General features: G+C 43.1%; 3 long non-coding RNA genes across 3 annotated transcripts; all 3 read right to left on the bottom strand.

Moving 5' to 3' along the window:
• Nucleotides 1-11737: 11737 nt before the first annotated feature.
• On the bottom strand, nucleotides 11738-29329 carry LOC139829411 (uncharacterized). The gene is made up of 5 exons (XR_011741896.1): nucleotides 28781-29329; nucleotides 26339-26459; nucleotides 16553-16670; nucleotides 15580-15678; nucleotides 11738-14737 (listed from the first exon to the last, which is right to left on the bottom strand). It is a non-coding gene; the product is annotated as an uncharacterized lncRNA (long non-coding RNA).
• Nucleotides 29330-42106: 12777 nt separating this feature from the next.
• Nucleotides 42107-48304, bottom strand: LOC139829464 (uncharacterized). Its single transcript, XR_011741935.1, has 3 exons — nucleotides 48236-48304; nucleotides 45799-46615; nucleotides 42107-43964 (listed from the first exon to the last, which is right to left on the bottom strand). It is a non-coding gene; the product is annotated as an uncharacterized lncRNA (long non-coding RNA).
• Nucleotides 48305-49518: 1214 nt separating this feature from the next.
• On the bottom strand, nucleotides 49519-68561 carry LOC139829479 (uncharacterized). The gene is made up of 3 exons (XR_011741955.1): nucleotides 68392-68561; nucleotides 64793-64892; nucleotides 49519-49627 (listed from the first exon to the last, which is right to left on the bottom strand). It is a non-coding gene; the product is annotated as an uncharacterized lncRNA (long non-coding RNA).
• Nucleotides 68562-72089: the final 3528 nt, after the last annotated feature.

Here is a 72089-nt window from a genome sequence, read left to right as displayed (position 1 = left end):
GCATTAGCATCGATACCCATGCTTTAATAGATACATGAGAAATAACTCCCTCTGCAGTGCTTAGGAGAAACTAATTCCATTTAGGACTACATAAATTTTCAGTTTGTTAATTAGGTTAAGAGAGGAAAAATAACATTAGGAACTTCCACTGGAGTTGTATTAGCTTCCACATTGCAAAGAAATTGAAAGAGAATTTATGTTACCCAGTAATTTTGGCAATCAGCTGTACTTCCAAACCAAAGCCCCAAAACACTAAAATCTTCACTTAGACCTGTTCCCATTTCACTCCAGCACCATTAACCTTGCTTTTTTCTCATTTTTTTTAATAATTTGCTTTTCATTATCATTTCTCAAAGACAAACAGCTTGTTAAGTAGTTATCCAAATGTATAACACAGAATTATTCTGAAATCTGTCATTTTAGGAAGCATTAGCAAGAGCAGAAGTACTCAGCCTCAGTATGCCAGATCGTATATAGGAATTATCCCAGAGAAATGGCAAGTAGCTAAAGCCTCTTTTGAAAATGTCAGGTCCCCTTCAGAACTGCTTCTGTGTGCTGAGATCATGACCCGTCAGCACATCAGCTTTGGTTGGGACCCCAGGAACTGCTGTTAACAGGATCAACAATTGCCCATAACTGATGGGATTCACTGAGAGACTTAAAGAGCACTGACAAGTGCTCAGAAGTATTTTTCAGTAATATGGGCAGAAGTTGAGTCTAAACCAGAAATCAGGCTTCTATCAGAAAAGTTTCATCAGGTTCAATAGAGGGAGCTTAATCCACTTCAAAAACTCACAAACACGGGCAGGTGTCAGAGCTTTTGAAGCCTTGTATAACACAGGCAATCTCAAACCAGAGCAGGTCGGATTTATTTGGGGGCAGACAGGAATAGCAGCCCCTTTCAGAAGGCTCTTTGTGGCCAAGGGTCTTCATGGGCTGGGCTTGATAACCCATAGGGACCATCATAGGGAATGTGGTCCTGGTGCAATTGCACTTGCCATGTTTCTTAGGAGGGCAGGACAGGGGGAAATTTGTGGTGTGGATATGAGAAGTTTGAGGACTGCTCTGATTGTCTGAGACAACTCCCTTTCTTGTACCTTGTCAGAGCAGGTGCTGAGCCACAGAACAGGGGGTCACTGGCACAAAGAGTATCCTGGCATGAATAAACAGCCTCACTTATACGCACGGCAGTGACAATTAGAGATGTGCAACACAGGTACATGGTATATACCTCAATATACCTCAGGGGCTATGGTGGGCACAATAACCTCCAGCTATACTTACCGTTTCTTTTTGGTTTTTGGTTCCTGCTTGTCATCTGCAGCACATACTGAAGGGAACAGCGGGCACCTCATTATTTAGATTTACCGTTCTATTTGTAGCACTTCAGAGGAAAGCAGAAGGGTTTAATAATTCTCCTCCCACCAGCTCAGGGCTGGGGAAATCGCTGGGAAACCACAGCCCCAGCGTTCGCTTCCCCTGGGGTGGGAGCTTGTTGGAGCTGCTGCCTCCCTGACACTGCTCCGTGTTCTGAGAGGCGTTCGCCGCGCTCACTTGATGAGTTTGCATGTAGAGCAAGCACCTGATCAGACTTTTAACCTGGGGGAGGGAAGCAAAGCAACACTCTGGTGAGTTAAATTACCTTCTGCTGCATACAATCATCCAGCATAACGCAGCTCGGCAATAACATTCATGTTGCCGTTAATAGAAAACACTCCACATTGCACTCCAGAGATTTATTTTTCTTTTTCTTTTGGTATGGTAGCGATCCATTCAGATCAGAGCTGCCTGAACAAAGCCTAAGGGCTCAGACACCACCAGCAGCATCTCTCTAGATATCTCTGTCTTATTGTGTAAGCTTGACATTCACTTGAAGGAAATCTGCCAATTGCTGCAGCTATAGGGCTCTGTGTATATAAAATGCACGCTTAGCTGAGTGGCCCTATGGGGCAACATGAGATATTTGCTGATTTACCTCAAGTAAATCATGATAATACTTCAACAGAATTGTCTTGGCTTCAACAAAATGTGTCAAAGCGCTTTTAAATAGAACACTTAATCCGTACATCACTCCTTCATGTTGTGAAGTAAAGAAAAAACATGACTATGCACTATGCTGGTATAAGCCTGAAAATTCTGATGAAACACTTGGTGGGGGGGAAGTGGGGCATTTTCTAGCCTGCTCAAAGGTATCTTTTAGTTTTCTAAATAGAGAAATGAAAGCTTGTCTTGGAAAGTTTTGGTCATCCTGAAAAAGAAACTGACTTACAAATAATAAGAATCATAATAATGATGTCAGAAGACCAGAATCAGCATTTCCTCCTATCTCTGGACCTGGCCGAGCAGAGCTGGCAGAGCCTGCACACTGCTGGGTGTGCAATTACGTTACCCAAGATTTTACACTGGTTTACATCCTTGCTCCCAAAAATGTTCAAGGGGACATACCCCTGGCTAAAGGACACAGCCCATCACATCATTTTCTTAATGTTTCTTTATTGTTTACTAATGGTTTGCACAGTTTAAGGCTGTCTACTCTGTTAAAATTAGCAACCCACCTTTGTGATGGAAAACGTCATCCTGGTTTCCCAACAGCGGTAATCATTCTCAACCCAAGAAGAGATGCTGCAGCCAGCCCTTAATTGAATTTTGTGGCATTCTGAATGATAATGCATGAGCCTCCTCTCCAAATCAGGAGTGAGGAATTATTACGCAGAGGGATAAACAGCATAAAAATGAAAATTAATGCTCCTGGAAAACAAATACAATATTTCTGCAAATCCGTTTACTGGCATTTCTGCTCATAGACTTGTATGTTAAGTCTCCGTTACTGAACCACAGACCTATTAAAGATGATCATTCTCTAATTCTATTCTTTTTTACTCCTAGTAAAAGACCACGATGTTGCACAGAGCATTAGAAACATTACTTTAAGTAGTATGGTAAATAGACTGAGCTTATTAACCTTTGTATAAATAAGTAAGGAAGGAGTTGGATTATGGAGGGTAAGGCTCATGTTTACACACATTTGTCTAATGTAATTAAACATCCAGGATGGGGGTGCAGTGTAAACCACAAATACAGGAGAAGAGAACTGATTTATTCTCTGAATTGTCTGCCTTTTATAGTGAGATCTAAAGGTAGATCCTCTCAAGTAATAATTTGCTGTGTCATTACCAGCCCTCTTTGGATGTCGAAGGTTGTTAGATAAGGTTGGCTCAGCATTTTCAAGCCAAAGAGCATTTGGGCCTTTCAAATTTAGATCTGTGTCTTAACGGGACATCAGAGGAGTCTAGTATAAAATAAGTAGAAACAACACAGGCAATCTAGTCTATGGTCAGCTCTTCAAAGGTGGGAGACTCGCTTATTTCTCAATGCGGAAATCCCTCCTGAGCTTGTTACAATTTGGAAAACTTGTTCTTTTTGTTCATTTGTTTTAGTAGGAAGAAAAATAAATAAAGAACTGAAAAGCAGGATTTTTCTGATGTAGATCTACTCCAGTATGTACTGAAAAGTTACGAAGAGTTACTATTAGCTCACTAGCACTACAGATGAGATTGCATGAGATATCACAAGCTGTTCAGGATTTAACTTACTGTGTTTTCAGACTGTCTTGTTCATAAAAATTGATTTTTTTTGTTGAGTAGTTGTCTTCTCTATTAAGGAGATATATCTTTAAAAAGATATATAATTCATAGAGTTTGTGCTATGAAAGGAGTAGAGCAAGGGAGTTCTGGGTGACCTGAGGAAGTGTTTTCTCTTTACTTGGTCTCCCTGTCTCTTGCACATGAGCTGTCCTCTCTGAACCTGAACTAACAAGTCAATACACTGAAAACTGAAGCTTGTAGTCCCTTTTAATAGTAAATTTTACCTGGGTTTAGCAGACTTCCCAAGTGCTTCTTTTCCCAGCCAAAAGCACAAAACATCAGAAAACAAAACTACAATTAACACCAAAAGATCTAAAAGTAGCAATTTAATGTCTGTAAATTTAAAAAAGTTTACCTCAATAAAATACATTATAAAATAACTGATAAGTTTTTTCCTCTCTCTCTGTTGGAAGCTTATTCTTAGGCATGATAAAATGAGAATAGTCATATCATTCATTTCATTATAAAGTAATTTGAGAGTTCACTAGAGAGTTTACCTATTTTTCCCTCCCTTAAAAAAATCGCTACCAGAAGCTCACTCCATGTAAACACGTTTGACTCTCTTCATGTCAACAAGGAAAATCAGCTTTGCCAATCAGTAAAGTACCAGCTTTGGATTAACAAGTTGGCTTGAGCAAAAAATGACCTTTTTACATTCATATCTATCCATCTCTCTAGAATTAATCATCCATTCAGCTGGTAGTTTATTTAAACATAAACACACAAAAAAGGTGCAGTAAGTGTGTTTTCATAACCCAAATATTTGCTTTGTACTTCTTTAACCACCTACCCACCACAAGGGCGAAAGCTGCCAAGTGGCAGCTGAAAGCAACATTTTGTCTTCGATTAGTCATATTTGATTTGATTTTTTTTTTCCCTGTGAAATAGTGCCACGGGGACAAACGTATAACAACAGAGGGCAAACTGGGTCACTGGAAAACCAGCTCCTGGGGCATGTCTGGATTGTGAATGAGTTCACGACTTGTGCACAGAGCTCCCGTTCTCCCAGCGAGATTGTATTTCCTGCCTCAGACAGATCCCGTTCAGCGAGCCAACAACTGCCTCTAGGCAACCAGGATCTAACGCCGTGCCCTGAGCAGCACAACACTTAACCTTGTGGGATATTGTACACAGGGCTTGTGCGTGTGTGCGGGGAGGAGGGGGAGTCCTCTCAATATGACTTACTAACACTGACACCACCGAGTGCTTTTGCAGTGTGTGCTCTGCATTGTCTGCTCCAAGGGAAAGGATTGTGTGGGATTTCACATCCCTCATGGCATGAGAAATTTATTTTACAGCTTTTAAGGTTCATCACTTGCGTTGGGGCTGGGGCAAGGATGCCCAGTGATAGACCAGGATCACGGTAGGTAGTTTACGGACACCAAAGGAAAAGATTGAGATAGAGGCTGATTTATTAGCTAAGTATTTATGCTACAGATCTCCGGGAGCCCCACAAGGAGTGGAGAACTGTCTCCCGTGAGAACTGATACAAGAATTACACAAACACGTGCTAATCCTGTTTTGGGAGTTGGGGGCTGGTGGGTTTGCCTGTGCTTGAGCATGAGGGTCATTCCCAACTGGGTGTGCTGAGCCTTGATCTCACATTTGTCTTTATAAAATCTGGAAAGCTCACCTGGAAAGATTCTCAGTGAAAGGAGCTGGAGGTGACTGAGTTCCCCAGGTACCTAACTCTCATTTCTCCTCACTTCTGTGTTTGGATAGTTCTTGTAAAGCCAAGGAAAGGTAGAGGAAAAAAGTAGAATTTAACAGTGCTGTGCTGATTTGAGACTAGAAAGTGGAAGGAGGAAATACTAAAGTTACCTTTTCCTTTTGTCACTCGGCAGATTCACAGAGCCGACCTGGAGAGCACAGCGTGCACACAGGCACTGGGTATCACAGCACGTCATTCCACCGCCTCAGCCACAAACTAATTAAAACGCTCCTGGTTCTCCCAAACCCCTAACTCTCTATTTTCATTTCCTCTGCAAGCAGGACTTCAGTTTAAATTTGACACACTCTGGGGACTCTGCAATGAGTAAGACTATTTGAGTTCTTCTAGAGCTTTCTCAAGATTTCCTCTGAGAAACTGCTCAAGTATTTAGCAACGTGCATGAACTGAGAACTAAACACTGGACGTACCTGTTGTAGTTCTCAAAACTGAGGGTGGAGAGGAGGCCTGGAGAGAGGAATTACAAGTTATTCCATCTCTCATGCAGAAGCTGCTGTAGCTCCAGTGACACTATGGGGATGAGCCAGCTGTGAGGAGCTGAGGTGCCTCAAGACGTCACCCATGCGGCCCTTTGGAAACGTAGTGGGAGCTCTCGGGTGTGCAGGCGATGCAAGGAAAAAAGGTTTGTTTTCTTTATGCTTCAACTTTCCATCAGCCCTGAAGTGATCAGGCATTTGGACGAGAGGATCATTGTAGGTCACTGCCAACTAGAACTATTCTATTATTTCTTTTTGTACAGTAGTGATGCTTTAGGAGTTTAGAATATTTTCTAGAATTGTCAGTTACGCATACATCGATCTAACACAAGCTTATATGAGGACTTGAAGAACAGAAAATTTGGCTTTGAGTGGACTTAGATTTGGCAAGTTTGGGCCTAAAGAGAAATGTGTATTTCTATGATAACCCTTTCTTACTGTGTTGCGTTAATTAGGGTGGTAATTAGGCTGTGGTGTCTAACCTACAGCTCTTGTGTGTCCGCAGCTTATCTGCCTGTGGCCACTTGTGTCTGCACCAATCTCCTGGCTGTCGTGGCCTGTGACCACAAACAGGAAGCTCTTGTACTCAGTAGAACACCTTCCATTTTAGCACAACAATCTTTTATCGTTTGCCAGGGAATATGAATAGCATTGCAGGCTTTCAAGATAGCCCTGAAAGCAACCCCAGCAGAAATACCTGTGGATTTTGTGCTGATGCACTTATTTTCAGTCTGAGGTCATAAACAAGGTTGGGTTTGTGACCACCTTTATGTCCTGTGTTGTCAGATGAAATGACGATATATGGTTCACAAATATTTTTGTATTATGCCCCTGACTGGCAGCTGAACGTTCCTCATGCAGCACTGGCTGCCTGGATGAACAAAGCAGCTGCTGATGCTCTGATTTTCCCCAAATGAAACACAGCATAAATAGTGCTCACCACTTGCTCTCCAGACACTGCTCTTTCATAGAGAATGGCCTAAAGAAACACATAGTAATGGTAAACTTTCCATCAGCGTAATACCAGGCATTTAGAAAACGGACTTGACCTGGTTTTTGATTTGTAGAGCCAAGTGACATGCAGTTTATTATGTGAAAAAAAAAAAAAAACTTAATAAAAAAATTATGTAGTGCACATAGTCCTTCCTTACAACCTAATATTTCTATAATGCTCTGCATGCTGCTAATTCAAAAGGCTGATGTGGTCACAGACAGCCCAGCTTCTAGGATTTACCATTCAAACATACTTGAACTGGCATGAAAAATGCAATAAAATAATTCTTTCAGACAAGTTTAGAGAGAGGTATTCCCAAAAGACAGAATTCTGGCTTCCAGTCACATAAAGCTTACACTTTGTCAATAACACAGTGAAGGAAGGCATGAATGAATTTTATTTCATTGGACAAGTGACTTGGAATACAGATAAGGCAGGGTGAGCATATAAACCTTTAAATAAATGTTTTAGCACTATCTGGAAGGGAGGAATGCAATTGATTCCAATCTTTTCTGACAGAAAATCAGTTCCTCTAAAGCTCTTGGGGCAACAAACACTGACGAAAAGCGTCTGTTACTAATCTTTAAGTGCAACAAAACAAAATGTTGTCATTTGCAACTAATAGGCTACAATTAATGCAAATTATTACTCTGTAGTTTAATTGAAATATTAAACTGTGATAGGAAGTCTTTGTTTTACTATGACTTTAAGAATCATGTAACTTTGAAGAGGGATCTTTGAAGAACTCAAGAACAACCCAGCAGAGACGTGGCTGACAAGGCCCCAGACAAAACCGAGTGTAAGCAGCAGCATTAGGAATACAAAATACTGTCCCTCAAAGGCTGTAGCGTCTCTCTAATGAGCAAACTCTATTGCCTTGTGTCACGGAGGCACCCCGAAGTTAATTTAGATGGACAACAGTGTCCAAAACAAACTTTTATTTGGTAAAAAAAAAGTACAGCAGATTGACTGGGGGAAGATGGGGTAAAACCAAAGTGACTTGAATACAGGTTCAAATATCAGCTGAGGTAATTATTAAAGGCGCAGCAACTAATACCACTAGAGATCCATGGTGTGCACACACGTGGCTTCACCAAAAACAATGCCAGAGCCGTCCCTGAGTCCGGGAAATGTATACACTTGCCTGAATCTGGCAAGGAATTATTAAAGAAAATACATGTGTTTATATTGAAGCACGGAGTAAATACACGTGCTTATATTGAAGCACAGAGTAAGCACTCACCTACACGTGGAGATGAGGCAAATGGCGCCCCTGTCCCGGGAGGGCTCTCGGCCGCAGCATCTGGCTCATGCTCCAAGAGGTCCACACAAAAGGGCCAGAGCCTCGATGAGAATCCCATTTTTATAGCCTGATCAGATCTGACTGTGGGCATTCCAGAAGCTTCTCTGCACCCCCACACTGGCTGTGGGTGTCCCTGAAGCTTCCAAGAATCCACCATGCTTGCCATGGGTGCCCAGCAGCTCCCTGGCACCTCTGTGCTTCCTTCTCCTCTCTCTTAACGACCCTGGCCAGGGGCTCTGTGGCCAAACAGAAGAAGCTGTCAGCCTCAAGCAGCGAAGAGAGAGGGAGATGTGTCTACTCCTTCCATATCAAAAGAGGGAGGGGGAGAGAGTGGGGTTTGCATTCTGCCACACCTTGAACGGCTACAAACAGGTAACAGGAAACACTGATCTGTGATTACATCCAACAACGTTCTTTGTTCTGTTTTGTCAGTGTTACTTTAGATAAAGTTGTCTGGTGGAAAATCTTGACCTTTTCTTCCCTCTCTGCCTGTTTAACATGAAACTCTTGTTACTCTCTGCAGTGGCACTACAAGCTGGAGCAGTAAAAACTGCTGTTGTTATTCTGGTTTTGCTTTGCAAATGCACGTCATGCTTCAGAACGAAGGGCTGCATTTAGTGTTTTAGGAGACCCGTGTTTGGAACTTCTACAAGAGAAATCCACTGAAATTGGCTATTTCTTTTACATTATAAATCTAACTCAAACCAGTGTACTACCTTGCAGTTTTATTTGCAAAACCACAAGTTCTTAACAAATCAAACTCAATATTATTATCTTGGGGGCACGAGGATGAATGGTATTGCTAGAAGAAAAGGGATTGTACTCAATCACAACCTGAAATTTCAAATAAAATGGTACTTTATTCACACTGCCAGCCTCTTACCAGTTCAAAGCAGCCACTATATTTTTAGTATTAAATATTCTTTTCCAAATGCCTTCCACAATGGAAGGGGGAATTGGGAACAAGGAAAAAGAAAAGTTGGTGTTTGCACAAAGTACAGTCAGTGGCTGCATTAATGCTTTTAGCCTAAAATACGCAGCAGTAGTATTGCTACTGCAGTTGTAATCTGTTTATTAGTTGGTAGAAAACACTTGAGATTGGATTTCTGGTTACTACTTACTGAAATAGACACTTTCAGATTAAGTTAGTTATTATAGCTAATACATTTTAAAAAGAAACTTCAGCTACATGTGCTTGCCATTGTTATTATCTAATAAAGAGGACTTATGGTCTGTTTCCAAGCCTGCCCAGCCCATAAATCACAGAATTTCAGGATCCTGACTTCTCACCTTAATTGTTCTCTTTATTATTTATGGATAACTATTCAACCTTTAGACTTCAGTGTGAACAGGCTTTGGCACCATATAAATGAAAAATAAAAGTGGTAAACTCACTATTTGGAAACAGAAAATCGTATTTCTATCTTCATATTGTTATGGTGAGAGAGGCAGTATCTTGTTACAAAACCAAACTTCCAGCACACAGGGCAGCTATTTCTTAAGGGCTGGTTTTCAGTTTCGCCAAAAAAAGCATTTGGCAACTGCATAGAAAAATTAAAACCCCAATTATTAAACTGTGGCAGAATGCAAACCCCTCGCTCTCCCCCTCCCTCCTTCGATATGGAAGGAGTAACACATCTCCCTCTCTGCTGCTTGAGGCTGACAGCTTCTTTTGTTTGGCTCCAGAGCCCCTGGCCAGGGCTGTTAAGAAGGGAGCGCCGAGGCGCCAGGGAGCCACTGGGCACCCACGGCCAGTGTGGGGGATGTTTGAAAGCTTCAGAGACACCCACAGCCGGTGTGGGGGTGCAGAGAAGCTTCTGGAATACCCACAGTCAGATCTGACCAGGCTATAAAAACGGGATTCTCATCGAGGCTCCACCCCTTGCACGCGACCTCTTGGAGTTACAAGCTGAGCTGCTGCCGCCAGGAGCCACTGTCGCCCTTCTGAGAAGAAGTTTCTTCTCAAATTTAAGTGGAACCTCCTGTGTTCCAGTTTGAACCCACTACCCCTTGTCCTATCATTGGCTGTCACTGAGAAGAGCCTGGCCCCATCCTCCTGACACTCACCCTTTAGATATCTGTAAACATTAACTGAGGTCACCCATCAGTCTCCTCTTCTCCAGCTCCAGAGCCCCAGCTCCCTCAGCCTTTCCTCACACAGTATCACAGTATCACAGTATGTTTGGGATTGGAAGGGACCTCAAAAGATCATCTAGTCCAATCCCCCTGCTGGAGCAGGAACGCCTAGGTGAGGTCGCACAGGAATGTGTCCAGGCGGGCTTTGAATGTCTCCAGGGAAGGAGACTCCACAACCTCCCTGGGTAGCCTGTTCCAGTGCTCTGTTACCCTCACTGAGAAGAAGTTCTTTCTCAAATTTAAGTGGAACCTCTTGTGTTCCAGCTTGATCCCATTGCCCCTTGTCCTATCATTGTTTGCCACTGAGAAGAGCCTGACTCCATCCTCATGGCACTCACCCTTTATATATTTATAAACATTAATAAGGTCACCCCTCAGTCTCCTCTTCTCCAAACTAAAGAGCCCCAGCTCCCTCAGCCTTTCTTCATAAGGGAGATGCTCCACTCCCTTAATCATCTTTGTTGCCCTACGCTGGACCCTCTCCAGCAGTTCCCTGTCCTTCTTGAACTGAGGGGCCCAGAACTGAACACAATATTCCAGATGGGGTCTCACCAGGGCGGAGTAGAGGGGAAGGAGGACCTCTCTCGATCTACTGACCACCCCCCTTGTAATACACCCAAGGATGCCATTAGCCTTCCTGGCCACAAGGGCACAGTGCTGGCTCATGGTCATCCTGTTGTCCACCAGGACCCCCAGGTCCCTTTCCCCTATACTGCTCTCTAATAGGTCATGCCCCAACCTATACTGGAACTTGGGATTGTTCCTGCCCAGATGCAGGACTCTACACTTTCCCTTGTTAAATTCCATCAGATTATCCCCCGCCCAACTCTCCAGCCTGTCTAGGTCCCGCTGGATGGCGGCACAGCCTTCTGGCGTGTCAGCCACTCCTCCCATCTTAGTGTCATCAGCAAACTTGCTGATAGTACACTCAATTCCCTCGTCTAAATCATTAATGAATATATTGAATAATATTGGCCCCAGTACTGACCCCTGAGGCACTCCACTAGATACTGGCCTCCAACTGGACTTCGCACCATTGACCACCACTCTCTGGCTTCTCTCTTTAAGCCAGTTTGCAACCCACCTCACTACTCTATTGTCGAGACCACACCTCCTCAATTTAGCTGTGAGGATGCTGTGAGGGACTGTGTCAAAGGCTTTACTGAAGTCAAGGTAGACCACATCCACCGCTCTGCCATCATCCATCCACCTTGTTACATTCTCATAAAAGGCTATGAGGTTGGTCAAGCATGACTTACCCTTGGTAAAGCCATGCTGACTGCCCCTAATGACCCTCTTATCCCTGATGTGCCTTGAGATGGCACCAAGGATAAGCTGTTCCATTACTTTCCCAGGGACAGAGGTGAGGCTGACCGGTCTATAATTACCCGGGTCCTCCTTCTTGCCCTTTTTAAAGACTGGAGTGACATTTGCTTTCCTCCAATCCTCGGGCACCTCTCCCGTTTCCCAAGACTTGGCAAAAATGATGGATAGCGGTCTAGCAATGACTTCAGCCAGCTCCCTCAGCACCCGCGGATGCATCCCATCTGGACCCATGGATTTATGGACGTCCAGACTACTTAATTGTTCCCTAACCCAGTCCTCATTGACTAAAGCAAACTCCTCTATTAACCTGGCTTCATCCGGGGTCTCAGGGGTACAGGGTTCCCCAGGACATCCTCCAGTGGAGTAGACAGAGACAAAGAAGGCATTCAGCAATTCTGCCTTCTCTGTGTCTTCTGCCACCAGGGCACCCACCTCATTCATCAGTGGGCCTACATTGCCTCTGGTATTAGTTTTATCTGCTATGTATTTGAAAAAGTTCTTCTTGCTGTCCTTGACCCCTCTCGCCAGCTGTAATTCTAAGGAGGCCTTGGCTACCCTAGCTGCCTTCCTGCATCCTCTAACAGCAGCCTTATATTCCTCCCAAGTGGCCAGTCCCTCCTTCCATGACCTGTAAACTCGCCTCTTCTGCTTGAGCATACCCAACAGATCCCTATTCAACCACGCAGGCCTTCTGGCTCCCTTCCTCGACTTCCTACGTGTGGGGATGCTCTGATCCTGAGCATGGAAGAAGCAATCTCTGAATGCAATCCAGCTCTCTTGGGCCCCTTTTCCTTCAAGCAGTCTTGCCCATGGGGTTTCCCTCAGCAGTTGCTTGAAAAGGCCGAAATTAGCCCTGCCAAAGTCCAGGGTTGCAATTCTACTTGCTATTCTGTTCCTGCCACACGAGATGCTGAACTCCACCATCTCGTGGTCACTGCAACACGGGAGATGCTCCACTCCATTCAGCATTTTTGTTGCCCTGCGCTGGACTCTCTGCAGCAGTTCCCTGTCCTTCTGGAACTGAGGGGCCACAACTGGACACAATATTCCAGATGTGGTCTCCCCGGGGCAGAGTAGAGGGGCAGGAGAACCTCTCTGACCTACTGACCACCCCCTTCTAACCCACCCCAGGTATCATTGGCCTTCCTGGCCACAAGGGCCCAGTGCTGGCTCATGGTCACCCTGCTGTCCCCAGGACCCCCAGGTCCCTTTCCCCTGTGCTGCTCTCTAATAGGTCATTCCCCAACTTATACTGGAACCTGGGGTTGTTCCTGCCCAGATTCAAGACTCTACACTTGCCCTTGTTCTATTTCATTAAATTTTTCCCTGCCCAACTCTCCAGCCTGTCCAGGTCTCTGATGGCAGCACAGCTTCCAGTGTCAGCCACTCCTCCCAGCTTGGTGTCATCAGCAAACTTGCTGACAGTCACTCTATTCCCTTGTCCAAATCATTGATGAATATATTGAATAATACCGGCCCCAGCACTGACCCCTGAGGCACTGCACTAGATCCAGGCCTCAACTGGACTCTGCCCCATTGACCACGACTCTCTGGCTTCTTCCCTTCAGCCAGTTCCCAGTCCACCTCACTACCCGCTCATCCAGACGGCACTCCCTCAGTTCAGCTGTGAGGATGCTGTGGGAGACTGTCTCAAATGCCTTACTCAAGTCAAGGTAGAGCACGTCCACCGCTCTGCCATCATCCATCCATCTTGTTATGTCCTCATAAAAGTCAATGAGGTTGGTCAAGCACGACTTCCCCGTGGTGAAGCCATGTTGACTGCCCCTAATGATCCTCTTATCCCTGATATGCCTTGAGATGGCACCAAGTAGAAGTCGTTCCACCAGTTTCCCAGGGATGGAGGTGAGGCTGACCGGTCTATAACTACCCGAGTCCTCCTTCTTGCCCTTTTTGAAGACTGGAGGTTTCATTAAATATAGTTCTTAAATGAAGTTTTCCTTGATGCTGAAGAGAGCTGGTTGTGCTGCTTTACAGAGCTGGCTGTGACAAATGACAGGACGAAGCAGTAATCTAAAAAGATGACTTGGATAAACAAATTTTTAAAAAATCACATACTGAAAACCGGTCTGACTTTCTTCATATTTCAGACCATATAACTGTTTTCAAAATGTTAAGCCTTGAGACATTGCCGCTGACTTCATGAAATAATTAAATCTTGTGTTGAGGGATTTTTATTGTTTGGGTTTTTTTTACTGCTGTATCAAATAGTACGGAGAAGCGCCATTAAGATTTCAACATATCCAATTGTGCGTACTCTCCTAGCAACTAACCCAAACTCTTAAATTCCTTGTCAACAGCAGGCAATGATTTACGTGGATGACCCCAACTTGCTGCACCTGTAAGTCTTTAAACAGCTCCACTTCCAGCTGCAACAGCTTCCAGAAGCAAGTAATCAATCTTGAACATGTTGTTTCACAAAAATAACTAGGTGATTTTAAAGCTGTGTTTTCCCCATAGTGAAAATACCAGGCTACTGCCAAATCAAGCTAGCTGTCATTCCCTCCTGCCCTCATGAAGCCAGCGGGACGCACAACTGAAGTCTGCAAGGAAATCCCTTTGTGTCCCTGTAAGTGCAGAACTGCACTAAATCAAAAGGCCCCATGGCACTAGAAGAAAGGATTCCCAGAACATAAGCCTGAAAATATGCTGTTACCGGGTGATCAGCAGTGATGTTTTTGCTGTGTAATGTGCACTGACATCTCTCTGTTGTGTACCATCCCAGGCCAGTCCCCGTGTCACACAGAGCACTAACACACCCTTTGCTCCTGCTGCTCTCGCTCCCTGCTGAGCAGACAAGGCTCAGGCTGAACTGCCCCCTCCTCAGGAGGGCACTGCCACTCCCAATTCATTCTTCTTCAGTTTACTCCAACACAGAGAGTGAAAAAAGGCACGTGTGGTTTCACCAAGTGTAGAACTACACTACGTGTCTCTCTACCTCGGCCTTAGGCAGACAAACAGTGTTATACAAACTGTACGGTTCTCAGGACAGTGTACATCAGTTGTGCCTTGAGGCTCAGTTCTTATCTTCCTGCTGGGTCCACAGAGACACCATACCCAGTCTGACTGTGCTGCCTCTCACCAGAGGACAAGGCCAAGGCTCTTCTCTTCCTGTATAACAGTAACAGTTTTACAGTAAAGATGAGGATACTACCATCCAGCTACTTTAATTTACAGAAAAAACAACTTGAAAGGATGCTAGCACAGTATTTGACAGGGATTTTGGGACATTTCTCCACATCTGCAACACTGCTCTGACCAAAGACAGGGTTCTGTGCGATTAGAATTAAAGCCTCAAAACACAGAACCCGTATCTGTTACCACAGGAACAAAATGCTAGCGAGTTGAGAGTGTTTTGTAAGAAGGCATAAATTTTGTTTACTGTAACTCTTAAATTATTTAGGAAACTTCTGCATAATTTATTTCTTTCAACAAGATACTTCCATGCCTTGATGTTACTATTTTTTTGCAAAACAACCTGTATTCAAAGCTAAAATTTAAGCATGTGTAGCTTTAAATATGAGTGTGTGGATTTGGGGATTTTGTTTGTTTTTTCTTTAAGAAAAACTTTCATTATTTTTGAATAGGTAATTTTGTAGAAACAAATACTAAGCAGTAGCAATACTTGGAGTAGAGAGTGTTGCTTGTTTTTCAAAAGGGCTTTTTCATAACTTGAATATTAATTTCTTAGCTTTTAAAATCAGATCTGGCAGCTCCCAAGGCTCAGATAGACAGCAGAGAATGCAGAAAATTTCCCTACACCGGTTTCTGTGTTTTCTACAGGCAGCATTCATGTTCAGGTGATTATTACGCACAGGTATCAGTCCCAGAATCAAACTGCTTACCCAGTCCTGCCCTGGTCCTGAACTCAGGTAAATACGGTTTTCCTCCTTCCCCAATTACATCACAAAAACCCACACAATTAGTTTAAAATAGAACATATTATTTGTTACCTCCAGTTGAAGATGGTCGTGATATGTTCTTCATCACAAATCAAGTGCTCTACCACAAAGCCAACAATTAGAGCTGGTTATAATTCACCATGGGTTTACCTAGAGCGAAATGAAATTCTCATTAAACTGCATGATGAAGGCAACTAGCAAACTTCTGAGTGGTTCTGGTTTGGTTTTGATTTTTAACTGAGCAGATGTAATTTCAGATTTCTTCGGAGCTCAATCCTTAATGTTTTTTACACACGAGAAAACTGTCATTCCCATAAAGATGCTGTTCTCCTTCATAACTTCTGTATTAAGCGACCCCTCTGTCCCAATTACTTTCTCCAGTGATCTGAGTTTAAAACTGAACTGTACTTTTTGGAGTAAAGTGCAGCCCTTTTCCTGGTTCCCTTTTGTGCACCACTATCACATACACAAATACTCCCTGAGCCAGTTCTGACAGCTAATTCAGCTGAAACTGAATACAGCACAAACTGCTTCAACTTCTGCCACGCCGAGTAGCACCAAAGCACACAGGAGCAGGCTGGATAAACCTGTCACAGGATTATGTCCCAGAGTCACAAGACACAAACTGGTAGGACACTGTGTGCAATTCTGGGAATGACTTACCATGCCCCCTTCTATTTTCTACCTGAAGGGGCCTCTCATATCTCTGTCACTTCTTTCGCCAGGGCTTGGGAATTAGTGCCTTTTTGAGATTGAGTTAGCACCAAGCAGCTAAATCAGCCAGCCCTACCTGATCCAGGTGCAGGGCTTCACTCCTCTGTCTTACTGTTAATGGACAGACAAGCAAAACTCTGGGATTTCAGGGCTAGAGCCTGACCCTCCTTTCTCCATCTTCTAGCCAATATAGTGCCATGCTTCAACCAAACAGCCAAGGCTCTCCATCCCCTCCAGCTCTGTCTCGATAACTTACTGACCAATGTGCTCAGGAAACACTTCCCCAGGTCCAGTTACTTTGAAGTAGTACCTGAGTGACAAGAGATCCTGCCTGTTCGGATCAGTCAAGACAGGAAATATTTCTGGTTGGACTGGAGACTTTCTAGAGAACTTCGTCCAGGGAAGTCATGTGAAGAATCGTAGCTGATCTGTAAGAACACTCAGTTAGGTAGCAGCTGCGAGAGGCTGAAGATCACAGTTGTGAACAAGCTATATGCATAGGTCCCAATTTAAACTCAGTTCTGATTTAGATCTGGTCTGAGCACTTTCTCTCATAAGCACTTTATCTCTGAGCCAGCGTATATCCGAAGACATGGGATACAACACAAGTTCACATAATTTCAGCTCTGACTTCTGTCATTCTGACACATCAGCAACTGCACCCACCACGAAATCAGACCCGCATAGTATGGTAGATGTAATGAGAATTATGGGTGGGCAGCTATAACCAAGGATCAATGAAGCTCCAAACACTGACCACAGCCCTTCAAGAGACAATACTTAAACCAGGTACCAATTTGCAGTTAAATGCATGCACTTTAAAAGCTATACTTCCATTGTCAAACTACTGCAGATATCCCATTTTCATTAGTTACTTATCTCCCCTGTATAAAACTTGGACAAATGATCATGGAATCACAGAATAGTTTGGGTTGGAAGGGACCTTCAAAGGTTATCTAGTTCAACCCACTGCAATGAGCAGCAGAATAAAATGGGTTCTCTTTAAAAAAGACCAATTTTGAGCACTGAATTTACAATTGCCTTTTCTCAGGTTGCCACCAAAACTGTTTTATTCTCCTAAACACTACCTTCTCTGTTGAGTGCGCAGAGCTAACGGAAGGGAAGCCAACATCCCTCCTCTGGTGACCCGTCGCTCCAGTCAGCTACTGAAAATTCATTAATGTGCAGGTTACACAACGTCCCTCTCCCACTCACAGGTACACGCAGCCCTCTCATTTGTGAAGTTAATTTAGTGAGGTTAAATGATACAGTATATTTGACTGTGTTTTCTCACCTCCAGCTCAAGCCCTGTCAGGCTTCCTAGGCAAGAAGAACACGCTCCCTGCCTTGTTTTCACACACGCTACAAAAGGGATTGCATTACCCTCCCCCCAATCCCAATTACCAGGCTGTGGAAAGAACTCCAATTAAGTGGTTAGCCATAATAGCATGGCAGCCCTTTAGGAAACTGCTTATCTAAATAGAGACGTACAGAAGGCAGTTTTCTCTCTAATAGTGATGCATTTTCAATTTATGCAATACAAAGTGCATTGGTCTGCAGTGTCCCTGGCTACTGATGATTAATAGCCCATACACTGCAAGGGTCTACAAAGAAAAGTGCCAAGGGAAGCAGATGCAGCAGGTTTTATATTATCATGACTGCAACAAACTCATTCAGTGGTGTCAGCTCTGACTGCAGGATTCTGATTATGAAATATGATGCGTGTTGAATTTAATGGCTTTCTCTGCCCTTCTGGTGAGTTCACTGCTTGCCAATGTCATTTTGTGTTCTCATCTGAGTGGTAATAAAAGGAATATCATTGACTGTGCTAGCTCTGTAACCACTGTGTGTTTTAGAATAAATTGTGTTTCAGGACCTTTCTACCCAGGAGAGTGTGCAGGGCCAGAAAGTAATATTCCCCAGTTTTCCAATATGAAGGTTTTCTGTGAGAGGACAGGAGATTATGCAGGACTGCCCTTCTCTTGAGGCATTCCTGATGTGAGCAGCACATCTCTTTTTCAAGTGGTTATGTAGTAAAGAAGTCAGTTTGGATTGCAAATAATAAAAAATTAAAAAAAAAAAATAAACAGCTACTGCTACAGAGCAGAAATGATGATACCTCGCTGACCATAACATAAAAGTTGTTCGAGATAGAATTGAAGTAAGGAACCTGGGCATATATGGTGTTACCCATGTAGGAACATAAAATCAGGGGAGACTTCTATAAAGAGGGGTGTTTTATCCAGCAGATTGTTATCTCATCCAACCTGTCAGTGACCTCTGGCCTGCACTACTGAGCTAAGATCTCGACTTTGGAAAGCTGGTTTGCTGGATAGCTACAGGTATTCTAGCAAATCCTTCTAATGCCTGCAAGCCATCGTATCAGTTTGTCAAACAAAAACAAACCTCACTGCAAATGCACTGTGCCAATACCAGTGCTGAAGAGTGCGCACAACAGGCATCGTCACACTGCTCACCAACACTGCCCCAAGCTGGGGGATCTGTACAGAGACTCGGAGCCAAGATATTTTGCATTGCCTGAAAGGATTCCAGTATTTTCACCCTCTTTGCTCACACGCATCTCCTGCCTGCAAAGCATCTTCAGGGGCTCAGCCGCCCACACAGCTGGATGGACCAGGGGGAAGCAACATAAGCGATAAATAGAAGGAAACATTTCTTGAGATTCTCCAATAAATCAACCTGTCTAAACTTGCCCTTGGCTTCTGCTGCAGGCTACAGCCATTCTGAAACACTGCAGCCAGAGCTAGGTTGGAGACTGCGGGAGCCCCTTCATGCGGATTGTTCTTCTTCCACCCAGGAAAAGGCACAAATCGAAGTATTATTCACTTCTGGAGAGCGGCAATGGAACAGCAAGAGGTGCTGCTCACACAGAGCAAAACGGGATCCGCAGAGGCAGGAAGCAACTGAAGCACAAATGCTATTTTTCCTCTTTGTAAATGTATATTCCAAAGTTTGCCTGTGCTGTTTTCTTAACTACGGCCCCTCTGATGGAGTGTTGCTGCTACTAGAAATGAAGGAAACATTTTTTCCAAGCAGGAGGACAGAAAGTCATACATTTCCATTTCAATTCACTACAGTGTGAAGCCAGGGCTGGTGCTTTATGTTTTATGTGATGAAACCAAACTGCAAAGGTTGTTCCTAAGAATTTACAGTTAAGGTGGAAGTTCATCTGATTGGTAAATCTGTACATTCCTCTGTTTTTCAGAATACAAAGACCACCAACAAGCCAGGACATGGTCCCATCACCACCTCCGAGGGATGCAGGTTTCATAGCCAGCGCTGCCCTAACTGAATTCCCTCTTCAACCGAGTAAGTTTGCATTCAGCTGCTCAACCGCATCCTGCACGATTTTATTTATAAGGTTTTCACGAAGAAGCTAGGAATGAACTTCCACTTTTAGGATAATCCAGAACATTTTTAACCTTGTTTTCCTTTGTCTCTAGTTGAAATGCCATGGGTATTCTCAATCATATTTTATGTATGAACACTTTAAAAGTTTTGCCTAAAGGACAAATGAGAATTTTCTTTGGTCCCTTCAGACCATACTTCATATATTTTCACACGAAAATGTATTGAAACAAGATTTAGAACTGTTATACATTTTATTGAGATCTACCTCCAGAGGGAAAAGAAAAGCACATTAACATTTAACATGGTGGCTTTATATTTTTCCCTTTCCTTCACTGTTTGCTGAAAAACTTGCAAGAGTTGAAAGGTAGAAATGTCAGACAGAAATCTGTGATCTGCCTCAAAATTAAGTTATGTATTGCCATAATGAAACAGAGCGTTCGTCCTCTCTGGGATTCTCAGACTCAGTAAAATTCATCAAAGGGGCTATGAATACTCCCAGAAGAAGAGATCACAGAGAACGAGGGCACTAAGAGTGCTGTGATTAGCTTGACAATCCAATGGCAGCGGTTCCTTCTACACCACATGCCCTTGCTTTTTGATTTATTCTGGTATGGGGGTGCAAGAAGGCGCACAACTCTGTGCACGTCTGTGTGTACAACACAGCGCAGCAACGCAAGAACCAGCCACCGCGACCTTGCTCTGGGGCTGCAAGCAACAGGAAGGCATCGGGTTCTGAATCCTGCCTGCCATTCACTGAGAAACAACAGCAAAATCTCACATGACGTACAGGCCATCTCACCTCCTGGTGCTTGCAGGGAGCTGGTGTCTGCTGTGTGCAAGCACAAAAAGGCTGCAGTTTGCACACAGAAACTGTAGGCTCCTTCGAACTGATACGGAAATAGTTGGCACTGAAACATCAGCCCTGCAGGAAACTGCATCTTGAGTCTCCTCTGCGCAGCAGCTCATGAAGCGTTGTTCTTAAATTTAGATGTCTTCACAAACAGCTACACTGATCCAGCACTGAGAGGGCCAGAGTATGCCAAATGTGTCCACAACGTTCTTTCCAGGCCAGCTGAGACTTCTCACAGTGAAAAGGAACTCAGAAGGTCAAGGCATGAGAGGTTCGAGCAGGTAAAGAAAGATTTACTGTGACCAAGAGAAAAGTTTCTTTAGCAGCTGGATAATGCTGAATAGATGGGGTGGAGGAAAAGAAGACAATGTCCAGTATCAGCCACATTTCTTATTCTGAATGTATTTATGATGCCTGAAGTTGCAAAGCTGGTCTTCAAGTCCCACAAAGCCTCCAAGCACCCGTCTTTGCTGTACGGACTTCAGCGGGTCTCAGAGCAGCACATCTGCCTTGAACGGAGGAACCCAATGTCTTCAAAGCCAACTTTCTGACTGTGCCTCCCAACGTAACCACAAGGCATGTTCCTCATTCACACCAATCCCTGAAACTCTCTGTGGAAGCCCTAGTGTTCCTGCATAGTACGTTCCTCAATTTGTTTGGCTTCAGTACTATTAGTCAGGTTTCTTAACAAGCTCTGCATTTTGGGAACTCCTGTACTTTCCCATTAGAAGCACGAAACAAGGCTTGATCTCACACACAACAGATTGTCAACAGGTGCTCATTAGTCAGATCCAAAGCTTCCACAGTCCTGCTGTTTAATTTATGAGAGCCTTGTGATTATGATAAACATGAGATGCTAGATCACTAGGGATGGTTCTGTTGGTTTGGGCTGGGCAGAATTTTGTACCGATTATGCCTATACAAGGGCATATGCCAAGAATTGTTATTGTTTTCCTCAAACGCTATACCTGAAGTGCCCTGATAGAGAAATAGGGAAACCTGTCAACTTGCCTGCAATTGTTCACAGTAAATGAACAACAAAACTGAAAACATATCTTCCCCTTTCTTCTAAAATTTTATTATAATATTGTTTTGCTAAAAGCAGCTATGAAACCTGGCACGCTCCAAGAGCAGTTGTATCATTTGCCCTCTCCTTACAGCATTCTGACGTATTTAAAATCTACCTGTAGACTCTTTATAGAGAACACAGCGTCAATTTAACGGTGGGGGAAAGGAGCCCCATAGTCAAGGAAGCCCCCAGGATCTTTTACCATGTCCCTGGGAGTGCTGGGAACAGAGAACGCATTTCTTATTTCACCTCCACCTTATCGTAGCTAATTTAAAGCAGTCAGGCACCTCCGTGCTTCTGAAATCAAGGCCTGGTCAGCCATGAGAGAACAGATGTACAGGACAGGGAGGATTAATATTCTTAGAGGTTTTCCTCAGTGCGCAGGAAGGCAGCACAAAGCACTAATAACCTCTTCAAGCAGAGTACATTTTCTCATGGGGATAATAGCTCAAGGATAGGAAAAGAGAGCTCTTATACTCTAAAGGAACATTATCCGTCTTGTATGAAAACTAACCACTCTGGCTCTTCAGTGCAGAACTAAGCTACCGTCATTTTACCTGGGCATTCACACCTGTGTAAGGACAACTTCTCCTTCCTGTTCACAATTTGTTTCATCACATAGGGATAGGAATTAAAGGCCTTCACTGCAGTTCAGGCAGCTTGCCAATACCTATTTTATAGCAATAAAATATGTACAAATTAAGGAATCTCATGTGGAAAATTCATTCAACAGCCTCAAAAGCCAAATGAATGGTAATTACTTCAAACACAATGTGGTGGCAATCAGGCAAGATTGGATCATGCTTTTGAATGTATGTCTACATTTTTAAGAACCAAGATAATTATGAATTATGAAAATAACTCAGACAATGCCACAGCAAAGAGAGTGTTTGCAGAATAAGGAAGATCTTTAAGGAACAGAGAAGACTTAATTCCAGCACCTGCATGGGAATAATCAGAGAGCAAATGTGGGCCTCATATTTTATTTCCTTACTTCTAGCCATCGTTTTATACTTTAGGATGGTTCATGGATGCCTTGAGGTATGGAGCAAGTGGAAACATATAAAACAAAATACAAGTAAAAGGATTTATCCTGCTTACTAAAAGCATGGAAATTATTTCTAGTTCATATTCACATATATTGCAGTGTAAAAGTAAATTTGCCATCTTAGTTCTCTGTGTAAGTTTCCTTCAATCTGGAAAACCAGCTTAACGGTCATTCACTTATGGAATACACTATGTAGGGAGAGACCCTTATGGTACAGTGTGCTCTAATTCGAGAGGCAAAAAGTTTAATACGAGCCAATGCCTGGGAGCTGAAACTAGGCACACTTGAATGGAAAATAAAGCAAACAGTTTGGGGATAATTAATCACCAGAACAGCATACCTAAGGGTATGGTTAGAATTCCATCTGTGAAATCTTTAGGACTATATTTTTTCCTAACAATATGCCAAACCACAGCCAGCTCTGAGGGATTAGAAAACCTCTTGGACAATGCAGAGTATAGACTGGTTGGCAACAATCATCTGTATGTGAGCATCAACTCAAACACTGGAATATTGGGGAAAAAGGGGCGGAAGAGGGAAGTTTTCAAAGGACAGCTGGACATCTGTGTCCCTTGGAAGACAAATTAGGGCCAAGACATTGAAAATCTCTCCATAAGCACTCAGCACACTGGACCCAACTGTGTATTCATAACATGCTGAAGGATTTGAGCTGTATTTTGTTGCAGATTATATAGGAACATTTACAGGTTTGCCCTACTTAGGTTTACTTTGCCTAAAGATGTGCTCAAGGACTGAAGAGAGAATCTGCTACGCTAGAAGCCTATGAAATTACAAATGGCACACAGAAGTGAATAAGGCAGAAAAAGGTCTATTTCATACTACAAGAGCTCTGGGACACCAGTGACATTTTCTGCCAGAACAAGTCAAATTTTGGAACTCATTGTCACAAGATGCCACGGGTGCGAAGAAAACAGACTCAAAGAGGGATTGGACACACATCACGGAGAATAAATCGCTATAAAACATAACAGAGCAGATGTAGCTTCTGGCTCAGGAGAGCTGTTCTCTCGCTCAGCCCCGGCTCACAGACAGTGCTCACACACACATCTTCTGCAACGTCAGTGCTGCAGGTCAAATCATTTCTAAGGAAACTCAAATCAAGTCAGTTCACTCCAGGGAGGAATCTGTCCCATGAAATCTCCTCCATCTGCAAGAACTCTATGCCAGTTCTCGATTAATTTATCTCCCTGTCGTGCACTGTGACTCAGTTCTAGTGGATGTAACCCAGCGTGCACAAGGTTGCAAATACAACTTGGGAGAGCAGGGCAACAAAGATGCTGAAGGGAGTGGAGCATCTCCTGTGTGAGGAAAGGCTGAGGGAGCTGGGGCTCTGGAGCTGGAGAAGAGGAAACTGAGGGGTGACCTCATTCATGTTTACAGATATCTAAAGGCTGAGTGTCAGGAGGATGGAGCCAGGCTCTTCTCGGTGACAACTAATGGTAGGACAAGGGGTAATGGGTTCAAACTGGAACACAGGAGGTTCCACTTAAAGATGAAAAGAAACTTGTTCCTGGTGAGGGTGGCAGAGCCTGGCCCAGGCTGCCCAGGGAGGTTGTGGAGTCTCCTTCTCTGCAGACATTCAAACCCGCCTGGACACCTTCCTGTGGAACCTCAGCTGGGTGTTCCTGCTCCATGGGGGGATTGCACTGGATGAGCTTTCCAGGTCCCTTCCAATCCCTGACATTCTGGGATTCTGTGAGTGTCTTGAGAAACTACTTGTTAAGGGAAAAAATCACTACCTCTTTAAAGAAGTTTGGGGTTTTTTCAAAGCTGAATATCAAGAGAGATCTATTCCCCCTCAAAGTTACATGAGGCAGGAAAAGGTCTTTAACCTTAACCACTAGAGTGGGAATTCTGTACCTTCTGTTTATTCGTATTCTCACCAGAAACTGAAATGGACTCCGTAAAAAGGTCAGTTAAAATGTGAACACTGTGTTCTCCTGAAGCACACCAAAAATCAGTGGGGGAAAAATAAAGAATTTTGGAATACTCAAAGTTAGTGAATGCTTTCTTAAAAATTTACAAATAAAAATAATTAATTACTTGCTAGCTCAGCTGTCAGAATTACAGTTCTGGACTGCATCGCATCTTCATGTGGTCCCAGCACATAGCCATAGATTCAGCTATGGGTAAAAGGCTGGTGAGTTAAGGTTAGGAACTGCCTAACTAGCCAGAGATTATTTGGTCTGTGACAAAGCCCACCTGCTGCACAGGCAGCACCACAGGTTGGTTTGTGGTGCTGCAAGTGAAACAGGGTAACACAACCACTCAGGGAAACTCGTGAGTCAGTCGTTTTCTGGGGAGTTACAAGTATTTCCCAGGGAACCTTTGTTAAAATCAGAACTGCATGGCAAGGTCTGACATCAATTAGAAAATCGTAACACTTTGAGATGTCATTGATCCCCACACCTCTCTGTCTCCCGTTGCTGGGAAACAGCCGTCACTGTCTTGGCTTGCGGTGTCACAGACACGGTGTCGGGGACGGACACGGCCCTCGGCTGTCCCAGAGGGAGCTGGCAGGGGTGAGACAGGTCACCAGGCAGCAGAGGGGGAAGAAAAACCCTCTGCCGCCTCCTTTCCACCCATTCACCAACTCCCAAGGAAGCTGTACACCTGCTACTGCTTCATACGCATATGTATGTGCTGGTCTTTAATTAAAGCTTGCTCAATTGGCCACATCTGAAAAGCCACTCCCCATGGGAAGGTCTAGTGCGACTGTCACATTCACAGTCGACTGACTGTGAGGGAGGGAACAACCGTATCTGGCTGACAAGTGCAGATGGACTGACAGTGACTGACATCGTCACCATCTCCCAGTGACAAACCTGGCCCACTTAGTCACCCTGGCTTCTCTGAATTCGATCCCACAGGCCATTCAGCAGGTGTAGTATTTAAGTGCCCAACTTGGGGGATTTTTTATTTTAGTTTTTTAAGCTCACTGAAGTTTTTAATCTGGAATCTATTTCAAATTATCTTCCTCCTCTCAAGGTTATACCATGCAATGATCACACCCTTTCTCTTTTTTAAGTTATAATTTTTAAAATGCTTATTTTTGACTACCTGAATGCTTGGGGGAGGAAATTCTTGTTGATATTTTGAAATTAAAATTCCCTCCCTTTAAATTTGTTAATAGAAGATCAATTAAGGCCAGGTGTGAGCACTAAGACTCCCCCCCATTCCTGCCTTTACTCTCTGCTGCCTTTTCAGCCTCTAGCAAAGACACCTATTGTGAAACAGGAAAGAAATTACAGCTCTGGCAGTTCATAAACTTCAAAACTTGGAAAAAAAAGCAAGCACAGTTGTAAAAGAAGAAATATGACAGAAGGCAGCAGTGAGGAAACAACTGATACAGTGAATGGATTCCTTCTTCATTTTAGGTTAAAGTAAAAAAGAAATCCAAGAATATTTCACTGAGTACTTGGAGAGTGGAAAATTATGCTGTCTCAACAAAGAAAATGTGAGAATATGATTATGTGATGTTTTGCTGCTTCAAACTTGCAATATAAGTTGTTTGTTTCTCATCTACCACCTTTGATCTGGATCTTCATAGCTGGGCTATACGCAGCTCCTGCCTGCATTCTGTTTCTCCTGTTGAAAAATGAAAATAATACTGTTCCATCCTTGACATCCTAATAACTTAAAACAAGAAACTTAAACCAACCTTTTCTTAGAAGAAGTTCTAAGCCTATCATAAGAGGCATCATTAAATTCACTTCTCTCCAATACTCAATCGCACCTTGATTTCTTCTGCAGAACTGGCAACAGCGATTTCCACGTGATGTCTCCATGTCTAAGGATTTCCAGTACACGCACAGTTATTGCTGAACCTCAGTTTCTGAAGCTGCCAGATAAGTGTTCTGTGAAATAATGAAAAGACAAACATAACACTGAAGACATTACCTGAAAATGACCATAAAGTACCTCTTTGTAGATATTGGAAGCGGCAGACAATGCCTTGACTGTAAAGGGAAAAAACCAAGGAGCTTGCAAGTGTAATCCTGGTTTCATTGCTGATAGATGAAGATCCAATACAAGTCCTGATTTTCTAGGGGGTTGTGCATGTGTGTGTGTAGTTTAATTTAAACAGCTCGGCATTTCACAAAATAGATACCAAAATTGATTCTGCCTACTTCAGGCTAAACATGTGAAAATGCTGACTGACAGAATCACCTGAGGGTAATAAATCTGCCAAGTGTTTTGTTAAACAGCTATTCAGTTTGAAATGTATCCTGGCATTCTAGAATAACAATGGGCTACTGTAATGTATGGTGCATTAATTATATAGCTGACAAGAAAATTACCCTTCAAGCCAAGATTACTGAAACTTTACTAGGCTTTTTTCCCCTCTCGTGTTAACACACGATTCAGCGTGGCCCTCCCAAAGGTTTTGCCCACCTCCTCCTGCAGGGATAACTGGCAGTAAAGTTCCAGAGAGATTTGCACTCATCTTGCATTGAGAACATTGCCTGATTTCCTAATTTTTATTATAACTCCTAAATACTAAATGATAAATATCAACATAAAAAATGGGCTGATTCCAATGGGATGAAGTTCAACAAGGCCAAGTGTCGGGTCCTGCACTTTGGCCACAACAACCCCCTGCAGCACTCCAGGCTGGCACAGAGTGGCTGGAGAGCAGTCAGGCAGAAAGGGACCTGGGGGGACTAATGGACAGGAAGCTCAACATGAGCCAACAGTGGGCCCAGGTGGCCAAGAAGGCCAGTGGGATCCTGTCCTGTATCCAAAATAGCGTGGTCAGCAGGACAAGGGCAGTGATCCTTCCCCTGTACTCTGCATTGGGGAGGCCACACCTGGAGTATTGTGTTCAGTTCTGGGCCCCTCAGCTCAGGAAAGAGATTGAAGTGCTGGAGCGGGTCCAGAGAAGAGCAACAAGACTGGGGAAGGGACTTGAGCACAAGCCCTATGGGGAGAGGCTGAGGGAGCTGGGCTTGTTCAGTCTGGAGCAGAGGAGGCTCAGAGCTGAGCTCAGCACGCTCTAGAACGACCTGAAGGGCAGTTCTAGCCAGGGGGGATTGGTCTCTTTTCCCAGGCAGTCAGCAATAGGACAAGGGGGCAGGGGCTTCAACTCTGCCAGGGGAAATTGAGGCTGGAGATTAGAAAGCAATTCTGTGCAGAGAGAGTGATCAGGCATTGGAATGGCTGCCCAGGGAGGTGCTGGACTCACCGGCCCTGGAGGTTTTTAAACTGAGACTGGACATGGCCAGTGGACTGTGCCGCCACTTGAGAAATTATCTTCCCTAATAGCATCCTGACTACAGAATGTAGAAACAGATTCAAAGGTCATACAAGGACTGTGTTCTATAATAATTTTCTTCTAGTATTTACATTTATTCAGAAATTTGGGGCTGTGAAGAAAATTCTGTGTATAAGACTTAAATTCTGCATCAAATATAACTAATTCTTATTTTTACCCTAGTGAATTTCTAAATACAATTCCCGGTTATGCATTTGCTTTTTTGAGTTAGAACCTCTCTCAACACACAGCACAATTCTCGAGTGAGTTTTCAGCATTCATGCACTGTTGCTGATATGGAAAAGCACTTTTAGTATTGCCAAGATAGAAGTGCTTACTAGCAAAGAATGTTTCCAAACTGTACTGAAATACACTCTGCAGAGCTGACAACGACGTGTTAGGACTAGAGAAAATATTACACAAGCTGTAAGTTGAATTAAAATTCAAAGATCTCTTGTAAGCATAAAACTGAACACTCAATTTCCTATAATTTGAAGTACAAGCATGACTTATAATCAAACACATCTGAAAAATGACACCGCAGAGATTTGCCACCGTGAGGAACAGCCTGTAAGGGTATGTTTTTAGCATAATGCCACGCTTCCTTGTACCTGGGTACAGAGACATTCTTTGGTTTTAAAGCGTAATTTAAATAAGTTACATCTTTTATAGTCTGCTCTACTGTAGGTTTTGTAAACTCATGATTAAAATAAACGAACAGGCTTCATGGATTAAAAGACCACTCCACTTTCAACTGTTAAAAACCCCACTTTACCAAATCGCATTACCTTGTAATTTATTCTAATGTAGTATGTATTTCTCTTTAAAGCCAATTTCTATTCCTTAGGCATATGTCTAAATGCCTTTCTGATTAACCTCTCTGATCAAAAGCCCACATAGCTCAAGCAAAATCTTTCCATTTACCTCAACAAGCTGTTTATTATTCTCCTCTCCAGGAGCTGCGATGCACCTGGTGCTGTAACAGTGTTTTCTTTCAAGGAAAGCTCAAGATGAAGCAATGATGTGGACTAGATGCTGAAAGAAAGAAAATCAGAATATATTGTGCTCTCATGATGACCAAGAGGGGCTGCGGCACCAGAGAACAGAGAATTCTGAAAGCTGATATCGACAGATGTGTCCATTCAGAATTGCTGTTAATAACTGGATCTGGGCCCAAGTTGTACCCCAGTTCTAAATGTCTCTGACCTCGAGGTGGTCACAGCTTAGATGTTATAGGTTGAGTCCTGGTGCTGTTTGCTCCAGCAGGATTCAGTCTGGGTTTGCTCTTGACAGCTTAAGAGCCATGTGTGTCCTTGCACATTTACAAAAGGAAAATATATTTTCCCAAGTGAAGGTATACGGAGCAGAGAACTGATGTAGGATGAGGTCTGGCTGATGGGAAGGAAGTTTAAGAAGAGACAGAATACAAAGGATGCATGATGGTAGCAAAAATGACAGAGAGTAAGGAGCCTTTGTCCAGGCTAAATACCTGCAAAACACTGCTATGTGAAACTTGCAGCCTCTCATTTCCAATGCTTTCCCCAGTCCCTCCCACCCCGCTGTCAAAAGCAGACACACACTGGCTGCAACAGCTTCCACAGGTAGCCCCACTTCACCAGAGCTCGTGGGCAGAACTTGACACTGAAGAGTTCTAACTCAAGGGTTTTGTGCCGGTTTAAATGTATTCCCATCATCCACAGACTTCCTTCTCCCCAAATATGGGTATTACATGCTTTAGAAAAGGGATCATGTTTCTTTCAATCCCTGTAGCAGCACCTCAACATTTAATAATGCTACAAGAGAATGGACCAAAAAGCAGGCCTGAAGTCCTCCTTGCAATTTTCAGCCTACCCGTTCTTGCTTTATCACCATCATCTTCATGGCTGAGTATCTGCCACAAACATTAGTGACAGTCCCATTGCCTACCTACATTCCCAAACTCCTTGAAGTTCAACTGAAAATTAGGTACGTTGGTTTTGCCATTGTTCCACTACCATTGTCTGGCTTGTTTTGCAACTTCATCAGATCTACAGTTTGAGGGTTCAGTCTTGACCACAGATTTCAAGCAGCAGATGACACCCAATGCTAAAACTGCACAAGTGTTCAGTTACACCCACGGTCAAACCCGGATCACTTCCCCATGGCTGTCTGCGGCTGCCCAACACCGCTCTAGTGCTAACTTCAGATTAAAGTGTCATTATTATCACAGATCTCTTCTTTAAGTAATCTTTTATTCTCCTTTTCAAATGAGATAAAAAGATTAAGCGTCTAAGTCTCTCTTTAGGTGGCACGATTTTCATATCTTTTCCTGTAACCCTTTTCCAAATCCTTTCTACTTTGCCAACATCCTTTTTGAAGTGCACACATGAAAATTGGACACACATTTCTAATGTTCAAATAAGAGGACTCTGAAGGTAATTAGTGCAGTTCTATTTAGCTATTTTCCATTTTACCACTACACTTTCACACTTATTGCCTTTGGGCTGCATACGCTCTGTTTGTCTACGCTTCATTGAACTTGGGAAGAAAAAAACATCGTTTAATTTATCCTTGTAGTAGATCCTACACAACTCCATTACATTTGTATCCAAAATGAGATGTACTTAAGATTTGTATACTAGGGATCAGGGAAAGATGGAGGATGTGCACAGCACGGGGAACATGGGATGACACCAGTGTTAAAAAAATAAAGTAAAATTGACTAACATGAGGAAAGAAATGAATGTTATACGGCCCAGTATAACCCCGACCACTGAGGGCACAACCTCACACGTGGCAGAAGTGTCCCCGAAGTCCAGGCTCAGCAGCAGAGGAAGCTGCGCACGGCCAAGAGGAATCTTGGCTGTGATGACTTTGAAGACATCAGGTTACAAAATGGAAAATCCCTCCCCAGCAGGCAGCGCACCTGCAGTTGGCCCTGACATTGCACAACTTGCAGGGGTTACTGGCAACTTCTGTGGGCAGCTGTGCAGCTATAAAACATCTGGCTGCATTTCATGGGGTGATCACGTACTTTCTGGGCCCCACTTCACAGCTCTGCAAGAGCAGTGCTGGTTACTGGCGAAGGCTGCTGAGTCTGCAGAGCTCACACACTGCTGTCCCAAATCAAAAACGCCACAGCTATCAAATCACAAGAGCATTTGTGCCACGAATCACATAACTCATAGTTTGGTTTCCCACAAAGTACATTTTCTAGATATCTTTCAGGAGAACATCCCTTCCCTGCCAGGAACAACCAGACTTGCGGTGACCGAACACAACACAGGCCAGTCTTGCAGGCTGTATTTTTATGAGCTTGAAATGCTTTGATTGCATTAAATACTTAAATCCACTCACTATGACGTTAAAAAGGCTGCCAAAAATGCAAAGCTTGCAGAAGGGAGAAAGCACAAGAGGAGGTTAAACCCAAGCAATAACTTTAGAGAGATGTAGCAATCAGTTACGGCAGATTCCAGGTACCCAAGTGGCAAGCACTGACATCTCCACTCTCCCCTGACTTAGCCATAGTCATCTTCATACTCCCACACTGAAGACAGCAAATCAGCATTAAACAAAGTCACAAACTTTTCTCCATTTACATGAGTGCAACAGTGAAAAACAATGGAAAAAGCTTGGCATTTTTATAAGACAGTTCAAATAAAAATTAATGGCACATGTAATAATAATTCCAAGCTTATTTTGTTTCCATTTATATCCAAGTAAGAGACAATTTTTGGTGCATTTGGTTTTATAGCTCAGTGTATATGCAGCAAAGTAAAAATTCTGCATATGGGAAATAAATAAGTGGCTACATGACTGGCTGACAGCAAGATTTGTAGAGCTAATTAGTTCAATGAATAGGAAAGGCACTCAAAACTAACAGCTCATCAAATACTTCTTCATACAAGAGAAATCTGTCACCCTGCCTATGCTGAATAAATATTTTTACTGTATTCCAGAGATCAGTGCCAACAGAACCAAATAAAAGCTGAACAAAAGAAAACAACAATAAAAAACCACCAAACTTAGCAAAACTCAGCCCAAAGCAATCGATGCACCTGAAACTCTGTAAAATAAAAACCCAAACACTACCCTCAACACTTCTCCATTTTGGTCCAGGGCCAAAGGCCATTCATTTTGGCTACTCAGACAGTGTCAACCGTGGATTATTGTGTTATTCCAGCCCTGAACAAACCAGCAGGTAGGAAACACAAGAAGTAACTCTGTCCTTCTGCTTGCAGTCTGTCCTGAAGGGCTCAAACCTCCGTATAGCCCCTTGGATTTCCTGTAAGTACAGACGTTTCTGCAGGAAGCTCTGGGTGCATTTTGGCAGAAGACACACATTAAACTACAAAAGTATTTACCTTTCCACTTGCTTATCCACATGCACGTGGCTGTGACCGCAGGACAAAGCAGAATTCAGGGCAATTCTAGCGCTCCCCAGCCCACATCAAGGGCAAACTCGGGAGTCACCCGTGTGCAAGACTCGTTTCAAAGACTGACAATCTTGAAACATCATGTAGCCCCTTAACAGAAGATCTAGGCCTATGATGAATTAGACCATATTTTTCAGTGCTGTTAGAGAGGTGAGGGGAGATAGTGCTTTATAGGGGTTGGAAAAACATCCCCTCTGCCTCTACATCAAATTCTGCACTCCCACAACCTGAACCACTGAAATAAAACTGCAAACACACGCTGCAGAAAACCTTGAAGTTGTTTCAGAGTCCATTGAACATCCCGTGCTGTTCCAGCAATGGGGTCCTGGCAGCTGGGGGTGTCCTCCATACACTGTCCCATACGCAAAGCAGGGCCCGATTCATACACCTCAGTCTACCTCGGATTGCAATGGAGGGGAAAAAGACCATACTTATCCATTTGTAGATTTTCTCCTGCAACAGCACGGGAACTGACCACAGCCTCATTGCTATTACACAGCCAGTTCGTACAGCTCAGCCCTCCCCAGGCACTCTGCAAATTAGAGGTTTTCAGTGTCCGTGAAACATGTCCTGCCATACAGTGTAAGAACTGCACGTACTCTTGTGCTTCAAGTCCTTTCTTGCATGTGCCTCTGCTACTGATGTACCATGTTGGAAATGATGATTAATCAGGAAGAAAGAACACATTCCCAAAGCGCGCTCATGGCCCGGTGGAAATGGCAACACCTTGTGTAGACATCTGAGGTCAGCCGGTCTCCGTGAGAGTTACCTACAGTGGTGCTTCAGGCTGAAGCAGGTCTAAGCAAGTGCTTTTGTGTCAGGGGGATCCAACAGGGTAATGCACAGCAGATTAAGGAAGCAATCATGTCTCGAAATAATAACAGATTAAGTGATAAAAATCAACAATGTTCTAGGAAGAGTACTGATAACCATGTATTTCACTTGGGTTTTTAAAACCCACATATATCACCTTATTCAATCCCCTTCTCTAATAAATTTGATTCCCAGGGATACTTTTATTCCCTCAGGAGAACTTGTATGAAATACATAATTATGAGAGACAAACCAGGTTGCAAGAAGTTGTTCTGGGCAGAAGGGTTAGTTACAGTTGGACAAATAAAAGAAAGTAGGTATCTATTCATACCTCATACTTCGTGAACACAGAAAATAGCACACTAAGTTACAAATACCACAGAAAAGAGGGAAAATAAAGAGGTAACAAGCATGAACTGAAGGCAGCTCACTGAAGGCTAAAGCAAGGACCATCTGTCTGTCCTTCCAGCAGCAAGTGCCAGTCAGGACAGCGAGGGGGGAAAAGGATCAAGTTTAGAAGCAGCTGATGGGAGGGAATCACTCACACAAACACCAAGAGACAAAGAAACTCCCTCAGAAAGACCCTGAGAGCTGCTCTGCATCTGGTCACAAACGAGCCTGCCCACCGCCAGCAGCTCCTGCCAGCTGATATCAGAACCGGCCCTGTTACAGAGAAATGTAATAATGTTAAATAGTCCAAAGTAATTCATGGCTTATACAGTTTTATTATTGACATTCAAGTAAACCATCGGCTCCTCTGGTGAGCAATATTTCTAATTGATTTGAAATTGTGATATACCTATTATTCAATCAACTCGGTTTTGCGAACTAAATTGATAGCCGAAACCATTCCAAGAGATATAACGAGAATGTAGCAGCTACATATTTAAAAGAGGATAAAAAGTAAACCATCTGTTTGCTTTTGTATAGTACTATAAAACATATCCTTGCCATCTCTTTTGATTTTGCCACTGTACTCCTTTGAAGAACTACACAGAAGAAAAACGCTTAGGCTATAGCTGGCTTTCATCCTACTCCCCAAATCTTAGTTCTCTTTTACAGCAAAGCATTACAATTCTGTTCATCTCTTTATTCCTATAATCCGGAGTTTCAAGCACACTCTTGGATATATAGGCCATTTGGGACAAACATGAATTGATGAAACATTGGCCTCATCTTTGAGCATTTCAAAACGATGACACATACACTTCAGTATTCAAATTCTTCTGAAACTGAGGCGCAGTAGAGAATGAAAGCAGAACTGAGTAAACTCACATCTGAACATTCATTTGTGATTTAACATTTTCACACCACTTTCTCAAATCTTCCCAAGCTTCCTGAATAACAAAGCACTAAAACAGGCGTTTCCAGCAAGATACTGAACCTGACTCTTGAAACCGTGGTACAAAAGAGGTTAATCGCAGTTTGTTTTACTCTCCCAGTGCTGACGCAGCCCCCACCGAGTTCAATAACTGTTCTCAGGTTGGCTAACGCAGGTGGCCAGCGTGAAGAAAATCTACATTCAAAACTAATATCATTCATGACAAATTGTTTCTATTGTGCTAACCCTCTGTCATGGAGGCACCCCGAGGTTCGTTTAAGGGTCAACAGGGTCCAAAGCAACTTTTATTAAACTGGTGCGAAACAGGGTTTTAGCACTCCAAAAGTGACTTGAATACAGGTTTGGATATCAGTTGAGGAAAATTATGAAGGGGCAGCAACTAATACAACAGGAGTTCCACAGAGTGCATGCACGTGGCTTCACCAAAACAATGCTGGAGCTGTCCCTGAGTCCGGGAAGAGTCCACACTTGGCTGAACACGGTGTGGGATTATGTTAAAGGGATACACGTACTCATAGTGAGTACAGAAAGTGTACACTCGCAATCCTGCAAGGAGAAATACACGTGCAAATGTGCACAGAATATTACACGTGCTTATGTGGAAGCACAGGAGGAAAATACACTCATGATCCTGCGAGGAAATAATCTATCCACGTGCTTGTATTGAGCACAGAAAGTACGTGTGCAAACGTGCACGGAACGTATAAATACACGTGCAAATATGCATGGAAAGTAGATACACTCGCAATCCTGCGAGGGTTAATTTTACTCACACACGTGGCGGCAAGGCAAGCGGAGTCTCCATCGCTGGGGGGGGCACTGGCTCCTGGCAGCAGCGGCTCAGCTCGTAACTCCAAGAGGTCCCGCACAAGGGCAGGGCCTCGACAAGAATCCCGTTTTTATAGCCTGATCAGATCTGACTGTGGGCATTCCAGAAGCTTCTCTGCACCCCCACACTGGCTGTGGGTGCCCCTGAAGTTTCCAAACATCCCCCACACTGGCCGTGGGTGCCCAGTGGCTCCCTGGCGCCTCAGCGCTCCCTTCTTAACAGCCCTGGCCAGGGGCTCTGGGGTCAAACAAAAGAAGCTGTCAGCCTCAAACAGCAGAGAGAGAGGTAGATGTGTTACTCCTTCCATATCGAAGGAAGGGAGGGGGAGAGAGGGGGGTTTGCATTCTGCCACACCCTCCAATCCTGAATTATTTCTGTGTCCAAGAAGATAGGCCAGGGGCAGTGCTGCAACTGTAATTAAAGTTCACTGAGTTGCTATTTCCACTATCAAGCCAAATAAGTCTTAGTAAGTCAGCAGTTCCAATTGCACAAGGCCAATATTTGACATTCACGTTATCAGCAGAGACACAATTTGTGCTTATCTGTTTATCAAAAGCACAATTTAAATCCACTCAGCTGTTGCAGAACCAGAGATCTAAAACACACAGCCTGCATCTTCCTCTTCATCTCTCTGGGCCTCTCATGCTCTGGAGACCAAATTCTCCCCGGGGTAAGGAAGCACAGTTGAGTTTCAGTGAAGGCATTAGAAACACCTCCTGTCCAACAAACTTAGGGCTTATTCCCATTGATCCCGGTTTATTCAAAGGGAACTGAATGAGTTGTTTACTTAGTTTTGGCACAAGCATGGCAAAATTGAGCAAGCTGTTAATTTAGGGTGTACAACCTTCATGACCTGATTGTATCAAAAGCTTAAACCAGGCAAGCCATGTAAGACACTTGGTATTGCAAATATCAGTCTTGTGAACACAAAACACACCAGTACCCCACACCAATAAGGTTACCACACATGAAATGACAAAGCAGCCACTTTGATTTACCATTCTGTCCAGATCCAGCTTGGTTTTAGCTTCCCAGTCAGTTCTTAGTAGAGAAAGGGAATTAATTTCATCCTGTATAAGAAACAGCAGAAGTAACAGAAATGAAACACTGGGGGAAATATCTCCTAACTTCTTTTACCAAAACTCTTCTTATAGAAGAGAGAGGGGAGGAAAATAAAAGAAAATAAAAGAAAATAAAGTAAATAAATAAATAAATAAATAAGGAAAACCTGATGTGCTTTTTGCATCATAAAGCAACACTGAATTCAGTCTTTGCCCTTAAGAACCAGGATTTTCAAAGCTGTGTATGTAGGTCAGGTACGTAAGCCCCACAGAAATTCAACAGCTTCCCTAGGTTATTTCTGAAATGTCTACTCTGAAAGAACACAAATTCTTAGATAAAGTCAACACGGGCCTTTCCACTTGGGATGAAACACCAGCTGAGAGCTGACAACTTCCATCTTTTCAGGTGTCAGCGTTTCGGCCTCTGCAAAAAGGTGAAGAACAGAATCCTCCTGCACAAAAGAGAAAATGAATTCATTTCTCAGTCGCGATAATGAAACCTCTAGCCCCAGAAATGCTGCTTTCTCTGCTAGTCCAAACACTCCCTGAGTCCATCTTGTCCCACCGGGGTCTTGGTCGGCACTCACAGGATGGTCCATGTCCAGCCCCGATGTGAGTAGTCTTGGGATACCTTGATAAAACATACCAGGGTTGATTTATATGGTTTTGTGTACATTGCTTTATAGGAGGGCAGCACAGGAACTGTAACCGAATCTTTCTGCACCGATGAAGCTGGATATAAACCAGGAGTAAAGCTAAACCTGTGTAAATGAATAACGTGTGTAAAAGGCAGCAGCACGGCTTGGACGTGAGTGAAATGGAGGCGAGTCTGACATACACACTGAAGAACTATGAGCGAGGCAGTCGCAGCAATTACTCTGCAGTTTTTGGCAGGAAGTCACCATAAAAAGTGGTCAATGCCATACACCAGAGACTGATGTTGCTTAGATTCTGTTTCATGTATGATAGTGGAAAAAAAAAAACCAAAACAAACAAACAAACAAACAAACAAAAAGATTGAAAAAATGTGCCCTATTTTTTTCTCTGGCTTACTTACAGAGGCAGAATTTACTGCTTCAGAGTAAGTTCCTTCATCTAATACTATTTTGGCCTTAAGATGGATTTAATCTGGAATCACTCCCCTGAACTGTTGCAGCCCAAAGTGTCCACAAGGGCTTGAGAAAAGACCTCTGCAATATGGAAAAGAGTGAAAAATGATTAGTGAAACATTTCACGAATAAAACAGTCCAGCCTTGGTAATAACCACCTTAATATAATAATGACAATAATTCTGCTGGTATAAGGAGCATATATGTCCATCATCAATTTATAACGCGATCTTCAATCTTCAATTTTTCTTCCATATTTGTGAGAATTCAGAGCGTCTTCTCTCAAGCCAATCTAATTATAACGCTAAAAAAAGCAAATGAAATACTTAAATTCACAAATTTGGTTCTCCCTCCTGCCTTGTGACACCTTTTCTTTTCGTTATGGTTGTGAACGCTAACGATGATGAAGCACGCTGGAATTGAGAAGATGAGCACATATAACTTGCTAAACTGTCTTCAATGTGTTGTGTAATGTTCAATATTGATTTTGATTCAACCAGACTCCTATTAAGAGTTATCTGTTCTAGCCAGCTGCCACACATACCTGCTCAGTAATGTGTTCAAATTCATTAACAGTTTTGTTTTAATAATATTTCATTTTAAAGTTTAATTTTATCCACACATTAGCTTCATATTACTTATGCAAATAAAAGCTTTATGGCTATATTAGCAATAATTCATTATCATTCCCTATTGGCTTAGTGAAGGAATTTGTAACTTCAGAGTACATCCAGAGCTTTTAATTGAAGATACTAAGGGAAGCCTACGTTTAGTTAGAATCATTTGCACATATAAATTAAATACAATGAATGTGAGTCTCTCAAACTCTTTCCAGAAAGACAGATGGTTGAGGATGGGACTGGTCCTGTCTGAAGGACGGTGCATTACGGTGCAACCCAGGGGCTCGGAGCAGGTGCCACGTGGTAGCAGGGCAGGAAGGACATGTCAAGATCTTACAGAGAGGTTGCAAACCCAGGTACGTTCTGTTTGCTGGGGCAGCAGGAGTATGTTTTGGTGCAACTTTACTCTATCTGTTGCTTTACATCTTCACAACTAACCCTATATAAGGAACTTATAGCAACAATATATGGAATACTGCAAAAACATGGAATTGATACTAGTTAACTACCTGTTGGGTATCACGACAGAAGTCCTACACGGCTGGGTCTTCTAAGTTCCAGTGTTTCTATCTCCATTTTGAAGGTGGAGGACTGGACCCTAAATTATCTCAAAACCTTATTAAGAAAACTGTATTGAAGATACTCCTTCATGCTCTAAATGAGCTCTTGCTGGATTAGGAACTGACTCATGTTTACTTTATTACGTCCCAAGTCACATAAGGACTGCGGGTATCTTCCCCATCTCCTACAGAAGATGTTTTAATTAGCCAATTATATTAGTAAAAAGCAATCTAATTTCTAGGCCAAACAATAGCATGGCAAAGATATTAAAATCAAATTAGCAAGACATACCAGTGTTTTCCTTTAGCATGCAAAAATGACCTCCTGCACAGATAATTAGCATTATGTCAGTGTGGTGATCTGTAGCAGTGTAAAAACACAAACAGCGGTAAGTAATGAAAAGGATAACAGGTGTAACAATTTCCCTCTACTGTCTCTCTCCAGCTTTTTGCCCTTTTAATTTAGATTATTAGTAATCACGGCATGTCCTTTAAACACATGCTTTAGAAAACAAACAGCGGTGTTTGCAAACAAGCAGCAATGCCGCTTCCAGGAGACAAGAGCTGCGTGCGGTTGCAGGAGGCTCAGTTCTCGGCTCACCGCTCGGTCCCCGCACGACACCGAAGTCGCGCAGTTTGCAGGAGGACAAACACCTTCCCACCTCTGTCCTCTCTCTGTTTCGGGGAGTGCTGGGAGGCAGACGGAGCCTCGTGATGCGCTGTGTACAAGGCAGAGCCCTGAACCCCCAGGCACTCAGGATGCTGAGGCACATTTGTAATGGGTTTTGTCCAAAAAGAAACTCCAGCAATGAAACCTTTAACTCTGGGTGGGGAAATGAAGCTTTTCTCATAAAATGCACATATTAAAAAAAGAAGGGGGAGAGAGGGAACAGATTTTACAGCCTCGACTCCATCCAGACTTTTTCTTTACTCACAACTACAAGTTTAAGAAGAAGCAGAGAATTAAAATGTTTGATGCAGGATGACGGGTGCTTTTGATTGCCAGCTAGTGAAAGTTGAAAGTAATCTTTTAAACTGTGCCTAGAATCCACCTTCTGAGATGGAAACAGACTGAAAACATGTTTGCTTGGGAATTAAAAACAGACATTTACAAAACAACCAGCTGCTTTGAAAGATGTGTATTTCCACCTTCCCCCAAAAGCAAACAGAAGCCTGTTCTTTGCAGCCCTGTGCCAGTGATCCCGCAGCAGAGCGAGTCCCAACAGTAACCTGCATTTCTCTGAATACGACATTTATCCTGCAAAGGCCAGGCCAGCAGAGCACCCGGCTTGGAAAAGCCAACAGATCAATTCTGCTTAACCCCTGAACTCTCAATCCTTATTACAACCTTTCACAGGTTCTGAAGTGTAAAAACCACCTCTAAACAAAACCAGAACAAAGTCTGGCATATCCGTTAAGGTCTGAGGGGCAAGGGGCTCTCTCCTGAGCCCCGAGGCACAGTCCCCGTTGTGGTATCAGCCCCAGTGTCAAGTTGAATGCGGGCTGTGAGCGATTGCTCCCCTACCAGCACATGACAGCCCAAAACCGCCCGGGATCGTACAGACACATTTCTGATCTGCTCTAATGTATTAAGTGAATAATTTCCCTACATAAAATGGTAGCTCTTAAAGGTGCAGTACATCCACCTATCTGAACCCAAATTTAATCTGTTGTAAATCAGTAGGAGAGAAGGATTAGAGGACTGGAGGGACGATCTCTCCTTCCCTGGCTGTTGGTGTATCACACATTTCCGGCTGTATTTACCAGACTGTTGAATGGAAATTGGGAGAGGATTTACAATCAAGAAGGCAGGCAAATGAAATACCAAGTACTTCAGCACTGTTCTGATGTAACTGCTGTCAATGTTGCTAATTACTGCTCTGAAGTTAATAGAACTGTACATATTTTATTTTGTCTGAAGGAGCACACGGTCCTTTTACAACGTTTCAACGCAGAATTCCTTCCCCTTATGCCAGCTGATGTGCTGCTTACCAGCCACCCCAAAAAACCCCCTAGGATCATGCACTGGATTAGACCACACATTCTATCAGCTGAACACAAGGGTTGGTTAAAGACTCAGGTCTCTACATGCTTTCTGTCAAACACACATACAAGAGCATCCACATATTTTTGGAACTACTGATATTCAAACCCGTGACCCCGGGGCTACACTTGCTCCTGTTAACAGTTGGCATTAATACTTTCTTACCTGGCTGTGTCCAAAGAGGGTCTAACACCAGCCTCTTAAAAAGACCAAGGAGTTTTTGTATCTCTTCTTAGAAAGGTCATTTTTTGCCATTTTCTAGCTACAGAAAATACAATATTCTGAAAAGTCAGTAATTCTTCACCACAGGGTGGAACTGGGATGGGAATATAGAGACAAACAGCGCATTGAGAGCACAACGTGCAGGATCCCATCCCGAATGCTCCAGAATCTGAGTTCTAGCGCCACCATTTTGGAATGAACTTCCCTCCCCCAGCGCTTAGCTACAAGTGTTTGAGTAAAGAATGCTAAATTACATGCGAGTCACATTAAGAACAATCAGTCTCATGTAATAGGGAATCTAATAGTTCATAAATGAGATGCAAATTCATTTTTACGGGTGCACTATAGTAAGCCAATTATTTCAGAGCTCTTCAATTACGCGGTTTCAAAAAGCTGAATTGCTTTAAATATTTTTTTTAAGCTTTAGGTTTTTCTATAGCTTATAAGGAAAAGAAAACATATCTGCCTTGCAAGTAACATAAAAATAAAAAAGACCAACCCCAAAACCCAGCCCCAAAAAGCATCACGCCAAGTTGGAAGCAGGAGCAATATAAATAGAAAAGAACAAGCCAGCTGGCAACCCACACAAAGAGATGGAGACAAGGGCTCTGTGTTCCCACCCATCACAGGCGTTCACGACCCGTCCTGGGTGAGCACCACAACTGCTCCAGCAGCACTGGGGATCTCAAGAGCAGTGCTGGAAGGCAGGAGGGCTCTGCAGAGGGATCTGGATAGACTGGAAAAATGGGCTGATTCCAATGGGATGAAGTTCAACAAGGCCAAGTGCCGGGTCCTGCACTTTGGCCACAACAACCCCCTGCAGCGCTCCAGGCTGGCACAGAGTGGCTGGAGAGCAGTCAGGCAGAAAGGGACCTGGGGGGACTAATGGACAGGAAGCTCAACGTGAGCCAACAGTGTGCCCAGGTGGCCAAGAAGGCCAATGGGATCCTGTCCTGTATCCAAAATAGCGTGGTCAGCAGGACAAGGGCAGTGATCCTTCCCCTGTACTCTGCATTGGGGAGGCCACACCTGGAGTATTGTGTTCAGTTCTGGGCCCCTCAGCTCAGGAAAGAGATTGAAGTGCTGGAGCGGGTCCAGAGAAGAGCAACAAGACTGGGGAAGGGACTTGAACACAAGAGCTATGGGGAGAGGCTGAGGGAGCTGGGCTTGTTCAGTCTGGAGCAGAGGAGGCTCAGAGGTGAGCTCAGCACTCTCTAGAACGACCTGAAGGGCAGTTCTAGCCAGGGGGGATTGGGCTCTTCTCCCAGGCAGTCAGCAATAGGACAAGGGGGCATGGGCTTCAACTCTGCCAGGGGAAATTGAGGCTGGAGATTAGAAAGCAATTCTGTGCAGAGAGAGTGGTCAGCATTGGAATGGCTGCCCAGGGAGGTGCTGGACTCACCGGCCCTGGAGGCTTTTAAACTGAGATTGGACATGGCACTTAGTGCCATGATCTGGTCAATGGACTGGAGTTGGACTTGATGATATCTGAGGTTTTTTCCAACGCAGTCCATTCTGTGATTTACTGGGCCTGCACACAGAAACAGCTTTGCAGCTTGATGGCAACATCTTCCACTGTCCAAACAGTCCTGTGAGGCTTCTGGCACTCAAATCCCAAAAAGTGGTTTATTTGGAAAAGGAATCAACACTGAGATGTTCTTCCTGAATACCCCTGCACTGTTGTTCTTCCAAGAAAAAGGGGACAGGAGAATGTAGGTGTCGGTTTGGTAAAACAAGCACCTAATTAAACAGATAATTATTTGTGCACTGCGGAAAAACAAAAAATCCCACTAAAAACAAACAGTGCAAGAAGTCAATCAGATGCCTCCTGAGCTGCTGTGCGGTAACACAAAATGCAACTCACCAACTCAGCCGTAAGTTTGACTTATGTTTTGTCAAAGTCAAGCCCCATTTGGAAAAATTTTACAAAACAAAAGCAAACCAGTGGTCACAGGACTTCACAGAAATCTTCATTTCTTCACTTTTATTGCCGATGATTATTTGCAAGAAAACAAAAGCAAACCCGGTCCAGAAGCAGAGATCACAAAGAAGCAAATGTCTCTTTCTGGTTTTCTGCCACCCTTCTTTGTGCTGTGATTATTACCCATATTGTGGCTTCAAGAACAAGAAATTTAGAACAACTGTTAATACAGAACTCGGCACTCTCCCTGCGAGGCTATAAAGTGCTGGACTCCTGCCCGATCTTTCTCGTTACCATTTAACCTTTTCCCACACAGGAACTGCACCTACATTAACTGAGGAAAGCACTTCCCTTTCTGTATAATGAATTAATATTTTTCAGCCTTCGCTTGCAAAGCGTTTGGACCAACTGAAATGTGCAGACAAAAGTGAAAGTGCCCTGAGAAATGGTAATTGTGATGTAACGTAATCTGCCCCGCTGCAGGGCCGGCTGCTGCCCGGGGACGCTCAGCACGGGTTATTTCTCCTGAAGCGCTGAGCTCAACTTGAGGCTCCGAGCTCCCGCCTGTTGCCATCTTGCAGCAAGAGCAACGTTGCTGAACCACAGCCAGAGGCACTTGGTCCCTCTGAGCCTCGAGTGTAGCATCTCGCAGGGAGGTCATGACAAGACAGCAAGAAATATCTCCAGAAGAGTTAAGCCAGGATTCAGATACAAAGGCCATATCCTAGACTAAACCAATTCTTACCACTGGAAAACTTACACAAGCTTTGATGCACATAAGCTCTTTCAGACCTGAAACAGAAGTAGCAGACATGAAATGTGCACTATTGCTCTCCAGATGTAGTTATTTCTGAAGCGTGCTGCTCTGTTTCAGAACCCAAGCAGGCTTACCTGGCTTTGCATATCAGCCAGTCTAGTGAAAGATGCAGCCTCTACTGGGTACTTGTCTTAGTGCAACTTCATCACCAAAACGGTTACATGGGTTCTCTGACCACGACAGAGGTCCCTGCAGAGTTTCAGGATGCTGAAAAGCATGAAAACTTCTTTTCCGCCCTCCTCTCCATGCCCATCACAAGACTTTACCCGGTTTGCTACCAGGCCTGGCTGAGCATGACTTGGTCTGATGTCTCTGCCAAATCTTCCTGGGTAGAACATCCCAACAGATCAAGATTCTGAGTAAAAGCAAAAGAAGCAATAAAGATAAATTATACCATAGCCTTTGACACTGTTTAAATTGTCTAGACATGATACAAAAGTGACAGCCAGATTTAGAATTAATTGTTTAGATTTGAAAATGCCTTTTAACCAAGGTTTAGAACCATGAACATCAGTTTGAACACATTGCTATCTAAATCCACGTGTACTGTTTGCAATTGGAAGATCAACCTCATTTTAACAAAGACCATATTAAGAAAAAAACAAACAAACAAAAAGGCCCCCAAAAACAGAAATATAAAAAAGTTGTGAAGCATCTGACAGCTGGGTCAGGACTTTGGTGACCAGAGACTGTGAAATCCTCAGCCGGAGCTGTTGAGAGGACATCACTTAGCAGAGCTGTCTTGTGTCAGTGTCTGAATCTGCAGCCAGTTGACCTTCTGGAACAGAATCATTTTAATAGCATTCTGGCCTTATAACGCTGTAAACTATATTGCGAATACATACATCAGTCCTGGGTAAGAAGCTTAATAATAAATTAGTTAATTTTTTTCCTTTAGCCAAAAGGCAGTGCAAGCCATAGCTTTATTTACAAAAGGTTAAACATTCCTTTAATTGGATTGCTGGCATTTAAGTGTGCAGCAGAATATCCTTCAGCAGTGTCCCTTTTATTTGTGACTGGAGAAATGCCTAGAGAAATGCCAAGGGAAGATTTCTTTTTAATAAAAAAGAGAAGCTTAAGATCCCTTTGGAGGCTTATGTTATATCTCAAAACTACCATGAACTAATGAATTTAATCTAAAAGGTCCCCAACCACAGGACTGAAGAGCAATTGCAACACTGGCGTAGCTTGACCAAGCTGACTTTGTGTGTTCTAGCAGTTGTATCTTTGTGCTTACATTCTGCTATGAATACAAACACACACATCTAACATTTTTAGTCATTTAAAAGATACTTCTAAATGAGAAATATGGTTGCCCTACAGCATCCCAAAGACACTTCAAAGAATCATTCGTGTCAGAGACTTGCGCAGAAGGAAAATCCACAGCCCTTCCTCCCATGATTTGGTGCTTTGGAAAGAATTACACACCAAAAATTGTACTACCTGGAGGAAAACCAGCCCCGTGTTGGCTCATACTGGGGTACCAGTTCTGTGTGGTGCTGGACGCCGAGTGCACACAGCACTGCCCGGCTGGGTTATCAGCTCACAGTCATTATCCACACAGTATGGAAGTCCCCTGGGAGAGAGGTTAATGCACCCTCTGCCTCCCTAGGAAGCAGGGTGGGGATTTATGAGGAAAGAAAATACGGTCTATAAAGTACATAAAGGAACTTTAAATAGAGGTATGGGTTTCATTACTGGAGCGTGTTACTGGATGGACAAAATTAAAAACAGCCTCTAGAAAGTGGATTATGTTTAACTTTCCATTTGGGGGAAAAGAAAAACGATTTCAAACACAGCCTCAATTAAGTGGGCAAGTTAAAGTATGATGCCAGGTTTGCAACGACACAGTAAGTGACTAACATGTAAGTTATCATCCATCAGGTACCTCTACTTCAACATCTCATCTTCCTTTCTAAATGTGGTAATTAGAACACTGCCTTAACACTACGATGGATGCGAGAGCCAGAATCTACCTATTTGACTAATACCTTGGAGAGTATGTACAAGTCTCTAATGCCCATGCAATGGTTGAGCTCCAAGAGCTCCAGCTAAAGAGCCATGAGAAGGGGCAGCGCTGGAGAACGTGAGCAAGGAAAATCCTGCCCCAAGACCCCCCGCATACCTACAGCCTGAGCTATCAAAACAAAGAACAGCAGCAGTTCGGGGCACACCAGCTCTTTTCTCACCTCGTACCCGTGTTCCCAACAAGCACCAAATAATCCAGGGGAAACTTCCCTATCTTCAAGACTTCCAATGTTGCTCCACTGATAGAGTCACAGCTCCCAGTGCTCACCTGTGACATTTAATGAACAAGTGATTATTCTGCCTTTCTGGTGGAAGAGGAAGGATGGAGAAATAACTATGAATACTCCAACAATCCAGAAACCAGAAGGCATATCAAAGGAGTCCACAATTGCATTAAAGGAATTGTTCTTGATTTTCAAGTCACTAATACACTTTTCAGAAATTTGCAGTTAGTAACTCTGAACTTTCCAATTGTGTCTTCATACCTGGAGAGAGGAAGTCTCACCAGTCCCAAGAATATCAAGATGCACCAGAGACCTTCGAACAGAGCTGCTGGCACTCAGACCTTCTTGGAGTGGAAGAACCCAAATTCAAATGAACCCTTCACATTCACGTTCCTATTTCATCACAGTGCTGCTTGAAAAGATCATCCAGAGAAAGGGGAAAAAAATCAATTTTAAAAAATTTGGAATGGTGTCCTGCTCCAAAATGTCAATTGTTTTTAATCATGGATACAGTATTTAAAACTACTCAAGACAAAGGTAAAATGTCTCATTTAAGGTTAGGAAAAGCATTCATTCAGCCTCCAAACCATTTTTTTCCCCTTAATTATTTTGTTTCCTCAATCACTCTAAATCAACTCTTCTGGTCTGATCTGGGATGACAATGAATCTGTAACAAGACACTTATTTGTTCAGGTTTTATCCGCCTGTCCAGCTGTAATTCCATGTTCGGCTCATGGCAGTGGCAGCTTCCTTCCTGGGGGACAAAGTTGGGGAGGGGAGGAAGAAAAACAGAAGAAAGAGAAATAAAATCCAATATCAGCTTCAGTTTCTTCTATTCTGTAGCCACGTATTTGTCCTTTGAGCCACGATTATGTGACTCCAGTCACCAGACTCTGTACTGAATTTTTACATTTAATGAGGTTGCAGACTGCTGCTTTTCACTATTATCCTTAATCAAGTTTTATTGATTACTGGGCCACAGCATCAACGGAGAGAACATTACAAACAAATGGAAAAGCTGCCCAGAAGCTACTGGTAAGCTTTTTGTGTTGGAGAAAAAAAGCACCCAGTGTCAAAAAATAATGTCATTACCGCTCCCATTCAATGCTGTGCACTCCCCGACGATCCCGCACTATTGGAACCCTGTAATCCTGACCCTCCCTCGCTGAAAATCCGCCTGATGTGGAGAGACCGAACGTGCGTGTCTGCAGAGACCAGAGGCAGGAGGAAGCTCATTTGCAATTTTACGTGGGCAATTAAAACCCACATTATCTTACCCAGCCTCTCTGCGCCCCGACAGCAGGGAACCTGCCGAGGGCTGACGGAAAGCTGGGGAAACACGAGGGTTATTTATCTTGCAGTTTATCTATAACCAACATGTAGGAGTTAATGGCATAGAAACCACCTGGCCATAGGTAACATGCTTGCAGAAAACTATAGGGGATTAAATTAAAATGTATTTAGCATCCTACATTAAATTCCATGGGTTAAACCAGTTAAATTATAACTCCTTTGTGAACAGCAGCGTATCTACTGTCAAAGTAGTATTAGAAAAGAAAATAAGAGAATTGGGGAATTTAAAGTACACAATATACTTGTGCCTGAGGGACTGAGCTAATTAAAAAAATCTCTGCTAGTTCTTTAATGTTCATTATTCTTGAGAACGGCTGTTTTTAGGCAGGCAGGGTGACAGCGCTGGCCCACACTGACACCTGCATTTCCACGATCAGTGTTGTGAAAGGAAACGAGTTTGTTTGCAAGCCAGGGTCTCACTAAACACGGCACCCTGTTCAGACACAGGCTCTATCTCATCACACCCTCTTCCAACTCTTCCCATTCTTTTGTAGATAGAAATCACTATTTCCCAAAAGAGTCTGAAGTACCCAAAGAGTTACTGCTGCTCTGCCTCTACCACTTTCAACTCTTTTCTTTATTGGCAAGGGTTACTTGTGCTATGGGATATTCTGTGCCTTACAAAAACATCCTTCAAAGAAAGCATGGTTGAACTCTTAATTTCTTGATCATAAAATTCCCCACTGTATTGCATAAGATTAATGACTGTTTTCTATGAAGAACAAACACATAACAAAGGGTTGTCTGCACGGAGTAGAGAAAAAACTTCCTTAATTTCACTTAATTGATGTCTCTCTTTTGCCATGAAGGAAACAGATCTCTCCCTCTGCACCTAAATGCAGCGACACAATTAATAGTCAAGAAAAGGAAAACATAGCTCTGAATTTCGCCTTCATGCAATTACAGTGATCTAAAAAGGATGATCACATGTGTGCAGGTCAGAATGACCAATCACTGCAGGAGACAAAGTTTAAACAAATAAACCAAAACCTCCACAACATTAAGTGGATGTTAAACGTACCAAAAATCAGTGTTATTATCTTGATTATTTCATCCACTTCTATCCCCTTTCTTAAGCTTCTGGTTGTTCTGAAGAAAAGAAAAAGCTTTTATTATGTACTGCTCACAGATTGCAGGCGCTACGTGTTCCTTCCTACACCACGGTGGGGTGGTGACGCTCCCCACGGAGAATGGGGTGAGGAGAACTGCCTGACACTGTCCCACGCTCCACACAGCAGCTCAAGCGGACCTGCCCAGCCCAGTTTAACCTACAGCTGCACCCCACCATCAACCTGAGCGACCGGCCAGCATGGAGCCCTGTGTGTATCCTCTGTGTATCCTGCGCACAGCCCCCAGCCCAGACCCATCAGCATCAGCCCACAGCCACACACGCTTCCTCCGCTGTGTAGATGGGCTCAGAAGTCTGAGGCGGCAGCAGATTGCGTGCGGTTTGGACACCGCTGCAGTCTGCAAAGGTCTTGTCCTAGATGTGAATGTCTAGTAATGACCAACCAGCACTGCAAAGAGCTTCTTCCTCACGCTTCTGCACTACCTGCTGCTCCAGGGCCCAATCCTTTCCTCGAGCTCCCGGCTGTTCCCGCAGTGCAAGTGATACCTCTGAGTTTCATTAAACAGGGGACATGTTTTAGCTGGCCACATTAGAGAGATAGCAAGACAGCTAATCAGGAACGGGCTGTGACTGTTTCCCAGCTGGTACACGCTCAGCACTAGATTATTTTGTTACATTTCTCTGCCCTTTGTTACTCTTTGTTCGGAGATGGTGGGATGGAATTTACCATATCTTTAAACTGTCATTTAGTGACACAGCTGCAATGCTCATGTGCTTATCTTCTGGTCTGCAGCTTTTTTTTCCTGCTTTGTTTTCCCTACAACGTACATGTATTAGTAGCTTTCTCTTGATTTTGCTTTTTTAATGTGTGCATTAATTCCTAAATTACAATGTGTCATATCCTTTCAACTGCTCATAAATGTCTTTGTAACTATGGTATTTTACAGCAATTTATCTGTGGAGATTACAAACAAAATTATCAGCTAAAACCAGAATGATTAGTAAACCAAGATAAATGCCGTAAATTAATCATGATTTCATACATTGTACCAAGGCTTTAAATTTTCATGTTAATAGAGCAGATGCAAATTGTCGAGGTGAAAAGAGTTGCAGCAATTTTAACTACACAAAATATCAGGCTTTAAACATAAACACAACACATTGGAATTTTTTGCTAACCTTTCAGCCACACGTAACTTCACACAATAATGAATAATTCTTTAGCAGATACTTGCCAAATCCCCACCCATCAGTTCTTCTGTCAGTTCCTGTTCTTTGACGTTTGGGTTGATGTTGAGGCCACACTAATGACACACGCGCTGCCACTGCTTCCTCTGGTTACATCTGAAAGAATGAAACTCACATGTCTGCGAGCCTTGTTGGGACAGAACACAGCGGCCCTTCCAAGTTTATGCAGCATTTGACACAAGGGACTGTTCCTCATTTAGGAAAAGGGCCTTAGATGAAAAGAGAACATTTTCTTCTGCAAAATAATGGAGGGAAATATTTTAATATTAAAAGTAAAAGTGTACCATGACACCCTCTAACACGAAACACACATATTCCTCCCATGGCCAAATACAGAAACACACACACTCTCACCCCACATTTTAAATTATACAGCATTGGTTCAGCTAGATAGAAAATGTGCAGGGTTACTCCCAGACAAAGATTAATCTTTCCTTGATATATTCAATACTTCACATGCTCCACATTATCTGGTGAGTATATATGCCTTGCCTTCAAGAATGTGATGTACTATGCCATACATCATCGTCTAATTTATTGAGTGCGCCTCTGCAGCTTGCGCTGCGCATCCTGCCCGGGGTCAGGACCACGTGCCAATCTCCAGCGCTGCTGCTTCCAGAGCAGGGGCACGATCAGCATCAGGCTGAACCAGAAACAATCCGTGACACTCACTCCAAGCCAGATGCTGGGAAAAGTGTTCAGTAGCAGGAGCCACTGGAACAAGCCAAGCGCCTCAATTCCACGTGCTCAGACCCGGGCAACCCAAACACAGACCCTCCTGGGTTTGTTTTACAGCATGAAAAAACAGCTGTGGCAGTTGAGTTTTCCATTTGCCACACTCATTTGCTTATATTACAGCCGTCTTTTAAAGATGAGACAGAAAGATGACACTGACTCACCCAAATCAGCTTAATCTGCAGGGAATTTTCCACAGAAATGGAGCAGAACGTGCGTGTTGTTCCTACACCGGGTCCTCTCGAGACACCTGCTGTGCCCAGCACCACCCGGTATGGGAGCTGCAGGCCAAGAGGTGCCAATAGCATCTGTGCTTAGAAATGGGAAGAGGGAAAACGAACAGGTCTAAATACAAATTTCTTCCACATGCAGTTCAGTCTGTTATATGGAATGCCTGGAGTAGGGCCTGCAGTTCTTTGCTATAACCACAAAACATTTTGCCTTGGGTCATACAATGGACACAACAAATAACGGTGTGATTAAGACCGACTCCATGCACACCTCCTTCTTCAGTGTGTGTATGAGCATTGCTGTCTACAGCTGCACTTAAATGGAAGCATGTTGCATAAATATTGATACGTGCTGTGATTAATATTGCTATTTATATTAGCAATGAATTGGGTTCACATAAAAATAATTAGCACAGCATGCCTGGGTATTATTTGCTCCTAATTATATCACAGTTCATTTTGCCAACAGCAATGTGTCACCAAGTCAATAACAACCAATGATTAATACATAGAATGTATTACCTTAAAATAATATCCGGTGTAACTCCCTGTGTTACGAGAGAATACTATTAGGACGTCCCCAGATAATTGTTTCAGGTGAGTTCCTGACTAGAGTCACTAATAACACCATAAATTGCAAAAGCAAGGATAACAAAAGGTGTTACTCAGTGGTTTTGTTTGTTCATTTTCTTGCTTTTGTTCTTTTTTCCATTATTGCCTTTCGTATGTTGAGATTCAAGGGTGACTGAGGGCACAAAAATATCAGCTCTACCCCTCTGTAACTTGTCACCCCTGGCAGTCGGTGTCACTCAAACGTCCCCCACTAAGGAGCAACAAGAGCCCCTCGTCTCACTCCCCCGAGTTCTAGACACACACTTAGAAAACACCTCGCAGAACAGACGGACTCGGGCAATTACGTCCCAGTCACACCACGCCGGCAGCAGCAGAAATATAACAAACATGTAATAAACCCAGCCAACAAAATCCTCCCTAGCGTCCGCCTCCCGCATCTGCCCGGCCTCACTCATCTCCCAGCTCCCTTGGGCGACTCATTTAACCAAGCGCTTTGCCATCTGGAAAGCTGGGCCGCCGCGGTGCTCGCGGGCTACCAGAGACTGTGTTTACTGGAGTTTGTGAAGAAAACTGAGATTTTGGGGACTAAATGAGTTGTCGTGGGCTCTATTCTGCAAGATGCTGGCTCTGGCCTGGATCCAGCAAAGCACTCTAGCACGCAATTACCCCTTAAAAATGTACAGCAACTTTTCCACTAACTGTATCACAGAAAATATATTCAAATCAGCTTAAAAAATAGCTCAGATGAGACAGGGCAATTTAATACAAGTACTGATTCCAAGGGACAAGAAAAATGGTTTTATGTTGTTCTCAAGTCTTCTCACTTTTGGCTTCCAATAGCACCTGCAACATTTAAACAGATGAAAGTGGCCACGTGTCAAAGTTGGAACTTCGAAGGATAAAGATTCACAGATCATTTTAAGACAGCAAACACAAACTTCTCTCAGCTCATCACTTACTATTCAAGACAAACTTGGATGTAAGTTAATACTTCTTGCCAATATCAGTCAAACACACAGCCAGCTAACGAATACTAAATATCCCGCTGTATATTGCACACCCATAAATCATCCCGGGCAGGACGAACTCCACTAGCTCTGCAGTGCGCTACTGCCCTCCTGTGTAACCAACATTCCTAACAGGAATCCCACAGCTGAGAAATGCTCTTGGTTTTCATTCTCACAGAGCTAGTGGAGTGTCACATAAAATAACCTGGTTCCCTGCAGTTCAAAAACCAAATGAAAAAAATCAGGTGAATATTCCAGCACAGGGATGTCTGACTTTTTCTTGACCTGTTAATGAGAGGACAGTGCTGGTCCTTCTCATTTAGACCATAACAACTTCATACATCTTGGACAGACATTTGTAACAACGTTGTTGCAGCACAGAAAACAATGGATCTTGAGACGTTTGGGGTGAGAGTCTTATCTAGGTACAAAAATAATCAAAACTTGCATGTTTTTAGTACATTAACTGAAGTGCTTTTGGAAAATTTATCTGAGACTGCTACTCTCAACACTTTATGAAGGGCAGGACTCTCTGGAAAAAAATGAGCTGTTAAACGTGATGGTGAGCATTGTGTAGCCCAGCAGAGCTCTAGAAGAGCCTCAGTGATGGGTACAAATACCCAACGGGAGAGAAAACATCCAGCTCACTACAGACACGGCAGAAACTCTGAGCTCTGATCGAGCCCTGTGTAGCAAAGGTTTGTTTCCAAGCAGAAAACAAAACCAGTTTCCTGTCCTGCCAGACTTAGCAGCTGCTGCTCGCTCAGTGCTCTCTGTCTGCAGATTCAGCAAAAAGTCAAAACCCAGACAAAGTCCAGGATTCAAACAAACTTCAAGGAAAAAACCAACCAGGTCAATGGTATCATCTCATATTCTCCATTCAGACCACGGGGGAAGGTCTCCAGCAGTTGCTATAAACGAGCGCGTCAGTGTCAGCACTCAGAGCGAGTCCCCCGAGCTGGGCCTCTGCAAATACTGCAATAACTATTGCATCTGGACTTAATACTGTACAAATTTATGTTGCAGCTATTTTGCAGGAGAGCGTAGAGTGCAAACCCTTGACAAGTTACAGTAGAGATGGCTGTTTGGCTCTCTGCTCCCCAGCACCTTCCCAAGTCACTTAACTCAGTACAGATCAAAAGAAGCAGAGCTTGGGCCCAGCCTCGTGTGTCCTACTGCTCATGCCAAAGGCACAAAAGATATGGAACACAGGTACACTTTACAGCTCCAGCACAGAATCTCATCTTCTGGCCAGCACTAACCTTAGCTGGGTAGCAACTCAGATGGCAATGAGCTTCTCTGTATTCCCATTTCACTCCTAGACTCTATCTTTCAAGATTGATTAACCCACTGATTGCAAGATTAATTTCCCAACGAAAAGTACAGACCTAGAGAGTGTCAAAGTGATACTGAAGACTGTCACAGCTGCCAGATAGGAGGAGCTGCACGACGAAGCCTGATGAATCACAGCAGAACGTTACAGGGTACTCGGCCCACCGACTCCATCATTCAGACACACGTACAGCAGGACAGACAGATGACACATGGTTACCCACAGAACTCTATTAATACATACAGGTTTATGAAAATATGCAGCCTAAGCTTTCTCAGGTTTGGTTTTGTTTTTTTTTAAATAAGATATTTTCCACTAACAAAACTGATTTTTAAGTATGGAGCAGTCATTTGCCAGGTTTTCAAAGCCATCTGTTTTCAAAGCCTACCTTCCTTGTTGTTTACCACAGGCTGTCTGTCTGTTTTAACAACCTCCACTGGGATTTCACGTACCTCATTATGCAAAATCACTACTTATGCATTCACTCCAGCACTTGTCTAACTAATCTGCACTCATAACACCTTCCGTAGAAGATGCAGTATCCCTCTTCAGAGGCTGCAGATCAAAAACAATAGTAGCTGGTGTCATAGCAAGACAAAACACAGCCTCCTGTGTATTCCTGTTGTGATACAGGCCTAATCCAAGACGGCTTGGAGCTGCTCAAGTATAATAAAAAAACACCATATCACAAGAGATTCTGTAACACATGCAAGATAAAAAGCATGTATTTTTAATGTTGAAATTTATGCTTTTCTTCGTCAGGAGGATTCTAAGCATTTTAGTCTCCCAGTCCTCATCCCTGGCAATCCGAGGAGCGCCCTCATCCTCCTTGGAAGTTCCTCACAACCTTCTCTTCAGTTCATCCCATGCACCACATGCTTTTCTTGCTAGTTCTCCATCTGTACCAGGCAGCTCTGGCACCTGACAGAGCTTGAGCTGCTGTTCGCAGCCTCTGTGCCTCCCACCAGATCCATGTCCAACATCAGCGGCTCATTGACAACACCAGCCCTTCCGGACCGCGCTGGTCTGTGTGTCCAGGTCTGTTTGGCCACGCTCTAACCGCACATCGCCGAGACCATCCATCACGTTAAGAGCTTGCTGGGGGATGCTTTGATTCACGCATTATTAACACAATAGACTATAATGTCTGGTACCGTTATGGCTGTCTCTGTCACAGAACATCCTCAGGTAGGTTAAAACCAACGGGAAAAAAGAAGAGAGGAAAATAAATCCTCTTTATTGGGAAATCAGAGTCACTGTGTACAGCGTTCTCCAAATACTTTTTTCAAGAAATCAGATTTTATTAACATTATTTTCTTAAAAATAATTTAATAGCTCATCTTCCTTGGAAAATACAGCTACTATCTCTAGTTCTCTGTATATTGCAAAATTTGAGAGCTAAAAGTAAATGTAAAGCTTGCCATTTTTACATTTTCAAAACATCACATGTTTTACCATGATGTTGTTATGGCAAGATTTAACTCTAAAATTCAAATAGACAATGTGACTTGAAGTGCTGTTTATTTCATATGGAGAAGCAAGGGCAATTCTTGTTGAGCAAAGCCCATGAGATTGAAGCCAGCAGCAGAAAAAAGTAACATTTCATGGTTATGATTTTCCAGAAAAAATAAAATACATTGGTCCTATAAAAGAATTTTCATCTACGAAAATGAAAGCAGTTTCTGAGTGAGGTAAGCATCACATCACTATCGCAATTTCACACATGAGAAAACAAGAGATTGGAAATAAAATGACGGGGTGGAACTTTCCAAAATCTGGATGCGTGGTTCTGGCTGCCCTTGTACCACATGAAAACACCGCAGCCCCGCACCCTGCTGCCCTCAGCTCCGTCACCTACAGGGATGCTCCTGCATCGGGGTGCCCAACGCTCCCGGGGTCACTCTTCCTGCACAGCACAGCAGCAGCAACGCCTCCCAGCAGCAGGGCGCCCAGGTGGGAGCCTCGCTGCATGAGGTGACAAAGGGGACGCACAGAGAAGCTGCCCAACTGGACAGTCATGGGCAGCAAAACGGGGAGAAAACAAGAGCTTGTTGGAGGTGATTTTACCTAAAACTGCATCCAGCAGCGCCCTGACAGCATCGCCACAAATCTGTCAGCACCTCGTAGCAGCCTTGGTCGCTGAAATCGCAACGGCCTTTTGTGGAGCAATTGCTCCTGGCACGAGGCTCCAGCCGAGAACTGCCTGAGACGTCCATGCTCGTATCGCACAGCACGACAGAAATGTATGTGTATTTCTGTTTGTCTTTGGTTTTTTAGACACAAACCAAAAATCATCCTATTCACTCACTTTTGCAAAACATTTTACGGTTAAATATGCTTTTATTTATAACACCCTTTACATCAGGAAAGACTGAATTTATATACCTGTGTTAGAATTTTAGATTCTATGCAAGAGAAAAAAATTCACCTAAACCTATTATTTGGAAACATTAATTAAGTCTGTATACACCTGCATTATACATCTCCAGTACAGCATAAATTACTGTTTCTTTTCCCTGCCTGTGTTCTACTTGGCTGGTCTGTTGTTCTCCCCATGCGTGTTCACCAAGTACTTGTATTTCCCCAGGTAAACACCTCTTACTGCTGGTTGATACCACTCTGCCAGCACAGATGTTCACGGTAACAGTGCTAAATGCCTGATCTGCCTCGTACACACATGAAACGTGTCAGGGCCATCACCAGGATTAAACACTGTCACGCACGAACATCAGTAGACGGCAGGTAGGGATCAGGATTATGTTGAGGTAGGCACTGGATAAATCCAGAATAAAGAGCAGGCCTTGCACAAAGTTGTCCAAATGATTTATATGAATGCCAGCTACAAATAGGATCAGATTAACTTTCAGCTTCGGTAAATACTAGTTTCACTGGAACCAAATCCTCTGCTAGGAATAGCAGTTCAGCTGTCCCAGGCACAGCACAACCGCAGCACTTAACAACAGGGCTTGGGTGCCCCCAGGGCAAAGCCCCTTCAGCTGACATCACAGGTCAGGTCACCAGCACAAACATGTTAAATGCTTGTATTTAAACTAATGCACTCTTGTCCGGGACAGTTCCATTCTTCACTGCACAGCTGGTGTTCAAAACAGCACAAAGCAGCAGAAACCATCTTAGTCCTGTTCTTAAATATTCCCCTTTAGCTCATGATGTAATTTAGAAAACTGCTAGAATGAGAATCAGAACTGCATTAAACACACATACAGTGGAAGTCAAGCTGCTGGAGACAAACACTATATAAACCAAACATCCCGTAAGAAAATGAAATCTGCGGTGTCGGGATCCTCAGCCCAGTGCTGTCAGAGGCCAGGTCCTGCTCCTCCCGTTCCACTCACACTTGTGCTGAATGAGGAAAGGTGCCACTCAGCATACCAGCAGTGCCAGAACCGACCCATTCTGAGCAGAAAGTGGCCAGAGGAGGGAGGAGCATCCCTCAAATGTACTGTTGGTGCTACTGCAATAGAATTTATTCTTTTCTTAAGGGTTTACTGTGAGATTGTTGTCAATGTCTATCGAACAAGCACTCACTCCTCATTTCCTCTTTGACCTCTCAAGCACTCCTCATTCCAATATTTAAGCACCACACTAAAACAAAATATCAAATGGTCCAAACTATCGCACAGAAGATAGATACAAATATCTGTCCTTTTGCTTCTAATGAAGCTTGAAATTAACACCATTTTTCTCTTTCCTCAGCATTTTTCAGAGACTTTAAATTCTTCAGGACAAGGGCCACTTCTTCCTCCAAGGTCTGAACGGTGTGAGGCAAAGAGATGGGTCTTGGCTACTGTGGAGATGAGTGGAGGAGACACACAGACTGCTTACAAAATAGTGCCACAGAGTACACAAGAGATATTTAATATATGCTCATACATGGCAAGATAGTTCTCTGCAGTTTTTAACCATTTTCGAGCAGGGTAATCTTCAGTATAGTACTTTAAAAATCTTCATTAAATACACAAGTGGTAAATATTAAGCTATAAAATGCAGTTTCTGAGCAAGCTCCAAGAGTCAAGATTACAGATGAGCCTTAGAATTAAGTCTGACAGCAACTGTTGGAGAGAAACCAGAAAAAAAACATTTTGCTTATGTGTGGTTTTCTCTTTGAGGCTCTTTTGGCTCCCATGACCACAAGGCCTAAGAACAACCCAAACCGACTCTGTACATCCTCACGCTCAGCTAGGAGAGCTTCCACTACTTTTCTGCAAATTGAAAGACTAATAAAATTATGCTCTACTATGCTGATCCAACCTACAGCGACACCGCAATACCGCTGCTCGAGGTGTCTGCAAAACACAGGAGATGAGGGATTTCTCCAGACCTTTAATGCACGTAGGGAGCTCAAATCCCACTGAACATCAGGATTTGTGCTCTCAAGTCAGAGAACTTGTTTTAGCTACAGCCCAAGAAGGTGGCCAGAGCCTCCTCTGCTCCTATTTCTCGCAGCCAACCTCAGCAATAGGATGTGAGCAAGAGAGACAGCTTACCCTGTTCCACTCCCTGCCTGGTTGGGGCCACGCTTTTAAAAACTCCAGGACCTACATCCAAAAGCTTAGGATCCAATCTACATCTGTTAAGTCAATATGTTCAAATAAACGACTTAAAAAAAAAATCAGTATTCAGCAATCTTTCATCCCCGGAAAAGTCTAAAAGCAGAGACAGTGCTCCCTGATTTCTCTTTGCACAGGGTGATACACAAAATACCCTGCGATGTAGGTTATTCAGAGACAAGGTAGCAGCACCAGTAGAAGCGTTTGTGATGCACCAGATACACCTTGTGGCAAAGGGGTGCAGCTCTTTGATGTGCTTGTTTTTAATACCAAGAAGCACTAGAGTTTGCTAAAAGCCCTTCAGAGCCTTTTTGGTGTCAGAAACCTGGCAACAGTATGGAACCTGTGACGTGTTTATCTTGAAATCTTGACATCATAGGAATTTATTAGACAGACAGATGAGGGTTTGGATTAATGCTTTTGCCCCAGTTTAGTTCTAGAATTAAGTCGTCTGAAACTGCCAGCATTACTATGATTGCTTTATTGTGTAGTTTAAATTTGGATTTTGCAGCAAAGCTGCAGAGAATTTAATTGACTCCTTTTATAGCTTAACTCTCAGCTACAACATCAATATTAGAAGAGGAAATGTCATTTCTAATTTAGCTTAATTTTTAAAGAACATGTTTCTGTAACCTTTGCTATGTACTATCTTTTCATTTTAATTGAAAAACATCTCTTTTAAGTGCTAAAGTAGGCTAATATGAAAGCTGATATTCAGTTAACCCATATTTTCAAAGTAAACAAGCCCTTTTTCGCATAAATGGAGGCCATCAGTCAGCTTTGGTCTAATTCCTCTGAACTCAAAAATATTACCCCAGAAGGGAAGTAACCAGACAACATTTGATGCAGATTTGAAGCGGGATGTTTGCGCAGGCAAAGCCAGTTGCTGTCACCAGGAACGCAGCACCAGTGCACGGATATCTCCCCATTCTGGGGACAGTGTGGGCAGATTTATGATTTTCAAAACGCCCACGTTCTACCCTGGGATTCGAAGCTATACGTTAGCTGACTTCCATTAAAATATTTAAGCTTGGGTTTTAAATCACGCTAGCAGTTCAAGCTCCAATTCCTGCTTCTAGGGCTCTGGTCCCATGTGAATACGTAACGCACCATGGCAAAGAACAGAGAAGCAAAATCAGAACATATGTGGTTTTAAAAGGCATATTGCAACCATTTTAAACCCAACTCTCTCTTCTCGAAACACTAAAGAAGGGAGAAAACTTCTGATTCTACAGCTTCACTGGACTCCATCCAGAGCACTAAGCCCAGGAATTCAAACCATGAATACTGTCCTTTTTTAAAGCCTAAGCTTCTTGTTAAGCTTGATTTCTCCGAGCTCTATCCTTTGAGTTAAGATGGCAACCTTAAAACAGATATTTAATGAACATAGCATGAAGTTCACATTAAGTTTTGATGAAAAAATACCAGCCTAACCTTTTCTATGCTTTTGCAATTACTGCCTCTCTCAGCTCCACTTTTCTCTCCTTTATTAACAACCGCCTTTAAATAAGGTAACCATAGCAATGCTTTTCAACCTTGATGCCTTTTGTTTAGTTTGCTTGAAGATGAAGTCACAACATAATTTTCATCAACAACTCTTATGACAAACCTAATTTCAAGCTTAAGACATTATTTCAAGCAAAGTATGAGAAAGGGGGGGGTTCCATGGAAAATAATAATTTACCTTTAGCTTTAAAGAAACAGAATGTATCGTGTCTGTTAGTACAATGCTCTTACCTCAACATTGGAGCTGATTGGAATACTCCTCAGCTTTTATCAGTCTGCTGACGTACACAGACAGTGAATCAGAGTGGGAACTGGAATTCTGTTTAGCTCCTTAGTGTCTGTGACAGGACAGAGCTCACAGGGCCACAAAACACAAGTCAGCAAAAACAAGCATTAAAGGTCACTACATCCTGGCACAAAGACTAGAGGGGTCAAAGGATTTTACTGTGCATTTAATTGGCTTTGAGAAAAATGCAAAGACCTCTAGCAGTAACTACATTACATCAAAAAAATCAATTCAGGTGAATTTTTTCAGGAAGGGCATAAGGTGGGTCACATATTAACTCTCCATCCACATGGCTCCCTGTGCCACACAGAATCCGAGAGGTTTGAGGGAGTCTTGGTCCTGGTTACATATCCGTACTCTTTACCAGTCCAATATGAGGCATTCAGTGTCTGTAACAGCAATCTTGCTTTAAAAATTGCATTTCCAACATAAATTTTGACCAAAATTATGCTTAACATTCTGCCCTATGTAGTGTACTGCACAGCTCAGATGTGCTTGATATTTCCACCAAGAATATTTTGGATTAAAATATAAGAGATGAAATGCCATCAAGGGAAAAAACAACTTGTAACAAAACAAATCTTTGTTTCACTTGAAAACACCTCGCTGGTTAGCGCCAAACTAAAGGTTACCACAGGAACATATAAACATTCTTCAGTCTTTGGATTCCCGAGGTGGTATCAGTCCCACCACACAGCCCTTGTGGGTCTCAGACCCGTCCTACACAAACCAACCATCACTTCAGGTCTGGGGCACTTCACAAACTGGACTCCAGCCTAATTCTACTGACCATAGTGCAGAAATGTCTTTAACAGGGGCAGGAATGTTACTTTGAACTCTTTGTCTCCCACACAGGGTGTGTTGTTAGGTCATACAAGCGCCTACACTCAGCTCTAACTGAAGCCATTGTCTTTGTGAATGGTTCATGTACATAAAAACCATAAAGGTGATCAAATGCACACGGACCAGGACCTGAGATTCATCTGTAATGTTGGTTGTGTCCCCAAAAAAAATTAAAGAGGCATTACTTCCAGTATTGATGTTGGAAAGATGAACCCGCTATGTGTTTTAAAACTCTTTTCACCTGAAATTATCAATACTATCACATTATCATTCAGAGCCAATCTTCCTAAAAGAGACTTTACTGACCTCTACCAGATCCCCACACAGCTGTTCTCTTATCCTTCAAGCCACAGGATTGTTCTACACACTCAGAGGCCTCCTCTCTAATCAGATTACTCATCACAATAATCTGAAATCCACTGAAAGTACCAGCTATGTACAGGCTTCGGATGGGAGCACCACACTGGCAGCAAAACCTGTGGGACGTATCTGACAATCTGGACGAAATTTCCTTGTAGCTTTTCAAAGGGAAGGGAGCTCCAGTGGCTCTTTCCACAGGGGTTTGTTTCTCACTGTTCCTAGTAAGATGCTTTCTACTGTGTAGGCTGAACAAAAGACTTTGCTAGGACAACTTGCTCTTGCCAGTGAGACCTCAGGGTTTCATCACAGTACAGGACTGTTCACAATACATATGGGATGCTGCTACATTTTGTAATTGCATGCAAAACACAGAACCTGGAAACTGCAACATCTTTGTTTTGCCTTTGCCCTGCTTTTCTCTTGTATGTCACATTTTAACCTCCAAGCAAAAAGGCTAACTACATTTAATACTGCCAGTTCCCCAGGATTGTATTTTTCTTTTAATAAATCAGATTTTCTGCTGTTAGAGTCCATTTCTCTCATCTCCCTCCCTCTGGCAACTGCGAGTGGAAAGCTGAGCCACCAAAGCTGGTTTCCTTCGGCAAAGCTCGGCGCCAGCCGCTGTTCCAGCAGCACGTACCTGCTCACAGCGTGCACATTCAGCCCCTCCAAATGTTCTCTCTCCCTCCAAGGTGACAGCTTTGGACAACCACCCTCTTACCATAATCAAACCCCCAAAAGCTTTCTGCTGCCGCCACAGAAATCTAATCAACTCAAAGGTATGAGCTCTCAGCAAACAACTGAATCTACATGCTACTTCCCTGTGGGAAGCAGCTTCCCACCAGCTCTTTTTCCCCTTTACCTTCTGTTGAAAAATCTTGAGAATCCTGCTTATGCCATGCGGCCGTTTGTATCTTGCCTCTCTCTCACTGGTCAAAATCTGGTTTCCTATAAAGAACCATAGGGATGAAAGGAAAAATAAACCAGTCAAACTGTGGAACTCAGCTCTGCTCCTCCTCTGCCACTCTGGAGAAGCTCAGTAGCACTTCTGCAGAGGTGGATGATGAGCACCTGCATGAATCCTCCAGGTCCCCATTTTGCATCTCTTGCAAGGCTGAGGGAAAACAAAACAAAGCAAAAGCCATGGCATGTCCCTGAAAATAACACAGATAGCACAGAACGCCTGCAAAGGGCATCAGCAGCTGAGATGGCCTGAGGCCACCATCTGGATTTTGGCTTTCACGGTGCTGCTGCACAGGGGCCTGAACACTTTGCCTTTTACCGGAGACAGCGGGACAGAAACCTCTCAGTTTGCCAGTCCTGACAACGTCTGGCATTTCCCTCAAACCACCTGCACTTGGATGTTCAGAAACCAAGCTAAGGAAAACAATACCTTCATTTGCAGTATTGTTCAGAGCAAATCATCTCAAGATTAAATATTTTTTAAAAAGAAAACCCAGACTCCTACACAACCTTTGTGGATTAAGCCTCGGCTGAAGGGAAGGAAGGAGTGCAAGCCCTGACTTGTACTTCTGATCAAAAAGAAGCCAAAACACAATGCCCAGCACTCTCGGGACCACCAGAAGAAACTCAGAGGAGTGTTTTGTGTCCAAGGCGAAGAATTTGGAGGGTATTTTTCTCATGGTTCCCACCAAATGAGGCTGTGAGACAAACAAAAGGCACCTACCGTCACATGCAGCCCACCCACTGGGCACAGACCACCAACCATGTGCTCCTAACCAAGGCATCTTCTTCACCTGAAACACACGGTATCTCACCTCATGCCAGACTGAAAACCTTTTACTATTCTTGGGTTCCAAACGATTTAATATAATTTTCTCTAATCTAGATTTCAAGTGTGGGGAGGGAAATCTCACTTCCCATAATAAGGTATACGCTTATTCATATATTTTAATAGGACAACAATGAAAACATTAATTAAGACCAAGCTTCCAACAATTTACACTTTAATTTGTGTAGGTGCACTGTGATGCTCATTACCTGTCCTGTTTTTATTATGTCCTTTTTCCCCACAGCAGATTACCCAGATATTTCCCAGAGATTAAAGAGAGATATAGAGCATGTACTACACATGGTGAGTAACAGTACAGTGAGACTAAAATTAAAACATGCATATCTGGATCAACATTTTGACTTCCCGGTTAAGCTCACCTTAATCAGCGTGCAACAAGCACCTTGTCTTATATTCCAGGGCTTTAAAACAGCAGAGACTTATGCTGTGTCTCAAGTTGATTTACATATACATAATATTTTATTTACTTTAGAAAATGAGTATTTTGCTCTATTTAACACTATAGGGGGTCACGTAGTTTTTAATTAATTTACTGTTTTGGCTTTTTTAATGTCAAGAAAACAAATGGAGCAATATAAAAATAACAACAAACCAGTTAACACGGGGATCTATAATGTACACCATAAAAGGAGCACTTTCAAAGCACTTGCAAAGTTCCAGCCACGATTCCCATTAACTGTAATGAGCACTGGCCAGATAAACTCACACATGTTGCTTTCAAGATTTATACTAAATTGGCCTCATCTTTGTTAGCACTAAAGGAATACTGCTGCTACACAATACAAAAGAGAAATCTTTCAATTTGCCCCCCGCAATTTTCTTCATTATCCGCAGAATTTTCCTGTAGCCAGAGTACAGATTCATAATCTTTCCAATTTTACAGATAGTTAAAAATATTAACTATAGCACAACAGTCAATCTGTGCAGAATACAGTGCTAAAATGCTCCTTTGTTTCAAAGACGGGCCCAGCTCGTTGTGCTCTGAAGCACATCAAAGGCCTGAACAATTGGAACAGCACAGGCAGAAAGCTGCTGCTGTAGAAGCCAATCCAGATTACCTTGCCAAATCTTTAATTGCTACGCATGTACATTTGGCTTGATCTTGTGCAGCTTTGAAGTAAAGATATTAGCTTCAATTAATCTCAAAATGACCTCAAGTTAAAGGCTTTGGGTAGAAAAAAAAAAAGGTAAAACAGAAAGTGGCGCAGGAACGATGTGAACTGCCTGTCCTTTCATTTGCTTCTTTTTCCCCCCTTCCTCATATTGGCTGTTGAAGAACAGGATTTAGCATTCACGGGCGATGCTAAACAGACCCTGCAAACAAAGGCTCTTCTCTACTCACCGAGAGAGTGGAGCCTCGATCTGTGAGAGCAGGTGACCCCCACCAGCACCCCAGACCTGCTCAGTTCTCTGTTGCTGTAAGAGCCGCTCGCCTGGAGCTTGGGTGACAAGTGGATTCCTAACGCCCCTAAGTGGATGCAAACAATGCAATGTGAACAACTGTAAGTCATGAAGATGAAATCCATGGACCCGTGATCCAAACCTGTTTCTTCAGCTCCAGTGTTTTCTGAATAAAGATGGATTTGCTGGTGTTACAGGAGCGAACCAGTGACCAAAGGGAGCAAAGGGTTCTGCTGCCATCGGTGCTACTAAAAGCTCGTCACGGTCTTTCTATCTATCATTTCACCCACTAAGTTCAATGCTTCCAAAACTTTTAGTTTCAGGGTTTTACGGAAACACCACATCGCTATTTGTACCCACATGCCCATACTGAAAAACCTATAATACTAATTTGCCGAACACTAGGAAAAACCCTACCAACTCACCAGAAATGCTAAGGTCTGCAACAACATTTCTGTACCAAACTGAGTCGGACATTGAAACTGTAAGCATGTGCTCTTTGACAACGTGCAAATGTTACATCTTTCAAAAGTTAAACCAAATAAAGCCCCAATCCAAAACACTGGAAAGAAACAATTCTTGGATGCTTTTTGTTTCTGCTCTCACCACATGCACAGCTCAAGCTCCTGGTTCTGCCCCTCAGTTCAACATCTCCTGTGCCTGAGAGCTGGAGAACAGCACGTGCTCATATTCTTCTGGATGGCACCTGCACAAGAAAAACAAGTATTTTAAGACAAGTAGTAAAAGTGAACACGTCTGAGACTTCCCCTCACCATACTGTGTCCCCAGCAATGCGAAAGGCAAATTCCTTGTGCACCAACTGCAAACAACGTCGTCCTCGTGCGTTCCAGCTACCACAGCAGTTGCAAGATTAATTGCCTACTGAAGCTTTCTGCTGCTTTTCCTGCACGCATTTCCCGTCGTTGGAGTTTTTTTTTGTTTTCTAATGTGATGACATTTTTGTGTTATTCCTTCTGACACATCAGATGCAAACGCTACTGAACCAGACTAATATTTCATAGTTTCCTCCAAATCAAAAGACTGCTGAACTACTTAGAGTTATCTCTGTGTCAGCACATTCCCTCGAGGGCAACATTGTCTTTTTCCCTTGTCAGTTAATTTGTTCATTGCAATACAAGTTTATTGAAAGCACTCCGAGTCTTAATTAGTGCTCCTTAGTTGCCATTTCCCATAGCTGCTGTGTCTCAGTATCAAATGCTGTGGAGCAGAATTAAGAAGAAATATCATTCTTGCATGGCTTAAACGTGATGTAAGCAACATACATGCAACTGACTTTACACCCTGAAAATAAGCTATTTACACCTTCAAAAAAACCCAAACGTCCTTGCAAGTGTACATGAATAGAAATACCCATTTCTTAAAAAGTCTCCACAAGGCCGAGCACATTTCAATTTATTAACACAGAGAGAGGAAGAGTCTTATCTTGCGTCACTGAGATCTGTCAATTATTGCAACAGACAACTACGTCTTACAGCTTCCTACACGACTCATGATAAAAGCACATACCTACATTGCCATTGACTCGCCTACCAGCAAACTGTTCCAAAACTTTTACTCTAAACTGCACTAAGTGCTAGAAACCTTTTCCTAAAGAAGTATAAATCTACATTTGTCAATGTATGTACTATGACACTTCAGCTTTTGCCCCCTTCTGCAGCCTTCTCAGCTCACACACCACAGACAATGACCCCGTCTCACTCCCCACTCTGCAAAGCAGAATAAGCCCAGAAGTCAAGCTCCCTGATTCTCCCAGTACTATGTCCTGTAGCTGTTCCTGTATTAATTAATTTTTCTTTAATACAGGTGACCAGACTTGAGCACAGTATTCCAGACAGTCTCACACAACAGCACCAGAGGCACCATGGTTGTACTATCCATGATTTGCTGGACACACTGCAGAATTAATTGTTCTGGTCCTCCTCTTCAAACACTTCCAAATTACAAGACCCACCTTATAAATGAAATCCTTATTACTAGCCCCTAATCACTCACTTGAATTTTATACTAATGTATTTTCTAGCCTATTATTTCAGTCCCTAAGACCACGCTCTGCTTCCAGTGTGATGTCGTGTTCTTTGGTCCTGGGTGACGAAGCTTCTCAACATGACATTATCAGTAAGTCATGTTAGTAATTTCTAATTCATCCCTATTGCAATGACAGTCAGTCACGCAGTATTTTGAGGGGCATTCCAGCTTTATCTCCTCATAGCCCAATATCTCCCTTAACATTACAAAACGAGCTCCTCTGCCTGCATCATCTTGAACAGCAGAAGAAACCTCATCCTGAGCAGAGTGGGGGCAGCTTTACGCTCCCCTTGGGTTTGCTTTAGTAAACACAGAATTTGGGTTATGTGGCTTAGTTTACAAGACAACATGTTTCCTGAGATTTGTGAAGTGTTCTGCATATACAGTTATGCCATTCCCATTAATTTTAATATGTTGCTGAGGAAATGCACAGTTTACCAATCACATCATCATCAAAATCCTTCTTTCCCCAAGCACAAATTTAGTAAATCATACCTGTAATTTAATTCTTAATCAAGAGGCCCTTGAGTCTGACTCCTGAGACTCACTTTAAGGATTTTGTTATGCAGAGTATGAAAATGAAGCAGAAATTCTAGACTTGATCTGCTCTGGGTTCACGCCCTTGTCTTCTCCTTTTCCACCACTATGAATCCAACAGAAAACACTATCTGGTATTCATGTTCCAGTTGTTTAAGAAATGAATTTTCAATGGAAAATTTTGGCTACAATAAGGATGCAAACAGCATAAATCGTTCCAAGGCTGAGCAAGCTCCTTGTTCTAATGTTCTGTGCCCAGAATTCAAAACAGGGTTTTGAAACAAATCTTGCCTTGCCGTTGAAAACAAGAGATGACGGTTATGCCTGGGCAAGCTAAGTGTGTGAGGTTTATTTGAAAAACAAACAAGAAGCCAAAACTGCAACTTTTTTAGACCAAAAATCGCAGTGAAGTTTGTGAACTACACTCACCTATTTTTAAAAGGATGATTAATTCAGTTGGTCAACACATAAATGAAATATTTTCCTTATTCAATCCAAAACTATACCGTACTGAAAAAGAAATATATGTGCATTTACTTACACTTAGAGGGTGAGGTAGGAATTTAGCTGAAAAGAAACCAAACTATTTCTTTCTCCCCCAAGATTTCTTTCCACAATTTGGGGGGGTGGGAAGAAAAAAGCCTCCAGATTAGTGGAAAACAGACAGTATCTCACTGTAGAAACCTCTCCAAGAACTGTAAAGGCTCAACTTTATGATACTTGTATCTACAGAGAGCATTTCCCAACCTGAGGTGGCCCCCACTCTCTGTCATAACAGGTGGTAGGTGAGAAGCATGTGCCAAACTGGTCCCTATGGAAAGTGTCCAGAGGAAATCCTGGTAAGTCCTGTTTGATGAAACAGCTTGGTGTGAAGGAATCGGCCCTCGAGTACTAATGCCAAAGCTTTCTGCACCGTGACACAAGATGTTCTTAGGCCTGATACAAAAACCAAAATCCTCATGATACAATTACACAGTAAAGGCCGTGCTTTGCTAACAGTCCCAGAAAGGGGAACAATCAGCATGGTAAAGGAACTCATTTCCATCATTTGAAGACTCATATGGAAAATGTAAAGCAATAAGCATGGAAGTGTGTGTTTCGTACACATACAATGCTATTGACACTTACATGTGTGACAGCACGACACTGCAAGCACATTTAGGGCTAAAAATGTTCTGCCACAAGCCTAGATTGGGTCACATCTTTTACCAGGAACACGAGCCTTTGGGTAACTAACCGAGGATGGAACCTATTTAGGTTTGGTGTTTCCTTAATTTGAAAACGATGCACCAAAATAAATGAAAAAAGAAGGCAAGATGTCCTCTTGAACAAGTATTTTATCTCAGTAAGCAACTTATTTTGTATAAGGATTTTCAATAAATGATTAAAGAGAAAACATTTTGCTTTCCAGATTGGCAAAGATGTTGGAAACAGTCGCACATAAATAACCTTTCCAAGTGGCAACATGAGTAAAAGTCTAATCAGTATCCTAGCTGTGTGAAGTGCAAAGTGAACATGTTAATACAATCAATAATCCCAGGGTAAAGAGATGATGACTATGCAGCAAGACTCAGTGGGATATAGATTTGAGGTTACAAGTCAACAAAGATGTAATAACTCACCCCAGCTGCAGGATATTCCTTGGAGGTCAACTTGCAAGCTCATTCACCACCCAGGGATATTCTCAGGTGCAGATCAAAACCACTGAAGGATGATTCTCCGCACGAGTGTGCTCTGGATGTGCCACAGGACAGAGAGCAGAAAATCCAGTCACGGAGCCTGAGTCACGTGGATTCCTGGGCACAATTATAAGCAAATAATGGGATACAACACCAACACGATGAGCAACTCAAGCATTGCCCAGCGAGGTGTGCTGCTCTAACCCCACGACCACCTTCACTCATCAGTGACCACGCTAACGTGAGAAGCCCACACGTTATCCTCCTTATTCACCCATGGACTCAACCAGGACCTGGCACATACCTTCCATATAAGATTCAACAGCATCTGCAACCAAACTTTGTGAAGCATCAGTCTGGCACATTTGATTTCACATTCTATTGCTCCTTCGAGTGACACAGCAATCAAATCTCCTAAAACTTTTGCCAAAATTTGTGAAAAACTTCCAGATATTTGTGGAGCTTTCAGTTCTTGCTACACAGGTGCAAAGCTTTTGCATTTAAGACTCTGCAGGGCTGCTGTCTGTGCCAGAATGAGGAATAACTACCCCTGAAGACACGTAAAACCACTGCTGACTGCACACAGCTGAGCACAGCGGATACTCAGCAACACAGCTCTGTTCTTATGGTAAAACCATGTATTGCATTTTACCGTATGTTAAGTCTCTCTAGAGTCCGGACAGAGCTGGAATCTTGTCTGGTTTGCACAGCATCGGTCAAATTGTTAACCGAGTTTTGCAGGGCAACCTTCATTGCGCTCTGCACACCTGCGTGTTTTGCTGTCCCGTGCTCCCCCGGCCATTGCTCAGCAGCTGCTGCTGACTCGGAGCTGTTTGAGCCTCAGCTCCTGCAGAGCCCCTTCCCAGCAGCTCTGACCAAAGTGTCTGCCCAGGCACGAGTGCAAGGGCTCGATCACCCCATGTCTGTGCACCTGTCCAGACACGGGGAGACCCTGCACGCCAGCCACGGTTCATAGCTGGAGCAGAGTTCTTTCTCTTCCCCAGCTCCCCTCCAATAATCTTTCTCTCCCTAAGATGAACACAACTGGTGGGCACCAATTAAATTGCATACGGAGTACATCAATTAATGCTTTTCTACCAGAAAGCAAGAATTAAACCATGAGATATTAGTAAGCAGCACTAAATGAATGACAAACGTTGGGGTTTTTATATATTTTTCCTGCCCATTAAAGGGAAATCAGGACTCACACTAAGGCAAGAACAGATGACCTTCACTGTATGGAAGTACATTCATGTACACATGAATTTGTACAGATTTTTGTAATCCCTTACATCGATGAACTTAACAAAAAGCCAACGCTAAATAAATCACTTGCACATATGAGACACACTAAACCACTTTTCAGCATGTTTCTTCTGATTTGCAGTAACAGTTCATTTAATAAACTAGAAGATTTTCCTCTTGTGATTGAAGATGGCAGTCATGATGTTTGCATTACCCAGATCATCTCAAGCAAATAAATTGAAACAACCAGCAGCCACCACTGGAGCAGTAATAAGATGCACAAGACCTTATGGCCATTCAGAAACTTTCTAATGGAACATTTTCCTCTAGGAAAAAAAGAAAATCAAGTTCATCAAAACATCTTAGTTGATTAATTTGGGTAAAACTCTTATAAAAACCAGGCAGATTTCCACTGGAAAAATTACATCATTTTCTCACAGCATTCCAGTAGACTGATGGGAACCTGGGGATAAACCCTGAGTCCTAAACTCAGACCAGCAAATTCACAAGCCAAGATTTCAAGGCTCCCTGGCAACTTGGTAAATCACCAGGCAAACGGCCCCGAATTGCTGGTAACCCCGCTGCTTCTAAAACCTCAGCTCCTCAGAAGCCTCCAGCACCCCCAGCCACTGGGGTTTTGGGCACTCCAGGAATTTGGTGAAATCCTTGAGACATTTATATCCTACATTTATACAGTTGGAAAATTCCATTAGCCCATTGATGGCAACCGTGAGGCTGATGCGGCCCCTGGTGAAAATGAGTTAGACAGCCCTGTTTTGAAAGAATCCATTTAATTGCAGAAATAAGTTTCAGCATTCCCATTCTGCAGGAAATTTCAAATGCTTCATGTTTTCATGTCATTTGGAACAAGAAACTTACAATTTTAACATCTGGAAAATAAGATGTTTTCCAAAGAGCTATGGGTATCTGTTGTCCAGAATGGAAAGGGGGGTCACAGTCCTCTAGTTGTTTATTTAGAAGGCAACAAATAATGCGTGCAGATGAAAGGCGAAGCTTCACTGGCTGCTGATTCATTTTGAAATGGTTAAACACTTACTAGGTTAAGAACTAAACATTCCATAGCAAGTCAGTGTGCACTCAAAACCAAGAGCCTGTGCCATTTGATCTGGGCTGCACAAAGCCACGCAAGTGTCACCGCAATCAGAAGCATCTTTAATACGGCTGCCAAAACACATCTGTTATGTGACAGCTGCAAGTCTCTTCTATTCCAAACAAAATTAGAACCGAAGGAGGTAAAAGTTTTATCATCCTTGTTTCAAAAACTAGAAAAAAAACAGCTTCTTTAACATTTTCTTTCACAACGCTTCCCCCTCAACCTGTGACAGCACATAAGCCTGAACTGGCCCAGACTGGGGTGTGTATTCCCACAAAGATCATTCCCAACAAACGATCAGAGGGGGTCTAAGAGCAAATCATAACCAGACACAGAAAGGGACTGAACCAACCTTTGCTCACGTGCAAACTCATTTCAGACAACCGGCATTTTTGTATGAATAACAAAGTACATATAGTCAACCACTCTTCTTTGAGAAGAGAAAAATATGCACTTATATTATTAACTTTTATCCACTGCACTTCAATTAAATTGAGTATTTTTCCATGGAAAAACCATTTCCATGGAAAATTGGAGTGACTGGAATACATCTGTCTCCTATCAAGTCAATATTTGAAGATACTTTAATCAACAATTTCACACAAGCATAGCAATGCAGTGAGTTCACAACACGGAGCTCTGGAGAGACCCAGAGCCAGCGCAAAACCAGCTCCTGAGCCAGAGAAGTAGCAGGAGAAACCAAATGTTGTGTCTGCCCCGGCACTGCCCATGGAACAGACACGCAGCTCTGCGGATTCACACCGGCCTTTCCACACCACCACAGGGAAAGGGTTTATCCCAGGCCTCGGGAAAGAGCAAAGGACATCTGAGTTTGAACCCTAATGTGCACATTGGCTGATCCTTCAGTGTGGGCATCTTTCCTCATGTTAATTCTTCATTTCATACATTACAGCTTGCAAAGGAATCAATATTTATTGAACGCTGCCTCATTTGCTAATATCTTCCGCTCGGTGCTATCACCATACAGTTATTACACGCCTACTATACAGATTCTACATACAAATTCACTTTATTTCCATTCTCCAGACTTGTACATCTCGGGCTTTTAAAGGGATTAATTTCTCAGTGTTTGGGCAATACTCCAACAACAGGGCTGCAGAAGCGCTGAGACCCAGAAAACCATTCAAAAGGGGAATATGCACAGAGCAGCAGCACCTCATCTCATAGCTGGGGTTCTTTAAAATCCGTTTGCTTTGTTTTTTCCCTTGTGCTGTGGCCCAGATCTGCCATCTCAAAACCATTTCCTATATAGTAAGCAATT

This window comes from Patagioenas fasciata, chromosome 19 (assembly GCF_037038585.1).
Source record: "Patagioenas fasciata isolate bPatFas1 chromosome 19, bPatFas1.hap1, whole genome shotgun sequence".
Classification (NCBI taxonomy): domain Eukaryota; kingdom Metazoa; phylum Chordata; class Aves; order Columbiformes; family Columbidae; genus Patagioenas; species Patagioenas fasciata.
Note: the sequence above shows the minus strand (reverse complement) of the source record. Positions and strands in the feature narration are given on the sequence as shown.